The 54,652-nt window shown below is 38.9% G+C and overlaps 4 protein-coding genes and 1 long non-coding RNA gene across 8 annotated transcripts; 2 read left to right on the forward strand and 3 right to left on the reverse strand.

The window, feature by feature from the left end:
* Positions 1–11,996: 11,996 nt before the first annotated feature.
* LOC117598469 (uncharacterized) lies at positions 11,997–19,489 on the reverse strand. 2 transcript variants are annotated; one of them, XR_004579135.2, is made up of 4 exons: positions 19,368–19,489; positions 17,538–17,826; positions 13,102–13,362; positions 11,997–12,996 (listed from the first exon to the last, which is right to left on the reverse strand). It is a non-coding gene; the product is annotated as an uncharacterized LOC117598469 (long non-coding RNA). The 2 variants fall into 2 exon arrangements; XR_008302990.1 differs by having other exon boundaries at positions 11,997–13,362.
* On the forward strand, positions 18,871–30,570 carry tbx21 (T-box transcription factor 21). The gene is made up of 6 exons (XM_026915883.3): positions 18,871–19,758; positions 25,338–25,492; positions 25,899–26,020; positions 26,156–26,314; positions 26,666–26,727; positions 27,000–30,570. The coding sequence occupies exons 1-6, from the start codon at positions 19,205–19,207 to the stop codon at positions 27,793–27,795; spliced, it is 1,848 nt and encodes a 615-aa protein (XP_026771684.1). The 5' UTR covers positions 18,871–19,204; the 3' UTR covers positions 27,796–30,570.
* A 135-nt stretch (positions 30,571–30,705) lies between these two features.
* Positions 30,706–45,420, reverse strand: osbpl7 (oxysterol binding protein-like 7). The gene is made up of 23 exons (XM_026914639.3): positions 43,934–45,420; positions 42,085–42,115; positions 41,096–41,321; positions 40,625–40,768; positions 40,246–40,299; positions 40,049–40,162; positions 39,777–39,932; positions 37,455–37,590; positions 37,096–37,214; positions 36,919–36,987; positions 36,179–36,314; positions 35,911–36,044; positions 35,635–35,727; positions 35,262–35,409; positions 34,814–35,103; positions 33,884–34,021; positions 33,737–33,800; positions 33,554–33,632; positions 33,327–33,471; positions 33,057–33,207; positions 32,243–32,369; positions 31,974–32,096; positions 30,706–31,893 (listed from the first exon to the last, which is right to left on the reverse strand). Exons 3-23 carry the CDS (start codon positions 41,222–41,224, stop codon positions 31,785–31,787), a joined length of 2,658 nt encoding a protein of 885 aa, XP_026770440.3. The 5' UTR covers positions 41,225–41,321; positions 42,085–42,115; positions 43,934–45,420; the 3' UTR covers positions 30,706–31,784.
* Positions 45,421–45,572: 152 nt separating this feature from the next.
* Positions 45,573–48,867, reverse strand: mrpl10 (mitochondrial ribosomal protein L10). Its single transcript, XM_034309097.2, has 5 exons — positions 48,476–48,867; positions 47,417–47,586; positions 46,431–46,595; positions 46,180–46,324; positions 45,573–46,083 (listed from the first exon to the last, which is right to left on the reverse strand). Exons 1-5 carry the CDS (start codon positions 48,552–48,554, stop codon positions 45,836–45,838), a joined length of 807 nt encoding a protein of 268 aa, XP_034164988.1. The 5' UTR covers positions 48,555–48,867; the 3' UTR covers positions 45,573–45,835.
* Positions 48,499–53,588, forward strand: pnpo (pyridoxamine 5'-phosphate oxidase). Of its 3 annotated transcripts, XM_026915356.3 has the most exons (8): positions 48,499–48,607; positions 49,226–49,466; positions 49,788–49,912; positions 50,066–50,165; positions 50,254–50,307; positions 51,423–51,551; positions 51,652–51,722; positions 51,904–53,588. In XM_026915356.3, the coding sequence occupies exons 2-8, from the start codon at positions 49,278–49,280 to the stop codon at positions 52,067–52,069; spliced, it is 834 nt and encodes a 277-aa protein (XP_026771157.2). In that variant the 5' UTR covers positions 48,499–48,607; positions 49,226–49,277; the 3' UTR covers positions 52,070–53,588. The 3 variants fall into 3 exon arrangements, with proteins under 3 accessions (XP_026771157.2, XP_053094693.1, XP_053094694.1); XM_053238718.1 differs by lacking the exon at positions 48,499–48,607 and having other exon boundaries at positions 49,163–49,466; XM_053238719.1 differs by lacking the exon at positions 48,499–48,607 and having other exon boundaries at positions 49,324–49,466; positions 49,748–49,912.
* Positions 53,589–54,652: the final 1,064 nt, after the last annotated feature.

The raw sequence follows: 54,652 nt of genomic DNA on the forward strand, positions 1-54,652 counted from the left end.
GTTGAATGCTTTGGAAATTACAATTCCCCCAAAAAACTTTACGGTTTACTCCTTACTATTTTATTTAGACCTTTAATGTACTTGTTACAAATCACAATGTTTTCTTCTTATATCATCCAGCCAGTGCCTGTATGCTATATAATAATCACAAGGATTCAGTTTAACCTCCAATCATTTTAGTTTAGCATTCAATCATTTCTATTCGGCATCTGATCAAGTTCATCAAGAAAAAAAAACTATTAAGAATCATGCCAGTACAGTAGATATAAAATGCCTACACACTCCTGTTAAAATTGCAGGTTTTGAAGTTTTTTTATAAACAAACAAATAACCTCAGGTGACAACAAAAAAACACAACAGATTTCAATATGTGGTCATTTTTTTCCCAAAATGTAAACCAACATTCAGAAACCAGGTGGGGAACAAATAAGCACATTCTATAATTCAGTAACATGTAGAGCCACCTTTAGCAACAATAACTTGAAGTAAACGTTTTCTGTAGGAGTTTATCAGTCTCTCAGATTGTTTTGGAGAAATTTTGCCCCACTCTTCTTTACAGCATTGCATCAGTTCATTGAAGTTTGAGCGTATTCGTTTATGCACAACTCCCTTAAGATCCTGCCACAGCAGGATCGAGGTCTCAATCGGGTAGAGGTCTGGACTTTCCAAAACCTTGATTTTTTTCTTCTTTAGCCATTAAGATGTCAATTTTTTGGTGTGCTTGGGATCATCGTTCTGTTGCGTGACCCAATTTCAGTCCAGCTTATACTGCTGGACAGATGGCTTCACATTTGTATCAAGAACGTTCTGGTATAAAGTGGAGTTCATCATTGTCTCAATGACTGCACTTGTGGTGATACTCTGTGTTTGGTTTTGCCAAACATGGCACTGTGCATGATGACCAAACATCTCCACCTTGGCCTCATCAATCCAAAGGATATTGTTCCAGAACTTTTGTGGTTTGTTCAGATGCAATTTTGCAAACCTAGGTCATGCTCCATATTCCTTTTGGAGAGAAGGGGCTTTTTCCTAGCCACTCTTCCAGGAAAGCCATACTTGTTCAGTCTTTTCCTGATTGTGCTCTCAAACTAAACATTTAATGTGCTTACAGGCCACATGATATAGCTCTTGGAGTTTTCTTTATATCTCTGAGCATTAAATGGTCTGTCCTTGGACTGAATTTGCTGGGACACCCACTTCTGGAAAGATTGGTATCTTGAAGGTTCTTCTCACTGTAGAATGATGAATTTCAAATTGTTTGGAGACGGCCTTATAACCCTTCCGAGATTGATGAGCAGCAACAGTTACTACTCTGAGGTCAAGGCTGATGTCCTTTCTTCTTGGCATGATGTAGACTCACATTTGAGTGCTCCAGAACACCAAACTACCAAAAGTTCTGTTTTTATAGAGGTAGTCACACTTTTGATGACAAACTAATATTGTAAATTTCATTAGTAACACCTGGCTGCTACTTACTCTCTCAGTGATTGTGGAAGTAGGCAGGGTGTACTTATTTTTCCCACCTGGTTTCTGAATCTTGGTTTACTTTTTGGGGGAAGAAATGACTACGTATTGAAATCTGTTTTTGTTGTTGTTGTTGTCACCTGCGGTTTGTTTGATTATAGATGTTAGTAAGGACCACACAATTGTTATTTAGGCCCTGATAAATAAAAACATATAACTGAAGGTGGGTGTACTTTCTTTTTCCCATGACTGCAATTATCACACATTTGTCATCAATAAAGTGATTCTGATTAATCCCAAATAAAGATCTGCTTTTTCTGTAGGATTTTTTTTTGACATCTTCTTGGTTTCATCCAACTGCTGAAGCCATGGTCGGCAAAGTGCTTAGAAAGCATGTATGGGGTCTCATTGTCAAACAGTATCGATCAGAAGAGGGGTACAAAAGAATTTCAAAAACATTAGATGCACCATGGAACACTGTGAAGGCCATCATCAAGAAGTGGAGAAAATGGGGCACCACAGAGATATTAGCAATACATCCCTCCAAATTTGACAAAAGGACAAGAAGCAAACTTATCAGGAAGGCTGCCAAGAGACCTACAGCAACATTAAAGGAGCTGCAGGAACAGCTTGAAAGTACTGGTCACTCTCTGCATGTGGCAACAGCTATAGGGTGGATAGATGGAAGCCCTTTTTCATGAAAGAAAATCCAACCCAGTCTAAATCACTCCATGTGGCAAAATGTGTTATGGTCTGATGAGACCAATTTAGAATTTTGTGGGCTTAATTCAAAAAACATATGTTTGGCACAAAAACAAAGCAGCTTATCACCCAAAGAACACCATCCTGACAGTGAAACATGGTGGTGGCAGCATCATTCTATGGGGCTGCTTCTCTTCAGCTGGGAGCTCTATTCAAGATAGAAAGAATCATAGATGGCTCCAAATCTCAATTTATTTTGCCATAACACTTACAGGCCTCTGTTAGATAGCTGAAGATAAAGACAAAATTCCCCTTCCAGCATGATAATGACCCAAAGACCAAATCCCAGTCAACAAAGGAATGGCTTCAGAAGAAGATCAAAATTTTGAATTGGGCCAGTCAGAGCCCAGATCTAAATGCTATCAAAAACCTGTGGGCTGCGCACAGGAGATACCCCCAAAATGGCCAAAGACGTGCTAAGTTGGTAGACCCTTACCCAAAAAGACTGAGTGCTGTATTACAAGCAATGGGTGGTTTAATAAAGTATTCATTGAATTTTGTTGGATATCACATTAAAAAAGATCTGATGTGATTTATGGGGTTTTTTTGTTTGTATGTATACTTTCACTTAATTATAATTTCTCAGTACTTTTTCCACCCCTGCTTTTCATCCACAGCTAATGGCAAAATATAAAGGAACGCTTCAATCAGTCTGTTTGATGGTTTAAAATAATAATAATAATAATAAACACAAATGGGACATTATAAAACAACATTATGAAAATTTATCATTGTGTTTAAATGACAGCTCTCTGGTTCCATAAAGGCAAAATGAATCACTGCTGGGGGGAGTATATGGAAAGACTGAGTAAAGTCAAGAGCTGTTCTTTGGGCAGGGGTGTTAGTATTAATAGAGGTGTGTGATATCTTTCCTGCCACTGAGGGACTGAAGAGTGACAGAACCCCTCACCACTGCAGCTTCCTGCCCACACCATTTTCAGATGATTGTTCAACAACAATGATGAGGCTTAACATTTACCATTCAACACATATCATACGGTCTTACAGCCCTCTAAAATAAGTGGTTCAGTGAATGATATTGTTATAAATTATTTATAGAGCAAGAAATTGTGAGCTCTAATGTGCAATATTAAATTATATTAAACATTGTAACGACACTGCATATATAGCTGATTATATATATTAACTAATATTTGAATTTTTATAACAATATGGTCAATCCTGACATTATCACACCCCCAAGCTGCTGCACCTGCGCCTGGGCCACCTCCTGAACACCTGTTACTAATTAATATTCCTTGCACACAGTTGTATAAATAGCCCAGAACATTCCTTCTGTCTTTGGGAAGTCTAGCATAACCTTACTCAACCCTCCACGCCTTCTTCAGTGCTTCCTAGCATTTGTAGGTGAATGAGAAATGTGTGTTTTCTGCCTTGAAGGATCCCTTAGTAACCTCTGTGATTTTTTTTAATTGGCTTTTTCCACAAGATATTACATGATATTCTACAAGATATTACAAAATCCATAATCATAACCATAATCACATTCCACCAAGGCCAGAATATGCTCTGAAGACTACTACTTATGCTGCTCACTTTGGGAGTCCTTGCTTTAAAAAAAAAAAATCAAAACTAGTAATTAATCCTTATTAATCCTTATAAGGTTATTCAAGAGATATTTGGAGAAGAAGCAGGCATTGATATTTGTAGTCACCTGTCTGCAAGAGACCTTAATCAGTCTGAAGAAAAGTTGGCTTGAAAGAGTTAAGAGAAGGATATCCAACCTGCACCGCAAACCTCTGAGACATCAGAGAGCCCTTGCAGAACACTCTGAGGACTGCCTGCAAAAAAGTGCACACAGCAGTAGCTAAGGGAGGTTTTTTTACAATGAAGTGAAAAAGTCACACATATGATTCCTCACAAGTAACCTGCCTAGTCTTTCATATTAAGTTAAAGACTAACAAACAAAAGCATGCACATTTTCTTGTGCAAGGGTTCTCCAAATGTTTGACAGGGGAGAGTACATATAGTAATTTCTGTCATGTTTAACCTTCTATAGATTTAATACATGTTGAAGGGTAATGGTGCTTTACTTCTTAACATAGTATATCATTTTTCTTATTGGATAGTTATGTGCAGGTATATGTTAAATACTGTATAAGAATGATGCTGCATTTTATTCTTTCTGCAAATAGCCATAGCAGACCATATGAGAAGAACAGAAAAAGGAAAAGGAATATAAAAATAGAAGATGAAAAGAAAAAAGGTATAATTGTGTAGGAGAGAGACAGAGTTAAAGAGAGAGTGTGACTTCTTAGGAAGTATGGTGGGTGATTCTCTTCCTAACTCTACTTCCTTCCCATGCTTATCTCTAGAGCTGACAGAGAATATACCAGTGTTACCATCGAAGCCACCTCATGCCTGGATGAGTCAGAAGACACCAGCAGGAGCAGATATTGAGATGCCCACCATCATCAGCCTGATCACCCAAAGACCTCTCACCCCATCCTCAAACCCTATCCGTCCAGGCTCAAACCTTCACAAACACTTAGCATCTGCCTGGCCAGGGTGTCTCATCATGTCTCCCTTTGTGTTACTGACACATGTCTGTTCCAGGCCTGGTCACATTCCCCCTCCACCGTCTCTGTCCGCTCACGTTGCCACATCCCGCATCAGCACCCAAACTGCCATCCAGCCCATTGACATTCATCTCAGCCAAAAGGGTTTGTCACACACAGAGCTAACACTCTCCTGCACAGCACAGCAAAGATGAGATGACACAAACAAGTTACTGCCATGGGAATGAGTAGTGGTTAGTCACTGAGGCCAATGAAATAAGCGATGCCTTAAAAAAGAGACAGAGCAAGTATTACATTTGTTTAATCTTATCTAAAGATTTTGTGACAAAATATAACAATTGGTTTGACTTTTTAATTCTATTTGTAATCATTTTTACAACATCCTGATCAGTTTTACAACTCATAAATGGAAGGTCAGTTCAAGGGTAGATGATGGGGAATAGAATTCTTAGAAAAAAGGCTCAATGGTTTTGGAAAAGTAAACTGGTGATTCAGTTATGACTATCACTCAGCACACATTTCTTAGTGAACACTCATTAACCTATGCTTCAGTGCAAATCTAGAAGTAAGAGATACCAAATGAAGACAACATATTCTTCCAAATTTGTAAGAATCTGATTCAACATTTATAAAAAGCTGTGAGAAATAAGATTAAGGTTAGGGGATGGGTGAGTGGATGTTCCATTACTCACAACTTCATTTGTATGAAATAATACAAACTCTGACCACATTGCCCTCACTTATTCAAATCCTTATAAATTTTGATGAAGAGATATAACAGCATCTGAAAAAAGGCCTAAATATTACACTATTGAACTGCTGTAGTGTTTGTATTACTAAAATGTTAGCTGTAAGACATATATTGGATGAGCACACTAATGTGTGATACATACATGCAGCTGCTCACAGTGTTGGTTTGAATAATGATTTTAAATATTGTTCTCTCTCTCCCTCTCTCTCTCTCTCTCTCTCTCAGGAGTTGTGATGGATGAAGCAGAAGGTACCGCCTGGGACCAGTGTCATTCTGGTCTCACCCATGTGTGTGCCATAGGTGTTCGAAGTATAAATACTGCTAGCCCTGTGGCTGCGGTCAGCCCAGCAGGACCCTCTGTGCCCCCTCCTGCCTGCTCCCTCCCTCTAGGCCTCTCTGTATCTAATTAGGATCTTAGGCTCGTTAGGGCCGGAGACCCCCAGGGTCGCTGACACAAAGCTGATTCCATCTGACGTAACAAGTCAGTGCCAAGGGGACGGACATTAATTTTAATTAACAAAATGTAAGGGTCAGTCTTTGATTTTAGCTAAGAGGGAGAAGATCAAATTAGCTGTGCTGGAGAGAACACCAGCAGGGAAGGCCAGAGGTACGATGCAACTGTCAATGTTCCCAAACTGTGCCCAGTTTTTTTTTTTTTTAAATGCAATGTATCTGGAGACACATTATGTTGTGTCCATGCTTCCCTGCTTGTTACTGTCTCTTTTTCAGCTTTATCTTAACACAGTGCAGTTTAATTTATAAAGTGGAAAAGCTGACTCATTTTTCACCGCATAAATGTTTATCATATATTCAGCACATGCCACCTGCAGCCCCTGTATGTGTGACAGCATGCAAGCCTTTGTGAAGTGGCTTGGAAACAGCTGTGTCCCAGCTGTGGCATCTTCTGGTGTCCTGCCACAAGCTGAACTGTGGGATGCCAAATAGCACATGCACTGATTACACCACTGTTTTGTTGTCCTCAGTTAGTATAAGCCAGCTGGAGTTGCTGTAGGGGGGCAGAGACAAAGGACCTCTACTCTATCACCTCCTGACTCTCCCATTCATCCTCCACCTGTGCAGATTTTTTGTCAATCCCCTTAAACATTCATTTTTTTTGTTATAGAAGTCCACCTTGACCATTCTCTCTCACATCCTCTCTTTTCACTCTTCCATCTTTCCCTCCCCCACTTTCTCCTGACCTACTTTTGACCCACTTCTTCTACCCTGACTGGAAGTTAACCCCCAGAGGGAGCACCGTGTCAGCCTTACACCATGTCAGTTCCCACACAAAAGGCACCCTTCGTCACTTTACATTTTCCCAGTCTCCCCTCATGTGCCAGGTTTAGTATTGTTTTAATTTCAGGGTCATCCTGCGTATGAAGCCTACGTTTCAGGTACTTTTACTTAAAAGTGTTTACTTAAAACACATTTTGGAACATGTTTACTATAGAACATTTTTAACACCCATTTTCTCTCTTGTCTGTATCACTCATTAAAAACCTAGTGCTCAACTAAATACGTTCTAAGCTGTGACCACTGCCCAGTCATTAATCGTGAGTTGATCCCGACAAGGCCACAGCCATTGGTGGCAGAGAATCCAAGGGAGCAAAACTGGTGATGCTCTCTGGTTTGGAAAGATGGCATCACACTCTTCCATGTCAATTAGAGCAACAGTGACATCTGTGAGCTCATACTAGAATTAGCAATCTCCTCAAAGTGTGTTCAGCTCCCCTGTGAGGCTGCATGAGTTGCAGTTTAAAAGGATGCAGTGACAGAGCTGCAGGGTTGTATTTAGGTAGATTAGAAGAAACCAACACTGATAAGATATTATCTGTCACCTCAATGCCACTAACGGGTTGAGGATAGTCCAACAAACTATCACTGGTCCGGTGGTTAGAAATTGAGAATTGATGAAAGGCTAGAGGGCAATTGATATAAATTGTGCATAGAAAAGGATGGGTTGGAATGGTTTGGGTCCACATGAGCCCTTAGAGGGAAGGGTCACTGCAAATCAGTACAAAGTTATTCTTAATGAATACCTTTATCCTATGATAAAACATTTCTAGCCTGATGATAGTGCTCTCTTCCAGGATGACGATGTTCACGACACGAGGGCTCAGTGAATGGTTTGACGTATATGAAAATGTAAATCAGATGCTATGACCTTCACAGTTACCAGATCTCAACTCACTTGAACAGCTATGGAAGATTTCAGACCAATGTGTTAGACAGCACTCTCCACCACCATCATCAAAACACCAATTGTGGCAATGTCTTTTGGAAGAATGGTGTCCTGGTGGCTTAGTAAGACATATTTTTAAATTAATTTTATATATTTGTATATATTTATATATATATATTTCAGTAGTTGTATATAAAGATGTCCAAATTGCACACAGAAAAAACTGCACATATGCGTGAGTGCGAGCAAATACAATTGACCTCAAGACAAGCGCCGGAAAGTATACATTCACACAGGATTTCACACCCACATACTTACACAGAATCTGTTCCTTACACACACTATGTCCAGACAAACTTGTGATCACTACTAAGATATTTATGACTGCAATATAATTTTACTCAGTTTGGCTGCTGTGTTCAGATGCACCGAATATATTCTTCTCAAACTACAGTTTCACTTCAACTGTACATTCAACCTATTTTATTCTGATACAATTTTAGGTTCAGCTCACCCCTTGCCTGGTTTTAGTTGCTTTTACAACAAAAAAGTTCCAGTGCATCAGACAGTTTACTTATCTGAGGATTCATGATGTGTGTGAGGTAGTAGGGATAGATATAATAGGGATAGACTCAGCATCATAGATGCAAGCCTGGAGCGTCAAAGAAGGGCCACGTCTCTACAAAGAGTTTTCCTCTTCTAATCCATAAAGTTCCACATATTAAGGCCTTTGTCATTAGTTAATGAGTGTGATGCCACTTTAATGTTGGCAAAGGTTCAGCCAATCTAGACAGAATAGCTTATTTCCTATATATTACACAGAGTCTAGCACTTAGCTTTTATATCTAAATGTGCTGTTCTGATTTGTGACACTCTATCAGTAGCAGCCTCTGCAGGATGGAATGTAAGGCCCTGTGCCATTATGACTGATAGTGTTGTAACTATCTTTAACTATGAAAGAATTTGGTTAAAGAGGCTTTAAATACTTGTCTAATTACTTGGTTGTCATTCTCAACAATAGTGGCTCTATTTTTATCCGTTGAAAGCATCAGGGATTGTGGATTTTATACGTAGTAAACACATACAGTTCACACTTATTCATTTTTGCTTCATGTGAAGGAACACTTGCTACGTTTCAGAGTAAAAACATCATAGCATGGACAAATATAATACTGTGTGTACTATGTACTACTAAGCTAAGATGGGACAAAGTGTGATTATTATATCCCTGCATGGTTAACTGTGAGGTTTTGTGCAAATTTGTTACTTGTGTAATTAGAATGGCAGACATTCCTGTTTCTGTACTCTGAGTTGTAAGTCAAATGCTTAAATTTGCAAGTGCACAGTAATTTCAGTTTCCCAGCTCAGAATTCCATCATTATCTCTAAAATATTTCTCCAATTTGTATACTACAGTACTGGGCTTTTAAAAATGTGAGTAATATGTATGAATGGCTATAAATGACATGCATACTGGATAAAATAGATACAATTTATACACATACTGATATGTTAAGAATACTGCAGAGTTTATGAAATGAAGTCAGGATATGTGGTCATTACATTGCATGTCAAGTATACAATGTATTCAATACACTACCAGTAGCAATGACAGGGTGTGGAATCATAAACCATGCCATAAACCGTATGTGTGTGTGTGTTTGTTTGTTTGTCAGTGACCTGTCTAAGATGATTACCAGACAAATCTTTGGCTCTGGATGATGTTTTTATGGGAGTTCTCTATCTCTCTATTAGCATGCAGGTACACAAGAATGAGCACTCAATGGACCAACACAGAGCAAAACCAGAGCCTATTTAATTTACTGCCTGTGCAGCTCCTATATAGCACGAGTGCAGCGAGCTGCCGCTGGACTTCGTGATGTTGTCATGGGGTCTTGACCCTCTTAATTTACAACTGCTGCAAAACAGTCTGTTGGCTGCAAGCAGTTTAACCTCTTGAACTCTGTGTCTTCTTCTCAAAAGCTAAGACTTTCATTGAGCTTTCCCTATGCAACAATAATAAGAAAGATTATTGTTATAGGGCAAACATTTAAATATGATGCACAGACATACAGTACAGAAATCCTAAGAATTCACGAGTTTGGATTATAGTGCAAATACTCGCATGGCTGTAGACAAAACGCACTTTAAAACAACAATAATAAGAGTGCATGAAGTGAGAGTAATGGAATGGTAGTGAAGTGACACTGAAGGTGGTCTCTGGAGAGGAAAAATGAGAGGAGTCATGATATGGGGGCAGTAGGGGACAGCAAGTAGGCAGGCCAGGACCCCCTCCTGATGGGGGGGTGAAAGGAAACACCATGGTGTTGATCTCAAGGAATGCAGCAAGCCAGAGGCCTAGCTCTGCTGGCACCACACGCAAATACCTTGCCCACCCCTCTTCCTGTCTCTGTCCTGTCTCTTCCTCATTTATCCAGATTGCCTATGTCCCCCTACCAGCAGCAGCCATCCCAGTGAAACGGGAGAGCCCCCATCTCCACTTCCTCTGTTGGGATCAGTGCCTGTAACAGCCCTCCCTCTGAAACATTCCTGCTCTGACGTTGCTGTTGCTGTCCGGCTGTCACAAATGACCGGCCAGAATAGCCGTGTGACGTCTGCTGAGTTACTAGAAAATTGAACTCTCCCTAGAACCCCGGGAACAGGGATACGGAAACAAAATATATCCCTCACCCTTGTGGTCTGTGCTGTGCCTGCCATGGACAGACCTGCCAGGGTGCACTCACATGGAAACATTTTTAAGGCGTTATAGTTTCTTTTCTCTCTAGTTCGTTATCATGGACTGTCCTCTGTGTGCGTCTTACCTCAATTCCTCTGTGTAGAAAATATGATTTATTAATCAATTTTTTTTTTAATTTCAGTGTTTTGTTTAAAGTTGGCCAACAGAAATTTCTTTATTTCTGTTGGTCAACTTTAAAAAAGATAGTATTCTTAGACCTTGAACTATTTGTACTAGTATGAGGATATATTTTTGATGGAGACTGCAAAGCTCTTCTGTAACTTGCTGGGGATAAAGGTGTCTGTCAAATGCCGTGAATGTAAATGACACTGACTCACCAAAATAAAAAAAGAAATTCTATTTGCCTAGAGTAGCTGAACCAAGTAATGCAAAGTGATGATGTCCATAATGTATATGAACAGTTCACAGAAAGTGAAGTCTGATGCTAAGAATCAATCACAAAACAACTTCTCAGAAAACCTAATGTCTGAGAGCTTCTGCAAAATCATGCCACAATGTCAGCTATGGTTGAGGCAAGTAATGCATGTTGACTGCAGGCCTGCGTGTGTCAGAGGAGGTGTCTGCTGGAAAAGTGCCAAGGCCAGAAGATTGACACTCATTAGTGGACTGCTAGGAGCCAGGACCTAGGGATGCATTTTGAAGAGGCCATATCCCACTAAAAATAAATAATTTGAATGATTAAGACTAATAAAGCTGGATGAATTAGAGAAAGGCTTCAGTGAGACCGCTGGTTGGCAAGCTGTTGTCACATGTAACACCGCTTTAAGCCACCATGACAACCGCCACCCCCAGCTCCTTTGTACTGGTGCTGCCCAGCCTCAAGCTGAGGCCTTTCTCACAGCTGTCATTCACAGAAACCACAAATACACTATGCATGTAGACACACACATCAGTGTCTGCTTCATGCCACAGCTTAAAAGCAGTATGGGTGAGCAAAGCTAGAACCTAGGGGCAAACTGAGACATACACAGAAACAACTACACCATAAAGGCAGTCTGCCCTGGCCTTAATTCTTTGAACTTTCCATATGGCTTCAAAGCCAGAAATCAAGCTTGTCTATCACAGCATTTGTTTTCATCCTACAAATAAAGTTATTCATCCTGTCAATCATTCAATCAATCACAAGTTCATTACTCTAATTGTAGAATTAACACTCTAATTAAAAAAGTAAAATCTTTGAGGCTTACTCCTGACTTTAAACCTGTCTTATGCTCAGGCCTTTAGAATACTATAATACTAATTCATTTTCTCTACATGACAGTACACTGTAATTATCCAGTGTCACTGAAAAAGAGGACAAGTTCCCTTCTGAGTCTGGTTTATCTCAAAGTTTCATCCAATATCTATTGTTAAAACACTATACAAATATAACTGAATTGAATTACACTGAATTAAACAGTAGCAATTGTAGGAAAGAAAATATGCAACATTACTTGAAGAAGTCTACATAAAAATCTGTGTAAATGAATTTATTTTATTTATTTTTAATTGAATATATTTCAAGTTTTTTTATTCAATTTACATATACATGTGTGCACACTAATATGAAACACATTTGGGCTGTTCTTAGGTGTTTATGACAATTAAAATATTTGCAATTCACAGTTCACAGTATCACAGTAAAATCTCATTATTAATGTGAAAAAGTTTGCAAAAAAATTGCCTTGTATTATTTTGTATTCAGTAACAAAGTAGTGAAGTTCACAGTTACAAGTCAAGGTTATAAAGCTCAAGGTTCACGATGTGCAAGGTCAGCCCTACAGCATTCATTTTGGTTGTGCACTGTGTTTCACAGCATTTGAAGTAGATCCATCCATCCATCTCTGTACTGCTTATCCTACACAGGGACACAGGGAGCCTGGAGCCTATCCCAGGGGACTCAGGGCGCCAGTCCATCACAGGGCACACACACTCACACAACCATTCACACACTACGGACAATTTAGGGATGCCAATCAGGCGACGCAGGTCTTTGGACTGGGAGAGGAAGCCAGAATACCCACAAAGCACAGGAAGAACATACAAGCTCTGCGCATGCAGGGCGGAATCGAGCCCCCAACCCTGGAGGTGCAGGGCAAGCATGCTAACCACTAACCCACCCACCACTGGTGTGACCAGTGTGGCAACAAGAGTGTAAGTAGTTCTTCTTGATTTTGGTTGTTCATTCAGACTCAGAAGCTGGTAACATTTCCGAGATGATAGAGGATTAAACAAGCTGTAGCTGGAATGTGTTAATTCCAAAATGATGCTGTTTGCTTTTCTCAGGTATCTCTTATTGTATGTAGCCTGGCCAGTACTACTATGTGCATTTTATAGCTACTGCATCCTTTTTGTACTTTAAGGAAACTTTTGCAGATTAGAGGGGAGCATGATAGAGCAGTGGGTAGTGTTGATCTTGAACTCAGGGTACTCTCAGTGCGGAGTGTCACATGTTCTCTTCATATATCTGCATTGGTTTCCTCCAGGTTCTCCAGTTCTTCCCACCTCCAAAAACATGCTGGCTTTCTTGCTCTAGTTCCTCCTTGGCACTGCTCAATAACCTAAATGTCACCCACATGCTCATTAGTGCTTTAGTACATTAGTGACATTTAGTACACGAGAAAAAGGTAGGCGCTCAATTACATTTAATAGATCATAAAACTGACCTCATGTGAACATTAAAAAAAGTGTGGAATTAACTTCTGTGGGTAAAAAAAGAGGCAGGTATCATTACAGGATGTCTTCCGTCTTCCTTAGCCTAGTGCTCTCTTGCGCTGTGTTTTCCCACAGTGGTCCTTTCTGATGTGAGACTAAATATATTTCCACCAAGCAGTGGGTGCTTTCATCAGGCTGAGAGTGGCAGCCTAAGCTTCTGTGCCAAGTGTGTCATCGCAGCAGTATTACTGAACCATCCTGCCATCAGAATCCTGGGACACATGGAAAATGGAAAGCTCATTGTGAACTGACTGCAAATTCATCAGTCTAACTGCACAGAACATGATAGATAGGGGTGGGTTTCTAGATTTTAGGAAAATGAGTAGAGTTTCCTAATGTTTCCTAATTTACTTGTTAAACTTTAGTCAAAACCAGTTCTGAAGGCCTTTTTTGACTTGGTGCACTAAAACGTGCATTTTGGAAGTACCCACAAGCCCACACACATCCTCTGCCTTCCCTGGTAAACTAGTATAATAATAACCATACACTCCATACATGTTGTGCACAGCCCTCTGTAATAGAGTCTCGGGTGAATAAGATTAATAAGATGCTAATGCCTTAACAACAGCTACTGACAGATGTGTCAAAATATAAAGTAACTATTTGACAACTTTAAGGTTGTTTATGGAGCTAAACAGATTAGCTGAGTTGAGTTATGCACCTGCATTGAGGAGTTAATACAGAAACTGCACACATCAGTATTCAGACCTCAGACATAACTACAGAATTATGTACTACAAGGACAGCTTCGTCTGCGTCTGAGTTGCGTCTGCAGGACAAAGTTTGCCAAAGACAGAGGTGTCTCTTAGATATGAGTGAATCTGTCCTTGAACTTAAGTTAATTTTTCTTGCGTGATATCAGCTTGAGTGAGGAGCAGTATTAACTCCAGCTTAATAGTCCGTTGTAACCACAATACACTGAAATACATGTTTTTGGCATTATAAATGCACTCGAAACTATGGAATGCAACTGGAGGGCAATATTAATTATATGACACTATTAATTAATTAATCAAGACAACTAATCACACACTGAATATATTGTCTGTCTTTGACTGAATGAGAAATGAATGGACTCTTAGAAACCATTAAATACTTTAGAACCAGATGAAAACAAAATATTTCCTGTAACCACTAGGTACATTCAGTTCAGAAGTGAAAAAAATATTTCTAATGTTTTTAGGAAGTGGCTGCTATTCTCCACTGAGCTGAACACACATCACTTGTTGTGAACTTAAAGGAAACTGAGAAAAGTCACTAACTCAGCTTTTCTTAGCAGGCAGATTCATAAATGTAGTTAACTTCAGCATTGAATGTTAACTTCAGCAAGCAGGTACATAACATCTTTTTAAAGCCACATGCCTCTGGCCACTATATTACTGATGTCTTTTTCCACATCATCTGTTCACATCTGTTTTAGTCTACTCTCACTTGTTCTTAGGTGTATTAGTAAGTGTTCATATGGCCTTGTTAGAGTACATATATAAAGGTAGATTTAAACTGGCTTTCCTAGTGATTTATGATTGTCATGACTCACTAACACAGATGAGCCTTGACACTGGGCCAAGTGCTTTTTCCAGGCCATGGGCCAACAGATACAGACACAGATACACTCTCCCTCATTCATAATTTCACCCTGAGCAGACAGAGTGGGGAAACACACGTCTGTGCTTTGCTTCACAAGTCTTTACGATTTACCTTGGTCTTGCAGCCAGAGAGAAGTAGCCTAGAGGAATAGATGGAATATTATGGCACTTTGCCAAGTCGAGGAAGACTGGGTTTTGGAGGGAATCATTTGGGCCAGTGGAGCAAGCCACAAGAATGCAAGTGAGAGCGCAGCTGCCCTGTTCTGTCAAATGCAGGCACTGCGCTGTCTGAGCAACTCAGCAAGCACAGCAAAGCATTTAATCTCCAAGATCCCCCCCTCCAACAACGTGCCACAATTCTACATGGCCACACCAAGTGCCTATTATACACCCCCCACCCCTCACCCCCCTTCCCCGCATTCCTGGTGTAGTTCCAATTCTTCTACGTTAACAGACATTAACAGACATCTTGTTCAAGTACATCAATTGTAGCATTGCATCAGGTTTGGTGACTGTACAGTAACTGTGAACATGTTTGGGTGGTCTCTCTTATTGATAGCATTAGCAGCACGTCTTCACTTTGGCCATCTGCAGTCTCTCTTATGCGTCCCCTCGCCTGTTTATGGATTGACACATGGTTTAAAAAATCTTCTGAGAATGTCTACCATGCCACTAAACTGCATGAGACCACCATACTGACAGAAACAAAGTAATTAGAATGTCAAGGGGTGTTGCCATTGTGAAACCATGTGTTCGTCCTAAAGTAATGTTTCCAATGTGTATGAAACTTGGTTCTCTTTCAGGCAAGTGTCACATAATTATTATAGTTCTACTTAATGCTCTGACTGTTGTGTCAATCTAAATTCATTGTTAAAATTGACGGTACTGTCAGCACTCTTGGTAAATTGGTGCTTCAAATGGTTCTCACTCTACAAAATGAGAAATCATAATTGGACTTAGCTCAAGGAGCTCTGGTCCCTGTGCCTCCATGCAGCCCCCACTAAGTAGGGTTAAAGTCTTCTCTCCAAGAGACTTAGCATTGATTACCAGCTAATTATAAACTAAGGAAGTGGCAGTCTCTTTATCCGAAGTAGCAGTGGAATACATTCACACTTCTCCAAGAGTTCATGTGATATTGGGTGCGAATTCCACAGAGCAGTAAGTGCTACCTTCTCCTCTCCTCTCTCGTCAAGTTGTCTGTCTCTCACTCACTCTGTTTGCGCTCTCTCGCTCTCTCTCTCTTTCTCCCTCTGTTGCTCGCTCTTTCTCCAACTCTTAATTCTACTGCCTCTTTTCACAGCCCCCCACTGCATTCACAGCCCCTGTAGGTGGTGCCTCCCAAAGCCTACTTTCACACCCGACATGGGGTTTCAAATAAACATATGTTGTGTTAATTAGGTCCCTATGCCTCTGTATACTCAGACAGGAAGGCCTAGTGCAGGGACTGGGTTGGAAAAACATATGCTGCTAAGACTGTCTAATCAGAGCTATTTACACAATGATTATGAAGACTCTCTTACTTCCAAACCCTCACTGCACTGTGTGACTCCCTGTAACTGTTACCTATCATGGTTTATTTACTGTCAAATCTGCACACAAATCACTTGCTAATAAAGTGTTTCATTCTCTACTGCCTGAACCTGTATGGTCTAGATTCCATGTGCTGAAATTTATTTGAGATTTTGACCAAACATAAAAGCTATCTGAAAAAGTAAAAAGCATGAACACTTTAAGCACACCACACAAGTGCTGTTTGACATGAGTGATGAAGTACAGTACGGCAGGGCCTATCTCTCAGCGCTAGGATCCATGGGAACACTGGCCTTGGTCAGGTTTCAATGGGGGGGTGGGGATCAGGAGTACTTCTACCTTCCTTCATGCATAGTCGACTGAGAGCAGAGAAAGTCATCAACAGAGATCAGCCACACTGTGCATTGATGCAATGCAACAGATTCAGAGGTCTAGAGCATAATGCTGATAATCACAAATCTAAAAACTGAAAACACTGGAAAATCTCATACTTGTAGAAAAAGTGCTGTACACAATGAGTCAGAAGGTCACCGCCCTACCACATAACTAAATGACACATATGAAACTGTGGCAAAAACACTTATGAGAGGTATATTAACAATGCACAAAAGCATGTCAGGCAGTGGTATCTCAGTAGTTACGGCATTGGACTACTAACATCACCAAGCTGTTACTTGAGCAACGCCCTTACCCTCAACTACTGAGTTGTATACATGAAACCTTTTGTTTCTGCAAGTCGCTCTGGATAAGGGTGTCAGCCAAATGCCATAAATGTGAATGGCAGAAGGCTTGAGGCATACTAACATTGACGTTGTCATAACTTTCATTACTTTTACATTTTAATTTACAAAATATACATTATAAAGTGTTCCCTGGGGTTTCGTGCTACAATTATCATGAACACATGAGTATTTAGCCAAGGTGATATAACAGCTCTAATGATCTATTTTACATGTTAACAAAACAGAAATTCTTCCTGACCATAAACTTCATGTTTGAGGCTTGCTGGACAAAATTATGATTTCAAGCAACTGACTCAGTTCTAGTGTAGAAGGCGTATAGTGTAATGTATGTGTTATTTAAAAATACTTTGTACAATCTATTGCATTCTCGTGCTTACATGCCAATTACTGAAATAAAACTGAAAGAGCCGAAAGTCTCTTGACTCATATACCAGAAATAGAAAACAAAACCATAATCTGTTGCCAACAAATGTGACTATTGAATGTGTGAACCTTTTACATTTGAAACAAGTGAATAAATGCTCTTACCACTGCAGGGTACAGAGGAAGATGTCACTGTAAATGTAACACTTGTGTACATGTTATTAGAGAATGTGTGAGTGGGCTAACTGTGGACAGAAGGTGAGTTTATCATGGGGACACTGGTGGATTTCCTGCAGCGAGGTAGTGTATCTAAAGCCAGAGAGGTGATGTTCAGCCTCGGAGCAACGAGAGGGACACACGGCTGGCCTGCTCAGTGTAACACAGGAGATGATCTGCCCCTGCCGTCGGTGTCAACACCAGTGAGTTCAGCATGTGACCTTGTGAGCTCACCTTGCTAGGAGAGACACAAAGAAGTGGAATTAGTGCAATGACAGCATAGAAAGGGATCTGTGTCATACTTGTACTAGGGGGAACTCTTTCGCTCTTCCTGTGTGTGTGTGTGTGTTTGTGTGTCTGAGAGAGAGAGGTAGTACGTCTCTATGCATATTGTGTGTTGCTGTGTGTCACGCTGCATAAGATGGATTAAAACTACAGCTCTCTTACAAAATGTCCACATTACATTAAATCCCTCTTTATTCTTATTATTATTATTATTATTATTATTATTATCATTCTCTGGTTAGTGTCTGTATTATTACAGAATATTGTAGATTATTTTATTACAGAATATTGTAAAATTTATTAAATTAATTACTAGAAAATTAGTACTATAAAATGGATTACTATAAAACTATAAAGATTATGTATGTAAATAAGCATGAACCTGAGACTTTTTTTTTATAGGCTTGGTACGTCTGTAAAAATGAAATTCAGTCATAAATGAATTCACACTGAATAATAGTGAACCCCAAGTGAACTTTCTTCATTTTTATTTCTTGAACTTACCTGTTTCCTAGAGCCTGTTTTAACACAGGCCAATTTAATTTTGTCATATCTTTATCAAACCCTATACATACATTGTGCTAATGCAATGCCTTGTGCATCTTAATGCAGATGTGTGTTAATTTAATTTTAGGACCCTTTAGGTTTTCCGTTAAAGATGTTGCTCTTCATTCTCATCATGAATCGTATGAGTTTCACTGATATCAGAGGCTGGAGAAGGGGCTGAAAGTAGGCTAACTGTGTCCATATTTCCCGAGTAATGATCCGTCACAGACACTTTTGAACAGTTTTGAACTTAGACATGTGAATAAGGAAAGGAGCAATAAGGGAACACATATCTAGACATTTCACCGTGTTTGACAAACCACCGGTGAACTCGCTCATTTCGGACAGGTCCGGTGAACTATTGAAATAGAGGCGGGGTCTTATCACCCTATCACCGTCCTCCCTGAGCTCCAGTCCCCGCCCCTTCCAATTACCTCTGCCGGAATGTATATCATAGGCTGGGAGACCGGCAACTCTCATTCTGATGTAAAATAAAAAAGTGATGCACTGTTATTTATATTACAGTAATGTACCCAGTACAATGAAATAAATCAAGAAACACCGATATGTTAGGCATGTCCGACATGAGACGGGTCTTATTTTGGCCGTAAAAGAGACAGGAGCAGTTCTCAGAAGTCGGAAGCTTGTGTTAGAGAGAGCCAGAAAGCGCTTCATTTTGCTTTCTTTGCCATTAAAGATTTCAGTGGAGCTTGTTTATTTGAGTAGGTAAAGAAAGTAAGCTGTAAACCTATGATCCTGCACGTTAGCGCGGAGCGAGCCTGCAGATGGGCGGCATAGGCGGCAGCTTCTGTATCAACATGCTCAATGGAAGCGAGGCGCAAAGTTTGGCCAAAGACGCAGAGACGAGCGGTCACCTTCACCGGAGCAAGGAGCTAGCGGACTTCAAAATGGGCGTCCAAGACGCGAGGTTGTACTATTCAGACTCACTTCCAAATGGCCAGGACAACTTTTCGCTGCCGTACCACGGCGAGCAGAGCGCTGGAGAACTCGGAGCGCAGGCGGGAAGGTTTTACTCCGCGGCGGCGGCGGCGGCGGCAGCAGCGGCAGCGGCTCCGCTCGGTAACTGTGCGTTCAGCCGCAGCAGCGCGGCCCAGGCTTACGCAGGGGCTGATGGGTATTCACCGGACAGTAAAGACGGCTACTCGGCCAGCGCGGACTCGTATCACGCGCACTTTCAGCATGGCTACCCGCGCGCGCCTCTCTATTCCTTACCTGGCCTACAGGTGTGCGGCAAGACGCAGGTGCTCCTCAACAACTACCCGCTGTGGGCCAAGTTTCACAAGTACCAAACCGAGATGATCATCACCAAACAGGGCAGGTAAGCAGCCTATGCCTTAGCACCAATTTTAGCAGCTTACAAAAGTCAAGTAATCTCAAGTTGCTTTAATTGGCAAAAAAAAAAAAAAGATGTGCATGAGTTAAATCTATGGAGTAGGAGTATGGAGTCAGTGTATAGAATAATTGCATTTCATTTGGGAATGAAAGGAAAGCAGTGAGTGACAGCTGAAGCATCTACACAGAAGAGCAATCCCACTGCTGTCTGAAAGTCTAATAGAAAGTTTTGTTAGCTGGATATAAGGAAAAGAGGCTATAGAGACTACCTAATCTTGAATAAAACCTGATTTTTCCTGTCAAAGTAAACAAATATTCACAGTAAGCTGCTCTGTTGTCAGTTATGTTATGTTATGTTAATTTGGACAGGAGCTTTAAAAATAAATGGCTCATATCTTGGTTTTCCGGCTTCCTTTGAAATATCAGAGGGGAAACATGTAAAACAACAAATCCTTATGTTATGAGAGACAGTTGCTCTGTTTGACTGTGAATGCAATATCATGACTTTCACAATTTTATTTTCCTCTGTTTTCTCACATATGTTAAATCTTTATATGCTCTTGAAAATTCTTTGCCAAATGCCCTGTATACAATTATATTATTGCTTAGGTTACTTCAGCTGTAATTCTTATTTGAGAAAATATTTCATATTGCACTATAATTCTGCGAGTGTTTTTGAGAGATGTAACACAGTTAGCTATTATACACTTGTTCAGATTTGGCCTAGATAGTTAAATAGACAAAAAAAATGTGTACCTGAAAGTCACTTTCTGAATTTGACTCATATTTTAACAAATAGGTTTTCTGAAAGAAAAGAAAGGTCTTCTGCGGAAGTTTTGTCTTCTGTCAAAATGCAGTGTCTCATATTATTCATCAGTTGTCACTTTAAAGTAGTGCTCACACATGTTTCTAAAATAAGACCTGTGAGTGTGATTTAAAAAAAGTCATAATAATATAGAACCTAGCAGTAAAATAATCTATAATCATATGGTTTGCTATCTGTAACAAAATGTCTTGTATCAATGTCTAAATCTTAATCTATGCTATTTTACAGTGGCATAGTGAGTTCTTCATGTAAAAGTTATTACTTATTACAGGTTCATTGCTGCAGTAAGTGCAGTTTATATGAAATTATTTAAATGCATTACATTTAATTTCAAAATTGACTGTAATGTTCAATTGCAATCAGTTTATTTGTGTACGTTTGTATGTACATATGAGTACATTTGTATGTGTACGTGTGTATCTTTGGTTGAGGGGGGTTGCAGCAGGGGTATATGAAAATACACACATATTGATGTAACTTATACTGGCAGATGCCTTACCACCTTATGGATAATGACATTGTACCCATGATTGCCCTGCTCATATAATTGAAGTAATTGATACATCTCCCCTAGAACACACACACATACTCTCTCACACACACAAACACACACAATTTGATTAGTCAGCCATTTCCACAACCTTTTCACAAGTCATGCAAGAAACATAAAAGACACAAATATGTTGAATAAGTGAGAGAGCATATCCTTTGAACTTGGCCAGCAAAATAATATTTCTAGTTTATGAAGGAGTATAAGACTTGCACTAAATTATACTGTGGTTGTGACTGATATTCCAGATTTATCTTGTTTATTGCTGTATATTTATTTATTAGAGAAAATACTATTAAGCAAATATGAGAAGGGCCTGTTTCATTTCTGAGCAACCGCACCAATGTGGCCAATATGGTCTGTAATTTTCATCAGTTAATCTTGACCCTCATTTGAATAAGACTAATGAATTAAATGACACTATAAACAGAATAATTCTGTGATTGTAACAGAATAAATTAAAAGCATTTAAATGTTGAGCTAAATACTTATAGATAAATACCTATAGATAATCTTTTTTTTGATGTTCCTGTAGCAGCCAAATATAGAGTGGGTGATAAATTTACATAATGGAGTTTTAAACTGAGTCTCTCCATGCCAAAAAAGTGTTCGAGCTCAGTCGATTGTGCTATGGGGGTGGAAGAGTGCAGTGATGTGCTGCTGGTAGTGGTAAGGTTTGGGGAGGCTGAAAGTCTGATGGCCGTACATCAGTGGAGGTGTCTTTGAAGTGCAGGAAATGAAGAAAGGTGCTTTTTCCCTCTATTGCACTCTTTCTTTACTCTCTCTCTTTCTCTCTCCTCTGGTCTGTTAGAGTGTGTAGTGAGGCAGGTTTCTTCAGAAGTGAGGTGAGACACAGTCCGAGCTAAGGCTTTGAAATCTTCGCTGTAAGGCCAAGAGCCTGAAACGAGAGCAGAACTTCTTTGGCCCTTTTCAAGTTCTCCTCTAAGACTGGCCACATTTTCTCCAGTACCATCTCTGCCACTAATACCCATTCCACCAACATCCACATAACCGATTAAAGATTCTCTGTGATGGCTCAAAATTATTTTTTGTTTAAAGCGCTAAATGGTGCGTCTCTGCATTTATATGAATTCCTCAAAGTAGTGACCGTGATGTAACAAAAATGGTTTAAATGCTTTGTACTCTACCAGCCTTCTTTAGAAATATTGTATTTCGAAAATCCAGTTTCAGGGGATGCAATGTATTTCACGTGTAAACGTATACAATTTAATTAAACATTTCTTTATTTTCGTATTTCTTTATATTTAGTTCTCCCATTTTTTTAATCTAAATATTATTTGTCTAATATAGCGTCTAGCAATATAATTTCTAAAAGTACTAATCACAAAGACATGACTTGAAATAGGTGATCATGACCATTCAAAAAAAAAAATCTATTTGGCTGGAATTTAGTAGTTGTATTTAATTTTGTACCATTACATCTTTGGCAAATTCTACCCTCAGTGGAGTCAGTGGAAATAAAAGACCTTTTCTGCATCAGTGAATTCATATACCACAACTGGAAACTGATTAAATTTATAATATTTCTAGGCCCATCTTCATGGTATAGTCGATGATTCCTGTGATGTAGTGTTTCATGATACAGTTTTAACTGTAATTATACAGTTTTATATACAATGCCAGAGGTGTAGGTGAATATATTATATGACATTATGTGTTGTTGGTGTCTGTATATTCAACCCCACAGTCCGAAAAATGTCTTTTCATAAGATGCAGAAAAGCAGTGGATGTTGCAATTAATTTATTGTGGTCATATGATCCCATTTGTAATATGAAATAAATCAGCAGAAACCCCATTTCTAAAGACTGTATTCTGATAAAGGCAGTGCTTTGGTATTATACATTTGCTGGCTCATTTATGATGTATAAATCACTTTATATTATATATTTAATTATTATAAAGAATACAAGGGTGTCATGACTTCTTTAGGAACAATGAAAAAGCAGTCTGTTTCCTGTACCACTTGTACAGTCTTTCTGTGCCCTGTGCTGCAAAGGCATGAAGATATTTCTGGCTATTTTTGATGTTAGTGTTTGCTCTATGTTTTTTTTTTTCGCTGAACATCACTTCCTGTTCATCTGTTGATGGTAACATGGAGTATGCAGAGTCTTGCTGCAAAGAGCCGGGCCTAAGCAGCAAAGTACATATTAAGTGACAGACTTGCAGTTTCTCACTTCAGGGCGGCTTGTTGCATGTGTCTACAGCTTTAGAAGAATCCAGAAGTGTGAGTATATTAGATATGGACAACAAGTGACAGAAGCAATTCAGTAAAATTGCATCAAGATCAAAGGGATTGTCTGTTATGAGGGATGTGACTGTGGTTGCTGAGTTCACTCTGTTTTTTTGGCAGTAAAAGCTGCACTGGTGTTTAGTACAGTGACAATACTGCACCAACAGAGTTTGTTAAGTGGTTTCTAAACTCACCACATAGATATAATCCCGAATAAAAAGCATATTTATACCTATCTATGGTATATTTATACCTATCTATTTTTCATTCACTCAGCTTTATCTTGGAGAGGGTTGCAGTGCCATCTAATCGTATATGCACAAAAATACAGTATAGTAGGTCAGAGTCACAGACACCTGGTTGTGTCCACCAGCAGCTGCAGACTGGCACATATCATCACAAATGAACACATCTAAGTATGATGACATAAACTAGACTTGAACTCCTGTCCTGGTGAATCAGTGAGTGTATTCAAGGAGAAAAATTTTCTCTGCACTGAATTTCCAGGAACACAGCTATCATTTGCCTAACATCCCTTCTCTACTATACTTTTCACACATACATCATACACCTTTACATCACACACTTCCCTTTTTCACTTGCCTCTATCAGCGTGCTAATCGATTTGCCTCTGCCTTCTTTCTAATACTGCAACTCTGACTGTGATATCTCTTGCATTTTAAAGGAAGTGGTACCATAGTATGTTTTTAATTTTTTAAAGTTTCATTTCACATTCGAAGAGACATGTACAAATAAGAACATACATCTAGCTGACACTGAGTCCTAGACAGCAGAGAAGACTTATCTTTGTTTGGCAGCCACCTACTAGCTGAGTACCGACTACCATTGAGTCAACGAGTCACTAAGTTTCCACAGGCTAACAATTTCTGTCATAGTAAACCTGAGCCTCCTACTTATGCAAAACACACTCTCTGTGGTAAACCTTTAAGTTTCCCCTTTACCAAGTACTGATTTCTTATAAATCGTCTCTTTTAGATAAGTATGGCCATGAAAGCTAATCAGGGAAGGAAAGTGGCACACTCTGGTTATAAATCAGATTGAGCGGAGAGAGAGTAAAGTGGTAAAGACAGAATCCTGGAACTGGTTTCTGTTTTCACTTACAGTATATTGATATGTAGCTGCTGCTGAAGAAGAAATTAATCATCTATTCTTTATGTTTGTTTATACCACATATTTATCAGAGTGATAACTATTGCTAGTATGTTCAATCGGAGGATCCCTCTTTTTGTTTTCTGACTTGCTTTTGACAGGCATTTGCCAGATATTTTGTTATGTAAATTTCATCATAAATTTTGAAAGCCTAAAGAGTGTGGCACATTTCAAAATCCTTCAATATTACTAAATAAAATGATTAGATTTAGAATTCCCAAACTCACGTAAGGTTTAAGTAGGCATGAAATAATATTAAAGCATTCCATTCCACCAATATAGAGACAAAATTGTGTGTGAATAAATCATGCTTATTCCAATATTATTGATGATCTACATATTTTGAATGCACTACCAAATGATACTCATTTGTGCACATTTGTTTCAAGACTTGCTTTACTGTACTAAACTGTGGAAGTATGTGGGGAAATCTAAAACTTTGATATTGAAATTTGAAACAAGCAGACTACTTAAATAGCCATAATCGATATACATATATACATACATATATACATATATATATATATATATATATATATATATATATATATAATTTTTTGTAGGCAATTGTACTTTCAGTTTAATTCTGTGGAGAAGCTTTAACCTCATAACTTCAGGTCTGATGGTTGACAGAAGAATCAGAATGAACTAAAAATGTGTGCTTGAGCAGCAGAGCATTAATGACTGTGCACCAGCCTCATGATGAGAGAGTCATCACGCTTTCTTGTTTATCCTCACTTGGTTTCTGTATCTGTTTCTCTGAACAGGAGGATGTTCCCGTTTCTCAGTTTTAATATCAGTGCTCTGGACCCCTCGGCTCACTACAACGTGTACGTGGATGTGGTTCTGGCTGACCAGCACCACTGGAGGTACCAGGGAGGCAAGTGGGTGCAGTGTGGCAAAGCAGAGGGCAGCATGCCAGGTATAATCACTAGCCAGTAATTACATACTTGCTTTTGCTCAGTATGTTCTTTTTCTTCAAGTAGAGCTTTATTTGTATTGTGGTTTTTGCAGTGTGAGTATCAGTGTGTATTGGAGGGAAAAAAGTTCTCCTTCTCAGTTCTATGTATTTTTGTGGCCATGAGAAGAATATATCTGGTGTCACTGTATACCACAATCTAAAAAACCCGTGCATGCATACCTGCTACAATGACTGTGTGAACTGCAGCAGTTTGGCATCACCAACTGCAATCTCATACTGCATTAAATTTTAATGCAATCAAAGCCAAGTTTTAAAATGTTGTCAAGAAAAGGTCATGCATTTTTAGCACAATTACATAAAAATGAAACACAGGTATAAAAGTATATCATATTATTTTTTTCCACAGGAAATAGGATGTATATGCATCCTGACTCTCCTAACACAGGGAATCACTGGATGAGGCAGGAGGTCTCATTCGGCAAGCTCAAACTCACCAACAACAAGGGCAGCTCCAACAACATGGCACAGGTATCACTGAGAAAAAAGTGTACTGGAGTGTTTATGATCACTTGTGGTCAGTGGTATCTTTGAATTTCCTCCTCTCAGCCTATCTCTACTCATGTCTACTCATATCTCATGTCATATCTCATGTGCCCCACACAGATGATAGTGCTGCAGTCTCTCCACAAGTACCAGCCACGCTTGCATATCATGGAAGTGAAGGAGGATGGAACAGAAGATCCCTTCCGCAGTTGTAAGGCGCAAACCTTTATCTTCCCCGAGACCCAGTTCATTGCAGTCACTGCCTACCAGAATGCAGACGTGAGTCACCCCTCCTCCGCCCCCACACCACCAACAGTGGGGTTTATTCTCTGTTTTAATCAGCTATTACTTACAACATAACCACCAATGAAACAAAACAGCTGTAAGGAAACTGACAAGCTGTGCTGTAATGAATTAACATTCTAAAGAATATATGCAAAGCTTCATATATCTGATATTCTGATACCTTAAGAAGCAGTTTGTAGTTTAAAGTTTAATCACTTATTTTCTGACATTAACTCTGTGTGCCCTTTTCTTGTCACATACTGCCCTCCTCCTCCTCCTCTCTTGACATCCTGACCATAACCGTCACATCTGTCATGGCTCCTGCTCCTGCTATTTCTTCCACAGATCACTCAGCTGAAAATAGACCATAACCCTTTTGCGAAAGGTTTCCGGGACAATTATGACACGTAAGTAAACCTAAAACAAAACTGTCCCCTAGAGTTACCTTATGAGACTATTAATACTTCTATACCCTCTCATATTAATAGGAAATCCACTTTAAAATATATGTAAAGTATAATACTATTCAGTCTCTCAAGGAAAACTAAACCCAAATGCTATATTCAGATCTCTTTAAAGTGTTACAGCTCACACTGTACTCTTGAGCCCTGAGAGATTTGTATTTAACACCACTACAGGGTTTTTGTCAGTTGAATTTGACCTTGATGTTCCCATACAGATTGTATGCCCCGCCTGACTCGGATCGTATCACCCCCTCCCCCACTGAGGGCCAACAGCTCATGGCAGCCAGCTGCTATCCCCGTCAGCCTTACCTGGCCGAGCAGTACATGAGTCCACTGCAGCACGGTCGCTTTTACAGCTGCGAGCCTGTCAGCATGGCACAGGGGTGCCCCAAAGACCCAAATGGCAGTCACCATGGGCGCTGGTACCTACCTGGCCAGCAGGGCACGCCCTCCAATCTACTGGACTTCAGCTCTTACGAAGGTGACTATACGGCCAACAGCCTCTACAAGCCCTTTCCTTTACAGACATCACCCCACCACCCGTTGAGCTACTATCCTGAAAACCCCTTCACTTCTGGGCCAATATCAAGTGCTAGCCCTGCCACATGGAGCACAGCAAGACCTTCACCACAGTACCTCAGCCACTCCCACCCTGGGAAAGCTACATCTAGCTTGAGTTGGTTCCGCCCCATGTCTTCTTCCGCCATGTCCTCATCTCCTCCAGCAGTAAATTCCCGCCTTCACCCTTCTCCATCACTCCTTGAGTCCTTGAGGCTGCCGGTACTACAGGACAAGCCAAAAGAGGTGGTGGAGGACACGTGGATGGAGACCCCCTCTGTGAAATCAGTAGACTCGGTCGACTCTGGACTTTTCGAGGGCGCAGAAAGCAAGAAAAGACGAGTGTCACCCTACGCCTCCAGCACTGAGAACTCTCCTCCCATTCGCAGCAGCGAAGCCTGTGAGAAGGACAACAGCAGCGATGCGGGCTACTACGGCTTCTACAGTCACTGAGAGCCATCGTATCTGAGTTAGTGTAGCACTCCTGCTGTGTCCCACCCACAGAGCTGCACTCCCTTCTGGGACAAAGCTCTGTGGGAATCTAGGGGAGGGACAACAGAGGCCAGTAACAGCTAACACAGAACTCTCAATCATTTTTCCTTCATAGCCCTGGTGCTATTTGCTTTTTATACCTACAGTGTTATTGCTGGCCCTCTCATGTTTGGTGTGCTGCTTCCTCATGGTAGCGCTGTATGGGTAAGGTCAGGTGGAGGCACTCCACTCATCCTGAAGGTCACTGTCATGGTGAGGACTGGTGAGTCAAGATAATGTGACTGGGCTGAAACATTGGCCTGGAGATATATGCATGCACACACACAGACCTGGATGAATTCAGAAACTGTTTAGCATTTAAAGAAGTCTGCACACCTGCTGACACTCCCCTCAAGGACCTGTCCAGTCTCCCAGTTCTCCCAGACACACACACACACACACACACACACACACATTTATTAGGTGGGAAGTTTTTCCTCAAGAATATAGTTATGTACTTTTGAGTATATACTTATGTTTGATGATTCCAGTTCATTCACATTTTCACTACTCCAAATGAGCTTTGAGTGTCCAATGATATAAGTTGATGTAAATGATTGATAAGTGCTATTAGAGGAAACATAGTATTTCTATCTGCATGGAAAGGTCAGAACGTGTTCCACTCATCCTGTCAGCTGTCTTCCTGTCAACCTCCCATTCTCTCTACTAAATCGCCCTAACTAGATCATGTGCCAAACAGGGGCTGGCTCTAATTTCATTTTGTTCCATATGCCTCAGTACCACTGTATTGTACATTAATGAAGTAAATGTAATGGTTCTGCTTTAAATTAAGCTTTGCTGAACTTTGGATTCGTACATGATGAATTGCAGTACAAATCAGGTGTTACAGTATTTATTCGGTCAACACAAACACAGCAATGTCAGACTGATTAGCGTCAAAAGAACATTCTTAACCCAACATCAGCAAGTCTCACAAATAGGACAAGAAAGACAACATGCAGATAGACAGGGTGGGAAAATGGACACCTGGAAGGGGCATTGTGGTGACTGGACATCATAATCAGACAACAGCAGACGAACGAGACCTCAGTCTCACCTTATCAGGGCCTGCAGACCTCCAAAGGTGAGAATGACCTTCGACAGCTCAGTGGGCGACAGCCATAAGAATGTTAACACGCTGACTGTGGAGGCAAACGCACAATACAGGACATGGTTCACCTTTCAGAATTTAGACACATTTCGTTGGTCGTCGGCTAATGTGATCTTTCAGTGAACTGCGTATTAAAGTACTTCCCACAACAACATATTTTACGATAACACATAACGGTCCAGTACACACATGTGCGTATATGCACATGCACACACAAAGAGGGGCGACACGATTTTTTTTTTTATTATTATTTATATCTTGTTTAAGCAAACTGTAAACAATTCTGTAATAAGACTGCACTTACTTAGTATGTACACTGTTAAAAATAGAAATGCTTACAATATGACTTTTTATGAAATTGTTGTTTTATTCTGTACTGTCAGTATTTTATAGAGCTTCCCAAAAACCTGTATAGTGGAATATCAAAGCTTCAGTATGTGGTCAGTGACTTTCAAACCAGGGAGTTTGGATTTGCTTACCTTAACATGGGAGCAGTGTATTTATTTCAGTGCTAAACCAAATTACATATTAGCAATACAATGAAGAGGACAATCACAGTGAGATTTCATATTGCTACTGCTCTGTTAGAAACATATTGTTAGATATTACTCAGGTCAAGCATGTGCCAATGAATATTCAGCTCCATTTGTGTAAGTAATGGATATGTGGAAAATTAATACTGATTTAAAATAACAGGATTTTGTTTATTGTTTCCTGGTTCTAAGTAGTAAGGTGCAAACAATTGATAGGTATGAGCTAAACTGGAAGTTATTTTTGGTAAACTGTTTCTAATTTCAAGTGCAATTTAAAAAGTGTTCATATTAATTTAAGAGAACTGTAATTACCTTTTTTTATTCTTGAACAATTCTTGAATATGCATTCAAACCATCGTTTGAATATTTTACGAACACTGAGGATACAGGTGTATAGTATTGTTAGGATATTTGGTAGGATATGTTTTAGGTGACCCCTAGTGGACGATCTCCTAATTCAGTTATAATAATGGCCACTATTTATCAAAGTTTCCAAAAAAAAAAAAGGGAGCAAATTTGTGTGCACAGAATGATATATGAAGAAATATACATCTGATTCATGAAACTGTAATAGGACATCAAAATGAGTGGTTAGGCTGAAGTGATGAATCAGTTTTGGCTGTTCGACATAACAGTCCCTGCCCACTAGTCCCTTATTTACATGCTATATGCATACAGCATACCCCAGTTTACCCTCAAATACATCTATGTACAACTTTGCTCATATGAAACTCTGATGAATAATGCCTTATGTGTGAGGGAATTTACCATCAAGCTGTCCCGTCTCCAAAGCTTTTTTTTATGGACTAGCAGTGCTATTATCAGATTAACTTTAAGGTATATTTATATGATGTTCCACTGAACCATGAGTTTAACAATCTTATCTGTGAATGAAAAACATACTCTGTAATATGAAAATTAAATATTTTCCAATGTCAACTTAAAGCCAAGGTTCCTAAATAACAGGAACCTTTCCCCAAATAATGCAGACAAACTGTACAGACTGAAATCATGTATTTGATTTGTTCTAACTGTAATAAAACATATATGTCATTTTTTCATTTTGAATCTTTTATTTGTTAGAATTGGTTAACATTTAATAATGTTAAAATGTAAAAGTTCTCATTAAATAATGTTAATCATTGTAGAGTTTCACTGTACACACTGGTTATGCAAAGCCAAACCAGGCTTTGAGGATGAGGAAGTGCTTTTTCTAATCCCACTTAGAATAAATCCTATTACAGGAAGCATCTCTAGAGTGATGCCTTTCAAAAATCCATGCACATGCAATAAAATCAAGTTTCTTGTAAAGTAGCAAGATCAATCCTGCAATTAATTCATCAACCCCCTTTATTATAAGTAAATACTTACCATGTGTTATCATAAGAGCGATATGTGCATAAACTAATAAGAAATATATGTTCCTTGAAAACAAATGTATGACCCTGTCACACAACCCAGTCCCATTTTTTGTTATTGTACTGCCAGAGTACTATAAAAAGCTGTGTGCTCCAATATATCTCTTCACTCCTTTTTTCAGTTACACAGGTAAATGACCTTCACCATTAAAACATGTTTAAAAATGTGACTAATATGCATCAGTTATGGCTTAAGCTAGAAGTGTGCATCAGGACTGGGATCCCATGGGACCCAACAAAAACAGCCAGTGTTACTCTTACAGGCAGGAGTGGCTCTTCATCTTCACTGATGATCCTCATCAGGGTCACTGAAGTTTAAATTACACATTTGCTTAGAATTTAGGACATAAAACAAACTGGGTTCATTAGAAAAGATCACAGGCAGGTGTAAACAAAAATAATAACTGAAGAAATGGATGGGATTTGGTCAGAATTCCAATGGGAATAGGTGGGAGTGAGATTACAGAAACAGTCCCACACAGCCCTCTAGCATAAGCTACAAAATAGCCCATATTTTTTGCTACAACCCACATGGTGTTGATGAAACGCACTAACAGAACACAACAATCTTCCCAAGTTCATGTGTCTTGTTTTCATAGCTATCATTTTGCAGTAGAAGGTTGATGCAGAGATGGATTAACCCCCTAAATATATATTGGTTTAACTGTCCAGCCGTAAAAGAAGTGAAAGCCTGAATACTTCAGCAGGGAGCAAGAGAAAAGCTTGGTCTTTAGTTAAGAGCTTTATCCTTGCCCAGTCTGTTTTGGGCAGTTCATCTGCACTCTACAATTTGCTTTTTTGTTCAAGTCCAAAGTTTTGCAGTCCAAAGTCTCAAACTCTACTGAGACTTCACCATAATTCCACGTTTTTCATGTTCATGAATCCAGGATTCTCTCTGAGCTTCCAGTAAGTTCCATTAGTGAGCCACACTTCTCTACCAACTGCATCAATGGATTTCCTGCAAAAGGCAAAGGAGAGGACATGCTCAACAACCAAAAATCCAAGAATCATTTTGGATATTCTGATCACTCCTCTTACCTGAAGAAACGAGGGATATGCTGCTCTCCTCTCTTGGCCAAAATCTTCCTCCGCTCTCTCTGTTTTTCCTCCACCTCATCTTTCTTTTTGTCTGCCTCCTCCACCCTGCCTTCCTCCAACATCCTGGCCACAGGAATGAGATATAGCATATTTACATACAACCACTCTAAACAAGATTATTCTCTACTGTGCAAAGGTTTCTAGAAGAAGCAGGCAATAAGTTAATGTCATATTCCTCTAGACATCCAGATGTATGCTTATAGACTCACCTCTGGTCTGGACGCAGGCGTGTATCTGTTGGGGGTAGCAAAGTGTCAAGTTCAGGGGTCAGTTCATTCATTTCCATTGCAAAGCTGGAGAATCCGTAGTACAGCATGTAGTCCTTAGGCTGAGGATCTGCAGGGTAGTACAGATAGAGTGATAAATGCATCCTGTACACAGCAAAAGTTTCAAATTATTCAGTGCAAGATTTGGTTACTTCGAGGAATGGATCTACCAGGTATAAAAAGAGTTCAACTCAAACTTATATGTCGCATTTACTCAGTATGATTCATGGGCCTGATATCATTTTCTCTATCTAGGTGGAACCTTGTGGTTATGGCTTTGAGGTAACTTTGAGATAGTTGCATTAGTAGCAAATTTGCTCAGTGAAGTTGTTATCAATGACATGCAAACATCAATATTATAATAGTTTTGTTTCTTCAATGCCCCCTGAAAATTTGTTTTGTATATTTATACCATCTAAAATTAAGTTTACTTTTCAGTCCAATTATACATGGAGTTGGTTTTGATTTTGAAAATATATTTTATTTTTCATATATGTTTAACTTTATTATACATAGTATATTATCTGTGATATATAGAGTGCAGTATCTATCATTTACTTACTTATTTATAAAAAAAATTAAATAATAATTTTCATCTTAGAATTTTTAAGTCTTTTAAAGAATGCTTAAATTTAATGTTCAATAAAGATACTTACAAAGAATTGCTTAAGAATTTTAAAATAGATTTCTACGACACATTATTGTCTATAATACACTGCTTACAAACAAAATATCCATACTAACTATACTAACTTACATGGCTTCCAAATACATTGTGGATTGGGTAGTGTATCACAGAATATCCCCTCATGCCAGAATCCTCCAAATCGGTGCACTACATTACCACTCTGGTCTAATACTTGGCCTTGAACCTCATTTTTATTTGCATCTGAGCCCCAATAGCGAGACTGACAGAGAAACAGAGAGAAGAAAGATTCATATGATCAACTGAGTATATAGTGATTGTTCTTTTTAGCATATAGATCAAAAAGCTGTCACAAAAGCAGGATTCAAAAACTACTCTCACCTTAACAAATGTGATCTTACAGGTACAGACTGAGCTGTTCAGGTTGCGGATCGTTGCCTCTCCATAGTGCTCTAGGTAGCGCTGCTGACTCAGGACATTGTGAATGCACGTCACCACTTTATTCCATTCATAGTGGTCTCCATACCTGAACACACATCAATGCTGAGCCTCCTTCCACCTGTTTAAAATATTCCCATAATCCACTTAAAAGGAATTAGGAATATCACCTTGATAGAGTCACATTCACCATTCCTGCTGGCATTATCTCCAAAGACTTTCCCCAGAATTTATTCTTCCATCGCTGATCTGCACACAAAAAATTTAAACTGACACAAAGTGTTGTTAATTGCTGATCCAGGATGCATATTTTATTTTGATGTAAATGGTTAACTCCTGTTATGAGGGCCCACCCTGCCAAAAGCAGAAGTTGTCAGAGACAGCATGGCAAGCAGAGATGGGTGGGTGATGACAAACCTGAGGACAGAATGGGAGTGAATGAGAAAGAGCCCTTTAACCAATTTTTTTTTGACATGAGGTCAGTTTGAACAGTCACCTACTTGTTCACTAATATAGCGGAAACCTCTGTCTTCCCTTACGCACTCAAATGTCTCTCCCAGAACTGGGTTAAAGGGCTTATAACGGTTTCGATACTGAGCTGTAGAATAGCCAGAGATAGCAAAGGCAGCAATGTACACCTAAACATAAACAAGACAACATTACTAAACGTTTAACTGATTCTTAACAGTATATATTAAATTATATGCACAGTATATCAGCCATAACATTAAAACCACTGACAGGTGAAGTGAATAACATTGACAGGTGAAGTGAATAACACAATCTCGTTACAATGGCACCTGTCATATATATGCGTGTGTACAAATATATATATATATATATATATATATATATATATATATATATATATATATATATATATATATATATATATATATATATATATATACATGTAAGGAATATATATGCATAATTCCATTTAATCTCTGTCTACTGCATCTGTAGCATCTGTGTAATTACCATGAACTATAAATGCAACCTGTTTAATGCTAACTCAATTTTAATGTTGAGTTCAATTTCAATGTTCAGTTTCAATATTAGGGCAGTTGTTGTATCAGTCAAAAAACATTAATACGAAGCATATTTTTATACTTTCATGAAATTTCACAAAGGCATTTGTAAAATAAACTCTAAACCTGTATGATTCGTACTTTAATAGATGGCAGTGATCTTTTAGAGGTAAGAATTTGTGGTTTTAATTTTGAGTGTAGTCGGTGTAGATGAAAGTAATTATGTAAGTACCTCAGACCATGAGTACCACAAAATTTTACAGATGTAAATATTCTGAATTCATTTTGAATAATCAGTCAAAATGAACCTACAAACCTCCTAAATATGTCATATATACATATCATAGCACTTAGAGCTTTTTATTAGTCAACTCGTTAGATCTAAACAGCAATCAGTACCATTCTCTGGTAGGGGTCGTCAGTACAGTTGGCTGTGTCCAGTAGCTCTGAATACTCCAGTTCCTCACAGAGCCTCTGAAGTAGATTGACAGGCTCATTCAGGGCTGCAGGCATGGACACACGTGAGAGGTCCTTCCCGATGTTGTTATAAAGGATGGCTATAAGGCCTACGTGACTGTTATCAGGGCAAACGGCAGGCAGTTTGGTGCGGTGGCCAGTGCTCCCCAAGATCCAGCTGGGTTTTGCTGATGCTTTGGAAAGACTGGCACGGTACTTCCGTGTTGCTGTTACTGCAACGAGTAACAGCAACAGTAACAGTTATACGAGTGTGGAAAAAAAAGATATAACACGATAAGCTGATTAATATAATCTTTCTGGTAAATAAACTATATGGGCAGCGTGATCATGATTCCAGAAATCCAAACATCATATGAATATGGGTACCAACCATGGTCTTCCTCAGGCTCTGAATTACTGGAGGCATCACTCAGACCCGACTCATCTGATGCCTCGGAGAAACTTCTACAAATTTCATCATATGCATCAAAATACTCCGCCACGGAGTCTGCCACTGAGGAACGGCATACTGATTCAGACTAAAGAGTAGGAAAAAGAAATGTACCAAATCAAAGTGCATGTCACTCAAATGCTTTGAAAATGACTGGAAGTAGAAGTGTTAAATGCTGAAGAGAGCCGATCAAGCAGATGAAATCCAGGCACATGCAAAGAAACTGTTGAGAAAGGGTGAGAAAAGAAGCACAAGAAAAAAAAGAAACTGGAAATTAGTTAGGTGGTAAGCTTTAGCTTGGGGAGGGACACACCTTTCTCAGGGTCACAGTGTGGTAGGATTCCTCAGAGGAGTCAGAGCACACTGACCTTGTGTGGATTTGTGTTTGCCGGGACTTCACATCTAACTGAACATACACACATGCATATACTTCTACACAATGGTGAATTTATATCCTGTACATTGCTACATAAGCAGCATAAAGCAACACCAGTATGTCTTTATTTTAACACAGAATTCATCAACGGTTCATTTTCAGGCAGTCAAAACAAACTTGACTGCTTTATGAATAACTGATGGGCAATCTTACCTCAGTCAGGGTGCTACATATGTCGTTAATTTGAGCAGAAGTGTTCTGGCGAAGCTCGCTGCTGGACCAGGTGTCCTGTAGCCTCTGGCGCTCCTGAGACAGAGCCTCATGCACAGACCTCAGAGAGGCATGCACTGTGTTGGGGCAAGAAGGTTACACAATGTTCTTCAAGTCAATATCATTAATTGTCTCTTTGTTTCCAAGTTATGAGATCTTTTCCTTCTGAAGAAAAAAAAAAGGGATTTTGTTGAGTTCTACTGTTCCTCACCTCTTTGGGACATAGAGCAGATGTCCTGGTAGAGCTTTCTGCTTTCAGGGGAGCTAGAGGAGGCTGAGGGAGTAAGCTGGGTGTAGACATAGTCAGGGATGGAGGGTACCGAGGCACCCAGGTGGGACGATGAGAACTGAAGAAGATAAGATAAGCACAAAACAAGGGCAAAGCATATTAGTCCAATTTTCAGGGACAGACACATCTTAAAAAGAATTGCTTTTAATCAGTTTTACTACTCAGTGTCTCAAAGGAAGATACTGTGGGATATTTACAAGACTAGATTATAAAATCCATGCAGAAGTCATAGACTGAAAAATAACAGTAGGAAATTTTTATCCATACAAAAGTGTAGAGTGTGTGTGGGGTGGGGGTGGGGGGGCTTTTTACATAGCTTTGTGGAAGGTAAAAACTTTTGATGAAATGAGTAGCTGTTTCAAACCTCACTTAAAAAAAGTCCTATTGACTCACCGATTTCGTAATCCTACGCAGTGGCTTAAAGTAAAAGAAGTAATTAATTATATTATTGACAGTTCTACACTAACTGACAACACCAATAAAAATAATTATACTGCAGTTATAAAGATTAAAATTAATCTGCGTGGAGAATGTCTATTTCAATACTAACCGCTGCTTCACTAAAATACTAAATAAGCATATGTGGGAGGGAGGAATTAATATTGATTCCCTAAAGTAGACATGATTCTTTAATCAGACAGCTTTTCAAACATCTGGCTCACCACTCCAAGTGTATGAGAGTGTCCCCATATCCTGCCAGATTTCTTCTTGGGCTTTTCAAGTGAAAGATTCTGTGGTTTAAACATAAAACACTGATCAAACGTCTGCTCTGTAACATGATTTTTTTTTTTAAAGATTAGTAATCACATGGCATTAAGACTGTAGAAAGTCCTTTTCACCTGCATGCTGATGATCCTCTTTAGTTCTCCATTGCTAACAGCCTTGTCTAACTCCAGAGTGTGCAGCTTCTGGACCAACCGATTCAAATCATTCAGGTCTGTTTGACAGCGGTTCAGTTCTGGACAGGAATACAGACAGTACATAGCTCAAACCCAGGGCATATCATCTTCTGGTGAGGGCTCATATCTCCTTAAATTCCAGTTACCACAACTCTACAGAAGCATTTTATATGTATGTTATATCTTGTAAGCTTAAAGACAGGTTTCTCATGATTCTATATGCTTGAGTTTAATTACTAATTATTCATTGTATGTGTTTAAAATAGGCAGATTACAGACAAGACCAGGTATTAAAATACCTTGAGTGCAGCTGTCTGGGTCCTGGGCCGTCTGCAGCCAGGCGCACACTTTCCCATTGACTCCAGTGTCTGCAACATGCAGGTCTTCACTCTGAGCTGCCACATCACCCGGGTAAGAGTCAGACATGTTCGGGAACTGAAAAAGATCATAATTATGTTCAGGCACTTGTTAAATTTCAATCTATTAACATTAATGTTAATAGCAACTTTTCAGCATTCTATCCATAAGATAGATTATGTTCTGAACTAATGCATTTAGATCATACCTGATCTATATGATCTCTATTTCACCTCTAATATTAACATGGGCAGAGGTGGGAAATACAAAGTACGATAGATTTACTGTACATTACATACAGTATACATAGTATATACCATTTTCAGGTACACTATATTGCCAAAAGTTTTGGGACACCCCTCCAAATCATTGAATTCAGGTGTTCCAATCACTTCCATGGCCACAGGTGTATAAAATCAAGCACCTAGGCATGCAGACTGCTTCTACAAACATTTGTGAAAGAATGGGTCGCTCTCAGGAGCTCAGTGAATTCAAGCGTGGTACCGTGATAGGTTGCTACCTGTGCAATAAGTCCGTGAAATTTCCTCACTACTAAACATTCCACAGTCAACTGTTAGTGGTATTATAACAAAGTGGAAGCAATTGGGAACAACAGCAAGTCAGCCACGAAGTGGTAGGCCACGTAAAATCACAGAGCGGGGTCAGCGCATGCTGAGGTGCACAGTGCGCAGAAGTCTCCAACTTTCTGCAGAGTCAATAGCTGCAGACCTCCAAACTTAGTGTGGCCTTCAGATTAGCTCAAGAACTTCATGGAATGGGTTTCCATGGCCGAGCAGCTGCATCCAAGTCTTACATCACCAAGTGCAACGCAAAGCGTCGGATGCAGTGGTGTAAAGCACGCCGCCACTGGACACTAGAGCAGTGGAGACGTGTTCTCTGGAGTGACGAATCATGCTTCTCTGTCTGGCAATCCGATGGACGAGTCTGGGTTTGGAGGTTGCCAGGAGAACGGTACTTGCCTGACTGCATTGTGCCAAGTGTAAAGTTTGGTGGAGGGGGGATTATGGTGTGAGGTTATTTTTCAGGGGTTGGGCTTGGCCCCTTAGTTCCAGTGAAAGGAACTCTTAATGCTTCAGCATATACCAAGACATTTCAGACAATTTCATGCTCCCAGCTTTGTGGGAACAGTTTGGGGATGGCCCCTTCCTGTTCCAACATGACTGCGCACCAGTGCACAAAGCAGGGTCCATAAAGACATGGATGAGCGAGTTTGGTGTGGAGGAACTTGACTGGCCTGCACAGAGTCCTGACCTCAACCCGATAGAACACCTTTGGGATGTTCTCACAAACGCGCTTCTAGAAGAATAGTCAAAAATTCCCATAAACACACTCCTAAGCCTTGTGGAAAGTCTTCCCAGAAGAGTTGAAGCTGTTATAGCTGCAAAGGGTGTGTCAACTCCATATTAAACCCTACAGATTAAGAATGGGATGTCATTAAAGTTCATGTGCATGTAAAGGCAGACGTCCCAAAAGTTTTGGAAATATAGTGTATCTGTGCCTTTCTTTATTTAAAAAATTATGTGCTGTTACTTAACAAAGAAAAGTATGTAATTGTTGATATGGTGAAGCTTTCTGTAAGGAGACATTTATTTAACATTTATGGAAGGAGTCATGGGCGTCAGCACTTTTTAACAGTCAGTAAATTTCCATCATGAGAGAGTGTTCAGGACTGAGGACTTCAAGAGAGAGAAAAAAGAGAGACTGGCAAAGGAATAACTGTTTATAGCTTCTATAACGTAAGTAATAACACTAACTAGCATGTAACTATAAACGGCTAAAAGTAGGACAAAAATTATAACTGTTGGCAAATTGCTGCAGTACAAGAGAAGTAAAACATTTTGGGACTTGATGTTAAAAATAATCCATTTTGTTGTGGTAGCAGCATCACACTGTCCAATCATTTATCATTTTCCTATAACACACCCTGTTGTGTTTTATTCCTTACTTAAAATACCTATCAAAAATTTTAACAGACTTGATAATAAGAATAGGAGGTGAATCATCCTTTAATGTATTTATTCATACATTTTTACATTTCATGTTAACCTGAATTAACCTACTGTAAAAGTAAGAATCAGAAATGAGGCACATCTCATTTCTGATTCTTACTTTTACACCATGTTATTTTTAACTGTGTATAAAAAAAGGTTACACATTATCAGTCTATACCACTGATTCATGGACACAGTATTAATGTTTCTTTGCTCATATGAGGGGTAAGGGAGTTAATATTCATAGCTTACCATATCTTGCATGGCACCATTTCCCTGAAGCACCTTTCTGCTATGAGACAGGGCCTGCAGCAAGCTGTTATGCACATGTGCTGCCTCGTTCCTCTTATACATCCGATGGGCACTCAGTTTGGTCACCCATATGTAATACAGATCATGGTTCTTTGCCTTGATGAAAACACAATCAAAAACACACATGATTATTTGCATAAATGCATTTAACTTTCTTTCATTTGAAAAGTGCTAAAGAAATAAATATTCTATTAAGTCAGTTGAAAGTTTACCTTGATGTGATAGAGACTGTCTCCAGTATCCAAGTCTATCCGTCTTGCCTTTCTGTTTACTGACATCACTGCGAGACTGACGTCCATTGACCCATTTAATTTCCCTTTAGAATTCTGTTGGTAGTATAACATGTGAGCTGGACCTGTGCATGAAGTGTGAAGCTTAAAACATATTTAACAAATAACATCCTACTTACATCATATTGGTTTTTTGAATATTGGAGAATCCCTTTTTCCAACACGAAGTATCTCTGAAAAAAAACAGACATTATTATTGTAATAATGCTAATAATTTATAATAATAGTTGATACGTGGTTAGGGTTGTAAATAATAGGTTACAAAAAAGTAAAACCTCAACCCACACTAATTACTGACTACACAACTACATAAACCAGCAACTGCTTTTCATATTTTAACAAATACAATCATCCATTTTTCAAGAACTTGGAATTTCAAGTTCTTTCTGATGTTTTAGACAAAATGAGCCTAGTTCTTAAGATTCCTAGGTCTCAATTTGTCATCTCTGGCTTTTTGGCAATATTAAATCAAACCTAAAAGGGTTTTATGAGCTTTACCTTGTGCCAGCCTTTGAGAGGCCATTTTCTCCTCTTCATCAAGTAGCCTTCACAGATGCCAGGAGGACTCATATCCTGCATGGTCTCACCACTGGCACCAAAATCCGCCTGCAGATCATCCATTATCTCCCAGTCTTTTATATTCTGAAGGTTAGACCAAAGCAAAGCCTATCTTTCACCTACTGCATAAGTAGAAATATCTGAATCTAATATTCACAGCTAAGTACACTTTTCAGTTCTGTTAACTGTACAGAGAAATGCACTGTAGAGTACACAATAATGAAGAGCACATTGTGTATGGGACTGGTTAAGACTTGTCTGGCATTTAATTTGAGATTTAGAGGTTGAACAACAGGTTCCCTACACCCAATGAGAAAGCTCTTAAGGGTGTATTTATTTTTCTCTTCTTAAAGAACACAATGCCTTGCTGAAAGGTCAATGAGAAATCAGGGTGTTTGTGAGTGGAGACACCTGTCGTGAGTGACGAGAGGATGCAGTGCTGCTGCTCCGGGAGTGAGTGGGCTTTTGCCATCCAGCAGATGATCTGTCCAGTCCAGTCTGAAACTGGCTGTGGTCTGGCATCAGTCCATAGGGCTCCATACCGAAAATGCTCTCTGCACTTCTTGGTTGAACTCTTAAATGTAAATGTAAATGTACTCTGCTCTAGATAGTCATTGTGGGCTAGAGGACAACATGTCTGAAAAGCAAAAATATTACACATTATTACACGAATGTTCACATCAACAAATAGGTTTTATTACTGTTTTCTTCTTCGACAAGGTTATATTGATGCCAACAGTGTAAAGATCGGTTTCTCTGTATCAGAGAACTATTAATTTAGCCACAGCATCTTTTCACACTCCATCTACACAAAGGGAAGGCCTGTGCACTTCCCTTTTGAAACCAGAAAGAAAAGGAGCATCCACTGATCTCAATTGGATTACTCTGATTGTTCAGCGAAAAGACAAAAAGCACTCCACTTTTCTATCTGATTGCTGAATGCAAAAGTATAATATACTACATACAGAAAGAACTCCAAATAAAACTCCAAATTTTGTTATTAATGAAATATACAAAGCTTAATGAAATATGACAAATACTGTTAAGCTCGGTCAACCAGGGATATCGAGTCAGTGAATCATATTAACTGCAATAATCTAAATATTTAGAACACTTGCTGGTACATTTTTAAAATATAATTTTTTTTTTAGACCTGACGGCTTAACTTCTACAGGTTTACCCTTACACCACACGACCATTATAAAACTGAAAACCAAAAGTCCATTAATACTGACAATAAGAAAAGTAGACAGATGGGTGTGTTTTAAAACAAGTACAGTTGCTTAGAATACCAACATGCTCACACATGCCCATCAAGTAGATATCAGCCAGGGATAATGAACAATATCTCTTAGACTTCACAACAAATGGACAGTTGAGAAATGTGATGATGTAACCACCTCTGTTTGGGAGTTCCTGTTAGATCAATGCCTGCAAAAATACCAAAAAAAATAATCAATAAAGATCAAGATAATAAACTTAACAATTACAAAAAAATATCTGCCATATGTTCATTCTTTGCAAATGATCTTTTCAAAATGGAGTTACAGTATAGTACCAGTAAGGGGGCACAAGATAGTAATCTAGCAACAGCAAGAGTCTATGTGTGAGAGGATTAAGGTAATTGGCTTTAAGCAATGTTATGTTAGCATTCCTGTTTTACCTGTTGCTTGTATAACCAAGGACCAGGATTTAATAAGATGACAAGCTAAGGAAAATTATTATTATTATTATTATTATTATTATTATTATTGTTGTTGTTGTTGTTGTTGATAATAATAATAATAATAATAATAATAATAATAATAATAATTTCAAGACATCTGAAATTGCAGATGTGAACTAAAATAAACACACATGACATCATTTAAATATGTGACCACATGCAAAAAATAAACCGCATGCCCTACATCTGAAAAACCTGTGAAACATATTTAAAGTCTCTAAAAGCCACAGGTGTAAATTTCGTTGTGCTTCATGCGATTATTTAAGCCTGTAAGTTTGTGCATCTTTTCTGTAAAGGAACTAAATAATTTTTTTTTTTAAAAACTGTTCAGTATTTTAAACAAATAAAGCACAAAGAAATGAGAAGTTTAGTGAAATGATAAACTGAGTGAGTTAAATACTTTCGCAATAACAAAGATATTTTTTGTCTGGGTATAGACTTTCACCCTGTTCAGTTGAGGGATGGTGAAAGATTTACCACTGAGGCTGGATTGACCTCAGCTGCAGAAGCATGAGGGAGGAAACGGGATAAAGAGATTTTACCAGGTGGAGAAGTTGAGAAAATACAGAACACTGGACCATTACGTGATGAATAGAGGGTAACAATGTTCTGTCATGTGAAGCTATTTATTTTAAAGGACAGTTGGTCAGTGTTAATTATTTTCTCCACTTCCTTTCTACTTACATCATTGCATTTGGACTGGTTTTAAAACGGATCAGACACGCATTAAAAGTGATGTGACTAACATAGTATAATGTTGTGTATACTTGTGAAAGTAATGTGTTCTCTACTTGTGTTTCTCAAATCTGGTATTTAGAGGTACTACAAGGGGTGATTAATAAAATAAAATGTAAAGGAAAAAGAAATAGTACTAAAAAAAATTTTCAAGAAATAAATTGAATGTAATTCTAATCAGTAATATGATTAAATTAGACACAGTTGTTGGTATAGGCTCATGTTTCTCATTAAAAAGGGAATGACAATGACATAAAGCTTGAGCTTGTGCAAATCTGCATAAGGAACTGTGAAGATTTGTAACAGTTTAATAAAAATCAGTGTTCAGAGACAAACTATTTGTCACATTCTCTATTAAATAATCTATTCATTTTCTCGCTGATAGATATTGTATTATGCAACATATGGATATTTGTTGCACTGAATGCTCTTTTTATAGCATCAAGAGTCAAGGCTTTATTACCGTATGCACAAGGAACAGGCAATTGCACTGTATGATGAAATCACATGCTTTATGTTCTTTTCCTCACAATTCTTTTTGTATTTTAGTCAGGTAAAGTGGTCTTGGCTTAAAAGATTATTGAAAGAGGGTACTGTAGTCAAAAACCAATGCTCTACACAGTGTGAGAAAATAGTTCCTAAAATTCAAGAAGTTTAATATGTCCCAGATATAACAGTATAGAGTTTTATGTCTACAAACCAGATATTTTTTTTAAATATGGTTCTCATAGAGAAAAGCTTCAAGATTTAATTCAAAAATTGATCTGCCATGTGTGTTTGCCTCTTACCTGAGTCTCCTATACAAAATCTACTTCAGAATCCATGTTTCCACACAAATTAGTTGTTTCTTCATTTGTAAATGCATATCCCCACTTAGTATGCTCCAAAAAGAATATTTGCTATAAATACCTCAGCTGCCCTAGTGTGTGTCTAAATATCTTCCAGAGATAAACCATTATCCGCATTAGTGACGAAGGAGCCAGAGGAATTAGAGGGACAGGCGAAATGGCTCTGAAGCGACCGCACATCTTCAGCTGCCATTTCAATGCAAGCTGATCACTCATCCTTCAGTGAAGGGTTCTGAAAGAGTAGGATCTCCACCTAGTGATTATTTTAGGAAAGTAAACTTTAAACAACATATCAACTGAAATGATCATACATAGATTAATTCTGCATGTAATAGAAAGATATAAATGAGCCAGGGCCCTCCAGAATTACTGAAACCCTTCATAAAATATAGGAAATAAACATTACTTCATATTTTCCACTTAAATGAAAAGAGAAACTTTGTTTCTTTGTTCTAACAAAACTTGTATCATTTCCCACAGGAACTCTCCAGGTGTATAAATATGAGATTGCACACATGTAAAACCTCTTTTCATACATTACCATGGAAAAACAAAGTTAAAAATACCATTACTCACAATTAACTCCATGACAAAAAGTTTCCCATGTTTAAAACAGGTGAAAACATGGCATTAATTGGACCCCTGAGCACACTGTCCCTGAACATAGTCAGGAGGATGGGGAAGGAGGGAAAAAGAGCCAAAAAATCACAGTTTTAGAATTATAGTTTAGTTCAATATTGCAGTTGTCAGGTTTGCAAGAAACAAACCCTTCCTGATAGCATCTAATGATTTGCAGAGCCTGAAATTCACCAAGTGTTATTAAACTACAATTGGCATCGTGTGTTGTGGGCATGAGATCAAAATGCCAAACGATGGTTAGTCACACCATCAGCATACAAGGAAAAAAAAACTTATTGTGGTGTATCATTGATGTTTTGGAGCTGTTTTGCAGGCAGTGGTTCAGGGATTCTTGTGAACATTGATGGCATGATGATATTTCAGCCCAAAGCCTGACTGCCTCTGCCAGGAGGTCCAGACTGGCCCATAGGGCTTTTGAAAAAGATGAGCCAAGCATACTTCCAAATCAACACATAAATGGATAAACACAAAAGCAACATTTTGCAAGGACAATCTCAACGTCTGGATTTGGACCCTATTACAAACCTGTGATCTGAACTGATGAGGGATTTCCACATGCACAAACCTAACGATAAAGAATATTCTGCATGTAGCAATGGACAGAGATAACTTTACAAATGTCACCAACCTTGTCAGACATTAGAGAATCTGCTGTTATTCTCTCCAGGACAGGCATCACAAAATAATTTAGAATCCAGTGTTTTTAGAAAAAGAAATGCATTTTAAAAAACTATGTGTCCTATACTGCTTATTGCATGTGTTATTCCTTCATATTCCGTTATATTTCTTTAATATTTATTTCTGCTCAGTTTCATGATGGGTGCCAGTAAATCTGAAGTGCATTATAGATGTTTAATGTGGCAGAAAGACATAAATGTGATAAGAGCCAAACAATCCTCATATTTCTATTACCAAAATATTATTCCATTAATCCAAAAAATGACTTTACCGGCATTTATTTGTACATCAAACACTGCTGCGTGTGATATGCGGTCAGACAAATATATGATTTTGAATAATAAAAGAAACAGGTGACTGTTAATGGGGCCAAGTATCTCTATGTTGAGTATTCCACTGATCAATCCATAAATACATGACATATTTATGTCAACACAGTATTAATGTTCTTTATCAGAGTCCACACAGAGTTCATGCCTATGGATATGAAATTTCTTCAGCCTCTCAGATGGCAACTAATTCAATTCAGGCTGTTGTTTCCTCAGTTTTAGGCGCTGCCTCGAGCTCGGCACTGTCTGCAGACTGCTGCTGTTTAATATACTGCTGGAGGAGAGCTGAGAGGTACGCAGGGTGCCGATGCAGCATTGAAACAGTGTGTGAAGTCATCAAGGTCAAGCCTCCAACCAGCTCACCATGGACAGTACGCATGGATGGCAGCTTGGAGTAGTTAAGAATTCCTTCTCTTGAGAGTAGCGTGTTCTCGATACAGGCACCTGGAAAAACAATTTGTGTCACTCTGCTGCAGATTCCAAGATGGAAAGAATATTGAAGACAGTTGTGTAGCCAGTCAGTAAGGAGGAAAAACTCACCTAAGAGAAGCATCTGAGGACTACTCCTTAACACCTGTAACATTTCCTTCACTTTTGGCTCTTTACTGACAAATAACACAGTTTGTCCAATGAACAGAGGCTGCATGTTGCTATACGGACTGCCGGGAAGAAAGGATCTCATTACCTTAAAAGAGCAAGAAACCCAAAGAAAGCATTTGTGAGAAACATCGAACAGTGCAAAGCTCAACAAAACAGAAGAGAGTTTACAGTTCACTGAAACCAGTCATTACCTGGTTAGGGAAAAATTTAATAGTGATGTCATGTTTTCTAAGCCTGTGCTTCAGCAGCAACATGTCCTCAGCATTGGTGGCATTGTTCTGGAGCACAGCAATCATCTTACACTCACTGAAGACCGTCTTCAGGTCTCTCTTTAACAACCTCACCAGGCCACTTTCCTAAAGGAAATTAAAAATCACAGATTTGTCAGCTATGACATTTCACATTCAGCAGTACACAGAATGGCACGTGTCTCTTTTGCCTCCAAATACTGTTCATTATAGAAAAAAATAGTGAGATCATACAGTTGTATACTGACTGGAGACTTTCTCTTCTGGTAGTTATAGTAACGTAGTTAAATGTAATAACTTCTGGGTCAAGATACTTTCCCACAAGTCACTTCACTTCACTTCAAAGCTTTGAACTGTGAATACACACTATATGGCTAGAAGTTTTTGGACACCTGACCATCACACCCATACGTGAGCCTCCCCAACATTTCACTTCATTAACATTTCCCTTCACTGGAACTAAGAGGCCCAAACCTGTTCCAGAATGTAATGCCCCTGTGCACAAAGTGAGCCCCATGAAGACACGGTTGGCCAAAGCTCGTGTGGAAGAACTCGAGTGGCCTGCATAGAGCCCTGACCTCAACCCTACTGACACCTTTGAGTTCCTGCCTAACCTTACTAATGCTCTTGTGGCTGAATGAGCAAATCCCCACAGCCATGCTCCAAAATCTAGTAGTTATTATAACAGCAAAGGGGACTAAATCTGGAATGGGTTGTTCGAAAAAGCACATATGGGTGTGATAGGCAGGTGTCCACAAACTTTCACCATATGGTGTAATTCATACGTGGAAAAACGCATTGTTTATAATCATTTATAAAATAACATTTGATGTTTCTAGATATATGAACGTTATAATGACCACTGACACTTTCTGCCACACCACTGAGCTCGCTATTAAAGGTTCCAGTCTGGTTTAGTTATCACCAACCTCCTCAGTCTTCCGGGTGCGTGGCGTGAAAGCTCCAGGAGGAGCAGCAGGTTTAGGGGGAATGTATTCTGTAACAGCCATTAGCTTCTGCTTCAGAAAGTGCATGGGCTTTCTGTGGCGGGTTACAGCCTTGGAGCCGTGACGCACACTCTGAACCAAAGGCAGACATCCTGCAAGGACATAAAGGACACAGTTACTGTTATTAATCATGATGTACTGCAAAGATTAAATAAATACTCTTACATAAAAATACTTTTACCAAACTTTGTCTTAACAATGTTGAACAGATCACATTGTTTGGAAGATGGAGCTGTAAGTCGCATTGGATAAAAGCTTCAGCCAAATGAGCAAATGTAAACAGAATCAGAATGAGCTTTTATTACCAAGTGTCCTCACACACACAAGGAATTTGACTTGGTATGAAGCTTCCAGAACACACATACCAATAAGACAGTGAGACATATAATAATAAAAATTACAAATAATAATAATAATAATAATAATATGAAATTATATATACACATACATATATACACACACATACACACCATACAGTAGACACAATAGGTTTAAATGGAATAGATATATGTACAGATGTGATATAATACAGCTATATGCAAGGCAATGGCAGAAGCATTAAGGATATGTTTACAGGTAATATAGTAAAAGAATGAATTTATATATTGCACAAAAAAATTTTAACCACAGAGAGGTATTACACTAAGATAGCATGAATAGACCAAAGAGGAACACGGTTTTAATCACATTTCATCCCAAAATATTCAGATATAAATATTAATAACTTCATAGAAGGTGTCTCAATCCCAGCAGTGGGACATCATGCACTGCACAGTTGTGTGTTTTTCCTGCACACCTGAGCCTGGGCTGGAAACCACACCAGACAAACTGGGGTAGAAATGCATTTACACAGAACTACTCCTCTTTACCTTTTTAAACTATCATACATCTTTACCTTTTTAAACTATCATACAGTAGGAACTAATAACGAATTCAGTCGATTCTAAATCTCATTCAATAAATTAACAAGAAAAAAAATACCTGTTTTTGTAACAATCCTGCCACACAAGGTCGCTGCCATCTTGCACCGGATGTGACGTCGAGGGATGCAGCGCTTCATGCATTTCCGCAGAGGACTAACTGAGCTTCAAAACATTACCATTACTTACTCTTGTAAGTGAATGACTTGTAAATCTAGATTTGTCTACGCCGCTCGTTTGAGCCTAATTTATGTTCAAAACCTCTGTGTTTTAATGTAGTTTTCTTTAGGGGGAATAGACTACTTATTATTGTTATTAAAACAAACTCCAAACTGAATTTTGTTGTGCCAGTCGGGTATTACATTTTGCGACTCTTGCTGCTTTCACGCCATGTCGGAATTACCGTAATTACTAGATGACAAACCGGACGTTCTCCTCGGAGCTGTTCACGTACGCCAAAATGAATCCGTGTGAGATGATGTTAACTGCAAAATACAAATATAATATAATTATAATATAATATATAATATAATTCTAATTATATATATAATTACCACATTAAATCACATTTTATGCTGTTGCTAAATACTGACGAGCACAGAAAGATTACGAGATAACTACATTTTACTGCTGAAGCCACCGCTGTTTTGAGTGTGTTGCAGTGGAACAAGTCGGAGCTCTCACGAAATTCCTAGTTTGCAAGTTGTAATTACGAGTTTTACGAGGACGTGAACGCTTTTTACAAGTCGGAATCTCGTAATTACGGTAATGACGACATGGCGTGAACGCAGCTTCTGTTTGTGTTCTTCAGCGACGCTTTACGTAAAGATGTTGTGACGTGGTTACGTCACGGCCATGACAGCATGAGACGCTTGTTCAGCTTCAGCGCATTGAAGTTTATCAGCAAAACTCAGCAAATCATTCCGCCTGGATATTCCCTGTCACTTTCCCTCCGAGCCGTACCTGCTTCCTATTTCCGCACCACATCGACGGATAACAGCAAACAAATGGATCTGAGTGACATGAGAAAGAAATATAAAGGCGATGAGGAGGTAATGTTCATGTTTTGAACAGACCTTTGAACCTAAACTCGCCCCTGCAGTGGCTGACACCTAGCACACATTATGAAAAATATTGATTATTTATATTTATTTATTTATTGGCTTTAACATAGTACTTAGAGTTGTGTTATATGATCTATGATGGCAGGTGTAGATATCATGATCCAGCTGTCAAAACATATTGTACTACTAATGAAATATGTGCATGTATTCATGTGCACCATATCAGACAATAACATGTATAAACTGATACAGGCTCTTTTTCTGTATAGACCCAGGCATATTCATGGCAGTTTTGCTTTAACCCCACAGTCTTTCGAAGAGGATCAGCTTACTTCCCTCGACCCTATAAAGCAGTTTGGTGAGTGGTTTGATCAAGCAGCAAAGTGCCCTGAAATTGGTGAGGCCAACGCCATGTGCCTTGCAACAGCATCCAAGTGAGAATGTTATTTAATACATTATATATTTAAGAAGAGTCATGCTTCACTTTAAGAACCTAAACAATAGGCTTCTGTGTGACTGATGCATGTGCTACTCTTCAAGTAAAGTAAATGGTTTGCTCCAGCGTTTGTAATTTGTCATGTGTAAAGGGACGGGAGGCCTTCTGCTCGAATGGTGCTGCTGAAAGGTTACAGTAACGAGGGCTTCCGCTTCTTCACAAACTATGAAAGCCGTAAAGGTAAAGAGCTGGTGAGTCTTTCCAGACATCTTCTTATAGTTTGTTTCAGAGTCAAAGTCACCCAAAATTTACATGGTCCATTTTAATCCATTCTTGTAGGAGATGAATCCCCATGCCTGTCTTATGTTTTACTGGGAACCACTGAATAGGCAGGTGAGTGTATACAGTCTTATTCGTTTAACATACTGCAGAATTATTGGCACAAAGAGAATGGACAAAATGATTGTATAAAATAAAATTACAGACAATTCAAAATGCACGTTTTTGCCAAAAGTGCGTGGACACCTGACCAACACAGCCATATGTGCTTGCTGCACATTCCATTCCAGATTTAGTCCCCCTTTGCTGTTATAATAACCTTCACTCTTCTGGGAAGGCTTTGCAGTAGTTTTTCAAACATGGCTGTGGGAATTTCTGCCCATTCAGCCACAAGAGCATTTATCAGGCACAGTTCTTCCACACCAACCTTGGCAAGCCGTGTCATGCTAGTTGTCATTCTATACAGTTGTATGCTGTAGCTTTATGATTTCTCTTCACTGGAACTAAGGGGCCCAAACATGTTCCAGCATGACAATACCCCTGTGCACAAAGTGTGGTCCATGAAGACATGGCTTGCCACGGTTAGTGTGGAAGAACTGTGCCTGACTTCACAAATGCTCTTGTGGCTGAATGGGCAGAAATTTCCACAGCCATATTCGAAAAACTAGTGCAAAGCCTTCCCAGAAGAGTGGAGGTTATTATAACCGCAAAAGGGGACTAAAACTTTATGGGTGTGATGGTCAGGTGTCCATATATACTGTAACTTTCTTCTAACAAAAATCTTTTTATAAGAACTACAGTGTTTAAATAATACAGTTGTATTTCTTACAAAACCGTGTACAAAATTATTGTTACCCTCAAATAACCCTTTTAAATTTAATAATAAAATTTAATAAAAGTTAATTGGTCTCCGTTCTATGATGTATATTGTTACATATGACCATGACTTGGTCATAAATATGAGGGTACACACATGTGAAATCCATTTGTTTTCCATAACTATGGGAATATATAATAGACTGATGGTTGTTGACCTGCACAAGACAAATAAGGAATATAACAAAAAATACATATGCAGTTTAAAATAATTTCTACATATGTACAAAAAAGTGGCCCCTCATGATTTCATTTAAATGAAGTGTATGTTTCATGAAAGGTGCCAATAATTATAGGATCAGGGGTTCTAGGGTAGCTTATTTCTTTACAAATGTAAAATTGTGTCCCCACAGATTCGTATTGAAGGTACTGTAGAGAGAATCCCACGTCAGAATTCTGCTGAGTATTTTCATTCGAGACCCAAGAGCAGTCAGATTGGTGCAGTTGTGAGCAGGCAGAGCAGCGTGATACCCAACAGACAGGTGAGCAACCAATTTCTAGCCACAGTTCTGTACCAAGCTGTGCCGTTTAATGGTTGAAAGAAAAAAAAATCCTGTGTTAATGGCCTGATATTCTTCTCAGTACCTAAGAGAGAAGAATGCAGAGTTGGAGGAGAAATACAAGGACTCAGAGGTCCCCATACCGGATTACTGGTATGTGACAAGTAGCTTTAGGTTGCTTTAGTAAACAGCATACAAAGGAGTTCCATTTGGTTATAATATTGGAAATAATCAGAGTTGAATACTGAATGTTTCCTTTCACAGCAGTTATTCTGACATTGTCATTTGCCATTGTCCAGTGTTTGTCACAGTTACTTTGTTCTTCTTTGTGTAGGGGAGGCTACCTTGTCAAGCCAAACCTGATTGAGTTCTGGCAAGGCCAAACCAACAGACTGCATGATCGTATTGTTTTCACAAGAATCAAGGAGGGCGAGACTGAACTTCGAGAGATGCAGCATCAGGCTGAGGGAGGTTGGGTGTACCACCGCTTAGCACCCTGACAGGAAACCCTTATCTTTTCACTCAAGAGAGTCATCATTGTAGACTAACTATAGTACATTAGGAAGTTAAGTGAAACACAGATGCTTTTTATTTTGGTAAGATTCATGATGTGCCATTTTGCTGTCAGAAAGTTGTAGTTTTAGACAAATTGTTTTTGTACCGTAAAATGAATAGTTTTAAATATTTTAGTCTGTAATTTGAGGTTCTTCAATAGGATATTGCTTGATATGATGGCTGTGCTACATCCTAAACATCATAAACTAACACAAACAAAAAGTAGGCGACATTTTAACTTATTATGGTACCTTGTATTTGAGTAGATTTTGTTTTCTGTCAAACATAAAGCTGATCTAGAACCCCTGAGAGTTGTGGTTTGTTATCATGCTCATTTGCACATTAGTATTGCAAAGGTCAGCATGGTGATAATGATACACTGGGATGCTCTAATTGGGTGATATTGTCTTTAATGTAGATAATCGCATCATTTAAGTTAAAATACAATTTACAATTGTGCTTTCATTATTTCATTTTTTAGTTACAACTCTAATAGCAAAGAAATAATGACCCAGTGATAGCTCATGCTGATCTGACCCACTAGGAATAACGGTGATGAATTCGTCTGAATCCGTGCTGCCAGATTACAACCATAACTAGAAGAGGCTGCATGTTTACCGCTGGGCCACTTTCAGCCCAAAATTGAAATGCAGCACAAGCATTGTTGCATTTCATCCATATTCCATAAGTACATTTGGACCAGATTTCTTTGCTATTACAGCAGTAATATCCCTAAATGGAATACCTGTAGAAACTTCATTTCTGCAAGTTATGACTGCCATAAGATAGAAATGTAAATGATTTTACCTGGTAAAGGATCTCAACTGGTTCTACAAGAAAATTTCTGCCGGTCAAATAGAAATGAACAGAGACCGCTACCAACCTTTTTTATCCATGAACATTCAAGTATTACTGTAGTGCAGCAAGTTCCTCTAGCGGCATACAGACGGTGACAAATTAATGGAAAAAAATTCTACAAGTCCCTGGAACTGTACTGAAGTGATGAACATCATTCCTCTAAAATTATATTCCCTCATAGGTGTTCAGTTGAGTTGAAATCTGGTGACTGTTAAAGCCATACCATTTGATTTACATAATTTTTCTGGATAAAGGTGATGAGTCAGAATAACCCAAACCCAAACCAAATCTCCCACAGCATAACAGAGCCACTGGAATTTCCTTTAATTTGTCCCCAGCATGTGTTTGTGGATTTAAGAGAAATGTGTTGATCAGCAGTTGGTAGGCCAGTAGATGGCAGTGCTATAGCAAATGATACTGCAGTTAAACCCTATGTGCAGTTTATAGAACAGTTTTTGTCAGTCACTTGATTTTATTAGGCTCATTTGATAAAACAGTAGGCAAACAGTAGGCAACACCAGCACCAACGTATATCTGTTGTATTTAACCACATGTACAATATCTGCCCTTTGTAAATATCCTGGTGTATTAAAACATTGAAAATGGCTGGCCTGCTGTCTTTGCTTAAACATCCAGTACCATCACATAATCAGTAAACATATAGACAATTTTTTTTCAACAAGTAATCTAATCAAGATGTTAAAAACACACATAAAACAGGCATGATTAAGTAATATTACAAATTACAAATTGAACTCTAAATGAGTTTTCTATAATAATACTCACATAGTATGTCTCTGTACACTGAGCAAATATCCCATGCTTAAAATCTTCTGATATCAGAACACCTTTTCAGAAGACCTCATATAAATGGTGCTTGTAAAAGATGCCTCATAAAACAAAAGTTGTTTATCTCTAAAATACCTTGTGTAAGTAAGAACATCTCTGGTTTTATGACTAGATAAGGTGAATGAGGAAGTTTTACAGCAATATATCAGCTAAAATACCATTATGTGTATATTGATTTGAATTCACTAATTAAAAAACGTGTGTGCAAGTGTGGGTGTGTGAGAGTGGGTGGGTGTACTGTCTATGGATGAAAAGCGTCTCTTTTTTAAGAATGTGTGCTATTTTTCTAGTGTAAAGTTCCTGTCAGTCCTCAGTTCTGTTCATTGAAAATACTGGAATTTTCACCCAAAGTGGACCGAACCTTCTTTTTCTCTTTGAAACGGCCAGAGTGAGAGACTTTGACGTGACGGCTTTTGGCAGCAGACCTGTCCACAATCTTTTCCAGCTTGGCGTTTAACTGACTGCCAGCATTATCTGTGCTTTGAGGAGGGCTGGACAGCTCTTTATTGCCAGTATTGCTTCCGTACTCAGCTGGGATTTCATAAAGGACCTTGGACTCAGATGACTTCTTCCTCAAGAAAGTCACTTTCCACCAGGCAGGGTCAGCCATGACTTTTACAAGATAAAACTTTGGACCTGCAACAGAGATGATTTATGGCACATGTTGAGTTATGGCTCATGCCACAATCAGACACACACATTTACACACTCATTCACATTTTGGGCCAATTTAGAGTCGGCAGTCAAAATACTGGCATGTTTTGGGGAGGTGGGAGGAAACTGGAGAACTCAGAGGAAACCCACACACTGGGAGAATGCTG

Source organism: Pangasianodon hypophthalmus, chromosome 12 (genome assembly GCF_027358585.1).
Source record: "Pangasianodon hypophthalmus isolate fPanHyp1 chromosome 12, fPanHyp1.pri, whole genome shotgun sequence".
Taxonomy (NCBI): Eukaryota; Metazoa; Chordata; class Actinopteri; order Siluriformes; family Pangasiidae; genus Pangasianodon; species Pangasianodon hypophthalmus.

What these genes read in the sequence shown, in the direction of transcription:
- tbx21 (XM_026915883.3), top strand. Translation starts at nt 19,205, where the DNA reads ATGGGCGGCATAGGCGGCAGCTTCTGTATCAACATGCTCAATGGAAGC. An exon ending in AGCAGAGGGCAGCATGCCAG is followed by an intron (nt 25,493 to 25,898) that starts GTATAATCACTA and finishes TTTTTTCCACAG; the next exon opens with GAAATAGGATGTATATGCAT. An exon ending in GCTCCAACAACATGGCACAG is followed by an intron (nt 26,021 to 26,155) that starts GTATCACTGAGA and finishes TGCCCCACACAG; the next exon opens with ATGATAGTGCTGCAGTCTCT.
- pnpo (XM_026915356.3), top strand. Translation starts at nt 49,278, where the DNA reads ATGAGACGCTTGTTCAGCTTCAGCGCATTGAAGTTTATCAGCAAAACT. An exon ending in GGGAACCACTGAATAGGCAG is followed by an intron (nt 50,308 to 51,422) that starts GTGAGTGTATAC and finishes GTGTCCCCACAG; the next exon opens with ATTCGTATTGAAGGTACTGT. An exon ending in GTCCCCATACCGGATTACTG is followed by an intron (nt 51,723 to 51,903) that starts GTATGTGACAAG and finishes TTCTTTGTGTAG; the next exon opens with GGGAGGCTACCTTGTCAAGC.
- mrpl10 (XM_034309097.2), bottom strand. Translation starts at nt 48,554, where the DNA reads ATGAAGCGCTGCATCCCTCGACGTCACATCCGGTGCAAGATGGCAGCG. An exon ending in CAGGATTGTTACAAAAACAG is followed by an intron (nt 47,587 to 48,475) that starts GTATTTTTTTTC and finishes ATGTCCTTGCAG; the next exon opens with GATGTCTGCCTTTGGTTCAG. An exon ending in TTAAATTTTTCCCTAACCAG is followed by an intron (nt 46,325 to 46,430) that starts GTAATGACTGGT and finishes TGCTCTTTTAAG; the next exon opens with GTAATGAGATCCTTTCTTCC.
- osbpl7 (XM_026914639.3), bottom strand. Translation starts at nt 41,224, where the DNA reads ATGGAGCCCTATGGACTGATGCCAGACCACAGCCAGTTTCAGACTGGA. An exon ending in AGAGCCTGAGGAAGACCATG is followed by an intron (nt 35,104 to 35,261) that starts GTTGGTACCCAT and finishes TACTCGTTGCAG; the next exon opens with TAACAGCAACACGGAAGTAC. An exon ending in GTGAATGTGACTCTATCAAG is followed by an intron (nt 33,472 to 33,553) that starts GTGATATTCCTA and finishes ATGTGTGTTCAG; the next exon opens with GTATGGAGACCACTATGAAT.